The sequence below is a fragment of the Dama dama genome, chromosome X (genome assembly GCF_033118175.1).
Source record: "Dama dama isolate Ldn47 chromosome X, ASM3311817v1, whole genome shotgun sequence".
NCBI lineage: Eukaryota > Metazoa > Chordata > Mammalia > Artiodactyla > Cervidae > Dama > Dama dama.
In genome coordinates, this window is record NC_083714.1 from 50,238,296 (window position 1) to 50,310,384 (window position 72,089).

Here is a 72,089-nt window from a genome sequence, read left to right on the forward strand (position 1 = left end):
TTGAGATTAACTCTTTTCTAGTGGCCTGTAATACCAGCAGTTCTCATTTTGCATGTCTAATCAGCACCTGCTGTCAGCAGCAAACTGACTTTGGGGGCAGCGCTCAGTCAAGCTTGGCTCCCCAGAGTTCAGTTTTCTGAACAGTGTTTTCCCCAAATTCTACATCTTCCCTGTGCCCATGCTCTGTCTCTTCTCTGAGCTCTGAAACTGAGGAGCAGCTTCTCTTCTACCAGGTCTTATATGACTTCCTTTGCCTTTCTGATTCATGACATCTTTCACTTTGGCTGTGCAAGCAGGAGGAGCCCATTGTGACCTGGCAGGGTGGGAAAGCGGGGGTTCTCAGACCTCCTGTGGAATTTCCTCCTCCTACTCTCCCCTCCCATGTGCCCATTGCTAGAACTATTATGGCACCATGAATACAATAGATTTCCATCCTGTCCATTTAACATCGCTCCCATCTTTTACAGTGTGTGCGTCCCCACCTTCTATTAAAGGAATAGTCCAAATTCTCTATTCACCAGCTCAGATACCTCAGCCTCAAGTCAAGATGTTTGCTGAAACATTCGAAGAGGAAAAAAACAAAAGAAAAGGAAACAAACTATTCTTTTCCCAAGACGCAGCCTTAGAGAGGAACTATTCAACAACAACTATCTGTGTTTATGTACAACAACCACCTCCTTCCTCCCAATGTCAGTTACATACCGCTCTAGCAGGAACATCTTCTCCCTTAAATAAAGTCATGTCTGAAGTAAAATAAAGTGCTTTGTTTTAAAAGGTCATACTTATTTTAACCATTTAGGTAAATTGTCTGAAAGCCATTTCAGTTCAGTATACTTAGCACAGGTCATCATGTAAATGCTGAAACTTAGGGATCAATTGCTCAGATCTATTAAAAGTCCAAACATTGTCTGATCTACTTACCCAAAATTCATGCATACACTCATTTGTCTTTGAAGAAAAATGTCAGAAACTGTTTTTTGTACTATTAGCCAATGGAAGCTTTATGTCTTATTCAGATGTACATATTTGGGCAGGGGGTGGAGGGTCACATTCCATGAAGAAAATCATTTCTGAATTCTTGTCCTCTGACCATCAATTAAAAACAAAAGAATTCACTCATATAAATCACAGAGCTCAAAGATTCCAACTGCTTTTAAAGAATTCTTTCAAAGAATTACTTCTAACAAAATTTCTTTTTAACTTGAAGCTCATTTCCTCCTTAGCCACTTTTGCAGGGAAAGTCAATAAAAGCAAATTTTAAAGCTCTATTGATATTACTATTATCCCTTCCTATATTTAAAACTTCAGATATTGATTTAAATCCCCTTGTTTCATAATCTCTGTACTTTGCACCATTTCTGCAAGAGTTAGCTCCATGAAAGTTAAAGCTTTATCATCTCTGCTGTCACCACTTTCTACTTCTAAAAGCCCTGGTTGCTATCAAACCCTGCCTGAAAAGTCAGCTTAACTGTTCATTTGTTAGGGTCTCAAGGTGGTCCTCAAGACATCCTTCATTTCATATAGGAATTGGGGCATCCAACTGAGATACTTTCCTCCCCTTCAGGGTTCCAACTCTCTTTTTGCTGTTAATAGAAATAAAATCAACCAAAGCAAACAAACAAAGAGGGCAGCAATGTAATTTACTATCCTGTTCCCAGAACAGGAGAGAATTTGAATTATTTGGTAAAGAGCACTAACGGCAACCACAGTACAGGAGCTGATGCAGCCTAAATTGCCCTGGCTTTTCCCTGGCCTCTATGTTCCATGTGCAGGTGCAGTGTCCAGTGGCACTTCCATGCAGGCAGGGTTCCCCAATCAGGAAAGGAGCTGGTTAGTTTCTCCACCACTGCCCTTCTAGTCTCAAACTCATGTCACCTTCTGGACAACTTGTATAACCTGCTTTCCTTTAAGGAAACGTTGATAAATAATGAGCTCTAGTGGGTCTTGGCCGGGGTTTGGCACCTGTCAGGAGCACAGTCAGTGCCCTGGTGTCCCCAGCCAATACTTCATCCTCCAGCTTTTTGGTGTCCTGGACAGCCTATCTCCCCTTGGTGACTCTTCCCATCACCCACTTGGGAGTTTGGTGATCTCCTTCAATCTACGGATTCTGGTCACCCTCTCCTTTCTTTACTGTGGACTCTCCTCTACCTGTTCCTTTATCTCCTCCTAGAATTTCTGTTAATTTGTATATTAAATCTCCTAAATCTCTCCTCCAACTCTGTCTTTCTTCTCTCTCATGATTTCCATCACTCTCTATTTTTGTGTGCTTCGAGTTGATGATCCAGGTCACAAATTTGGATCTCAACAGGGACTGTTCTCTCCTGTGATTCACTGGCTGTATGATGTAGTTGGGAAATCAACTTGCAGAGCTTCAGACTTCTTTTTAATCTACTCTTGAGTCGCCTCAAATGCTCTAGTTATTTTCTATTCGAGTTGTTCTGTATCCTTCCAGCAGGTTGCTGACTGGGATGCATCCTAAAGGATCTTCCTGTCTGGCTGCTAGGCTCCTGGGTTGGTAGTTATTTTACTGTTGTTGCCCCCTTTTTGAGGCTGAGTTCTGGATTTTAGAGAGCATAAAGTTGAATCAGTCCTCCAGGTGAAGGCAGGTGAAAATGACTCAGTCCCCAGGTCAAGAATTCAGAAGCAGACAGATTGCCAGTGCCCTGCAAGCAACCACAGAAGAGACTGCCTTTACTTGAATCACCAGCTTCTTCCAGGATGGAGAATGTCCTCCCCCTCAGACCATGGCTCCTGCATGCTGGTCTCCAGGCATTTCTACAGCCCATGGAGAAGAAAGTCCCATACCAATTCTCTCCACTGGAGCTTCCACAAAGTCCAAAGCTTCATTTGCACCCAATAGCTGGAGGTCTCAGCGTCTGTTTGCCTCAAGAGAAGCAAAGAGACATATGATCCAGCAATCCCACTCCTGGGCAATTATTGAGAGAAAAGCACAATTTGAAAAGATCCATGCATCTCAATGTTCATTGCAGTGATGTTTATAATAGCCAAGACATGGAAGCAACCTGAATATTCATAGACAGAGGAATGGATAAAGACGGTATGGTACATATATACAATGGAATACTACTCGGCCATTAAAAAGAATGAAAAAGAAAAAAAATGAAATAATGCCATTTGCAACAACATGGACGGACCTAGAGATTATTATGCTAAGTGAAGTAAGTCAGACAGAGAAAGATAGATATCATATGATATCACTTATATCATAAGTGGAATCTTAAAAATTATACAAATGAACTTATTTACAAAACAGAAACAGACTCACAGATTTAGAAAACAAACTGATGGTCACTGAAGGGGAAAAGGGGCAGGGAGGGATAAATTAGGTATTTGGGATTAACATACACACACTACTACACATAAAAGAGATAATCAACAGGGACCAGTAACTGGAAACTCTCAAAACAGTCTGTAATTACCTAGATGAGAAAAGAAACTGAAAAAGAATGGATATATCAATATGCATATGTATAACTGAATCACTTTCCTATACACCTGAAACTAACACAATGTTATAAGTTACCTATGTGTGTGTGTTAGTCGTGTCCAACTCTTTGCAACCCCATGGACTGTAGCCTGCCAGGCTCCTCTGTCCATGAAGTTCTCCAGGCAAGAATACTGGAGAGGGTTGCCATTCCCTTCTCTGGGGAATCTCCCAACCCAGGGATCGAACTCAGGCCTCCCACATTGTAAGTGGATTCTTTACTGACTGAGCCACCAGGGAAGCCCATAAATCAACTATCCTCCAATATAAAATTAAATTTAAAAAAGAAAAGTAGAGAGATTGGAATTAGGACCTGTATGTACAAAGGCTCTCTCTCCACTCCCAGGACTTTGTAACTCCACTAATATTAGGGAATGTATTATTTTAAGCTGCAAATTGACTTTACATTAAAAAAAGAACTCTGCCCAATTTTCTGCTAGGTTTATTGCAAGCACTACAGAAATTCATGATAAAGAAGCCCCTGATTTTACAAACTACAAGATTTGTAACATTTTTGGTTTTCTTCACAGTCTTATCACAAGACCTGTCAGTGATCAGATTTATACCAGCCCCAAAGCCTGGTGCTGAAGAATTAATTTCTCCTGAATAATCAATTGGTCAGTTTCCATGAATAATAACAGTGTGCTTAACATGTAGCTTGTTATTTTCTTTCTTACAAGGCAAGATCACCATTTATTGGGGAGAGTAATATTTTCAAGGACACATTCTTTCAAGCCAAAGTGATTTTCATTTCCTTTTTTATCATATTGTATTTGGTCAGCATCCATAAGTCAGATTTCACACACTAAAAGAACCCAGCAAATAGCAATCAGTTCTACAGTGTTGTTATTCTATAGTGAAGCCTTACAAAATGCATTCTCTCATAAACTGTGATTCTCAGGTCACATCAACCAAGGTGTCAAAAGAGAGTCCCAATGTCAGTTGTATATTAGTGTGACTCTGACTATGCTTCTATACAATTCTGATAAAATCTTTGCCTCTTCAGCTTCTCAAAAATACTTCTGGTGAGTCCCTGATTGTGCCTCATGTGATCTCTTAGAACTAGCCTTCTTGGCTCCTGAGGCATTTTATATTTCTTTCTCCTGTATTTAGATCTCCTATCACTAAAACTATGCTACCATGGCTAACTGGAAACATGACTGCTAGTACCTCTGGCCTCCTATTAGGTCACTGATGCTCGGGGCCATTGCTAAAGGACCTGTGACCAGCAAACTGAAAATGGAACGCCCATCACTGCTAACAGAGCCAGTGTTATGTCCATCACTTGAAAAAATCATGGGCTCAATGTAGCCGATACCTTCCACCCTCAGTACAGCTTTAAGGGCTCTTTTACTGCTTCACCTTTTTTTTTTTTTTTGGTGACGTCTTTTTTTTTTTTTTTTCATTTATTATGTTTTTATTGGAATATTAGAGGCTTCCCTGGTGGCTCAGATGGTAAAGAATCTGCCTGTAAAGCAGGAGACCCACATTCAAACTCTGGGTGGGGAAGATCCCCTGGAGAATGAAATGGCAACCCACTCCAGTATTCTTACCTGGAGAATCCCATATACAGAGGAGCCTGGCAGATGACAGTCCATGGGTTCACAAAGAGCTGGACATGACTGAGGGACTAACATTTTCACTTTCTAATTGGAGTAGAATTGCTTTACAATGCTGTATTAGTTTCTGATGTACAACAATGTGAATCAGTTATAAGTGTGCATATATCCCCTCCCTCTTGATCCTCCCTCCTACCACCAACCTACCCCTCTAGGTCATCACAGAGCACCAAGCTGAGCTCCCTGTGCTAAATAGCAGCTTTCCACTAGTTCCACTAGCTATCTGTTTTACACACAGTAGTGTATATATGTGAATGCTACTCTCTCAATTTGTCCCACCCTCTCCTTGCCTCTCTGTGTCCACATGCCCATTCTCTATGTCTGTGTCTCTATTCCTGACCTGCAAATAGGTTCATCAGTACCATTTTTCTAAATTCCATACTATATCTTATATCTAGAATTCTGGCATGATGCTAGGGGTTCTAGAATCAGGAAAGAATCTGAATGACTAATACCACACTAACAATCAGTCCTGTCCCATGGTGGCCTCAGTCCTTGGACCACATCTGCTTGATCTCTCTACTCCAAATCTAAGTTTTTCCTAACAGGCTTTGAATCTCTCATGAAAAACAGACTCATGGTGGCCTTCCTCCCATCCATTTTCTGGACATGCATCAATTCTAGCTGTGAAAAATACCTTAGGCTCATTCTAGTACATCTGGATCCCACTCATTCTAACTACAGTGGCTACTAAGGAAGTGTAAATACTTCATTTGTCATGTAACAACTTTTTCCTCCAGTATTCCCTTAATTTTTCAATCCATTTTTAATATTGAGATAATTTTCAATTCACAAAACAGTTACAAAGGTAATCTAGAGTTCCCATACATCCAGTTTCCCCTAAGGTTAACACATCACATCACCTTGAATTTGTCACAACTAAGAAGCCAATTTCTGCATGTTACTATTAACTAAACTACCAACTTTATTCTGATTTCACTAGCTTTCCCACTACCTTCCTTTTTCTCTCCCAGGAGCCAATCCAGAATACCACATTGCGTTTTGTCAGCATATCTTTTTAATCTCTTTTTGTCTGTTAACACCCCTCAGTCTTTCCTTGTACCCCGAATTTTTAAATAGTTGAAATATTTTTATGTCAGTTCTACGAGAAGAGTCTGAGCCCTGCTCTGTCTAGATACAAAAGGGTGTGGAAAATATTTCTTCTTGTTAATTCTGAAAAGGCAGGTTTGTCATTAAAAAGAGGAGCGAGAAAGCTCTAGAGTGTTGCTTTATAATATAACAATCCCAGATTCTATTTCTGAGGTTGGACTTTCCTCTACTCCTTCAAAATAGGCAACCTTTTCATGGAGGCTAAGAACAAAAATCTCCACACTTTTTACCCACATTCTCTACTCTGTCAACTAGCTTGCAACTGTGAGCCAGGGTTACCCCAGTTATTACTGTTCTACAGTCGACACTGAGGATGCAGAGTGTGGCACTCTCGGCTAGCTGCATACCCAACACCACTCACAATTTTCTCTTCCAAAAGAAGCCCGGTTTTGTTTAGCACAGCAATGTGTCTGGCTAAAAAATTGTCAAGCTTCAGGCTTCCTTTCAGCTCTGCATGGCCAGGTAACATCATGCTGGCCAATGAGATGGAGGCAGAGGTCTACAAGGGCTTCTGAGAAAGTTATTATTTTTCTGATTTGAAAACTAGGGAGTGGGGAAACGAGCAGTTGGCATATGCCTTGTGCACTCTATTCTTCCCTCTTTTTCCTGCATAGAGTGTAAGCTCAAGACCTGGAGGAGAAGCAGTCAACCTGCAAGCATGGCAACATCAAGGACAGTGAGTGTGAAGCAGAAGGAGCTCCCATAGCTGCTCCACCCAACCTGTCTCCAGACTTTTTATTGCATGTGATAATGAAATAAAAATAAAATATTTTAGTTAGGTCAATATTTGTTAGGTTTAAGTGATAGATAATCAAATGTAATCATACTGATAAACAGAGTCACACTTGCAACATGCACTGACCCAGTACTGCAGTACAGTAATGGTCAGTAACTGCTGTAAATCTTCTCTGAGAAATGAAGAGGATGAGAAAAATGCCAGGAGACTGGAGATAGACAATATTCCCCATTTCATAAAGGACACACAGACCTCCAAACTCAGTTAATTCCAAGCAGAACTCTAAATGTGATTGTAACTAAACTAATCCACACTTCTGAAGGACTTTGCTTACTGCCTTTCAGGTGAAAGTTCACTTAAACTTGGCAAGTTATCAAGTTCCAATGAATGATCAAACCAAGGTCCATCATAGCTTAGAAATACTTCTCTGCCCTGATAAGAAGAGCCATTCTTGGAGTACTCCATTGATGTTAGGAGAACAAGCCATCAGGTGTGCTGCTCTGTAGAATGAGGCAGAGTTTGTACGTTTGTGGCTGGTGATGGCAAAGCAAGCAGAGGACTACATCCACAACCCAGTCCTAATACAGTTGATACAGCCCTTACTGTTTGTAGACACTGGTTAAGCTATTCACATAGATTATCTCCTTTGATGCTCACAATGCCCCCAGTGAGCTGCATTCTATTTATTATCCCCACTTTACAGATAAGGGCTTCCCTGGTAGCTCAGCTGATCAAGAATCCACCTGCAATGCAGGAGACTCCCATTTGATTCCTGGGTCGGGAAGATCCCCTGGGGAAGGAATAGGCTACCCACCCCAGTATTCTGGCCTGGAGAATTCCATGGACTGTGTAGTCCATGGAGTCACAAAGAGTTGGATATGACTGAGCAACTTTCACTTTCACTACAGATAAGGAAACTGAACACAGATCAAATAACTTTCCCAAGAGGACTGGCAAATTCAGAAAACTCTAGCAATCCATCCTTAGACTGGTTCCCTCTGTGCAGTACTGGGATATTGCTACAAGCCCCACCTCCATGAAAACTGCCTTTTTCTCATGCTTGGTCACTGGTACTCTGAACTTCACAGAATCAATATTCCCTCCACATCTCATGTAACATATGTAGATAACAAATGGCAGTCAAAGCTCTAGCCCTCATTATTTCAACATTAAGACTAATCATTCCTTTCATTCTTTGAATAGGGTAGGTGTCAGCATCACTTGTTCATTGTAACCAAATTTACTGCTGCTTTTCCTCGTGTTTATCTATTAGACTGATTTCTTGGTTTTGTACCCCAGATTCCAGTTAGGTTAGGTGCTCCATCAGTTAGAACTGCATATGGCTGCAGGTTATAGAAAAGCTATCTTTGGAAAGCTTAATCAAGTAGGGGTTTATTTTTCTGGTGGTAGGTGGCTGCTGGTGACAGTCCAGTGATACCACCATGATTCTCTTGGCTCCCCTCTCATGGTTTTCCTAGCTTTCTCAGGGTTTTCCTAGCTTTCGGCACCTCATCCACTGCCAAGGCAGGCATTACAGAGGAAGAGGCAACATCAGTCAAATTTGTCCCCTTTTCTCAAAAAAAGCAAAAGCTTCCCCAGAAACTTCCCAGTAACTTATATTTACATCTTCAGTTCAGTTGCTCAGTCATGTCCAACTCTGCGATCCCATGGACTGCAGCACGCCAGGCCTCCCTGTCCATCACCAACTCCCAGAGCTTGCTCCAACTCCTGTCCATGTTTACATCTTAATTGCAAAGAAATACATCACGTTGCCATTCTAGCTGGGGGGTGGGGGTGGAAATGTGCATATTTAGATTTTGCAGCCTCTAGGGTAGAGGCAAGCAGGAGAGAATGAGGCTGGGAATGGAAGAGGAGTTAGCCAACCCAGTGTCTGCCACAGATCACATGCTTATTTGTTCTTAAAGGATAAAGACAAAATAATGTGATTATCTTTTTATGAAGTAGCTACTGAACTGAACTTGAGCATTAATACTTTCACCTGTGCAGGCTTATTGGTGATGTTTGGACTATGAACATGAATCCTGACATTCAAACCCCAAGTACAAAAGAAATTCCAACCCAAATGTTTACTATCAAGCTCTGAAGTGTAGAGCTTAGAAATTGAAGTGTAGAGTAAGAGCTTAGAAATTGTCACTCCAAGCCTTAAAACAAGAAAGACATTGAGGCAACAGAAAAGCAATGACTTTTCTTAGCCTAGAGAACTGACATCACCAGGCAAATAGCTTGCCCCAAATGTGGAGAGACAGGTGAATACAGATAATCACAACAGAGATCAGGTTACCTGAGGCAGAAGCCACTGGAGCCAATTATTGGTAGGGATACTTAAATACTGGCTTTGATGAATTGCTTGAGGCTGAGTGGGACTAGCTTGAGAGTTGAAAACTCCTGGGGGAATCAATCTTGGGATAAGTCCTATATTTTCATTGCTTTTGCCTCTGGGAACCAGCCTGCTCTTCCCCTACCCCCACCCCACCCCCATCCCACCCCTAACTCCAGGTTCTCAGAGTGAAGTTCAGAGAAAAATTCCCTCCAGTTTCCTGCAGGAGGATGGAAAACACAACCATTTTAAAATACACATAGTGTTCTTTGTAACAAATGCCTGCTTACTCAAGCCTTCCCAACCTGGGAGAGGGGCTATTAGCCATTGCCAGTCCCCTCTAACCTTCCTGTATCACCTAAAGGGAGGGGGAAAAGCTAAGATGTGCTTTTGAAGATCATAGCCCAGGGACTCAGGCCCACTAAAAATCTGGAAGTTAATCATAAGATGACAGAATGCATCCCCTCCCTAACACCTTGCCACCACATCAACAGGGCTCCAGTATAATAGTTGATTAGAACTAAAAGAGCTGAGAAACACACTATGTAAGGAGTTCTTAGGGAAACTCAAAATAACAAAGTAGACAAACATAAGGTTACTAGAAGAAACTGACATTGAAACAGCTGCAGCAAACACATCTCAGCCCCTAGTCAGATTAACATAAGACCTCAGGTTCACATGGAACATTCACCAAGAATGGCCCATAACAAATCTGAAATAGTAGAAATTACACGGGGTCTTCTCTCAGACCACAATGAAGTTAAATTAGAAATCAATGACAGAAAGATAACTAGGAAATCCCCAAATATTTGGAGATTAAACAACACACTTCTAAATAACACATGAGTAAAAGTAGTTTCAAGAGAAACTTTTAAATATTTTGAACTAATGAAAAAAATACAACTTTTCAAAATTTATGGGATATTGCAAAAGCAGTGGTTAAAGGGAGAGTCATATATTAGCAATGAACAATTGGAATTTGAAATTAAAAATATAGTATCACATCAGCACCAAAAAAAATCAGATACTAAGGCATAAATCTTACAAAATATGTACAGTATCTATATGAGGAACACTACAAAACCTTGATGAAAGGAATCAAAGAAGATCTAAATGCAGAGACATTCCACATTCATGGATAGGAAGATTCATTACTGATAAATTGTCACTTCTTCCCAACTTGTTCTATAGATTCAAGTGTGATCCCAATCAAAATCCAGCAAAGTTATTTTGTGGATATTGACAAACCGATTCTAAAGTTTATATGGAAAGGCAAAAGACTCAGAATAGCAAACTATATTGAAGAAGAACAAAGTTGAAGGACTGACTTTAAAACTTACTTTAAATCAACAGTAAAAACTAACACAACATTATAAAGCAACTATACGCCAATAAAAATTATTTTTAAAAAAGCAACAGTAATCAAGACAGTGGTATTAATGAAAGAATAAATACATCAGTGAATTGAACAGAGACCAGAATTAGACCCATACAAATATAGTCAAATGATCTTTTCCAAAGGAGCAAAGAAAATCAACGAAAAACAAGTCTTTAAAAAAAAAAGAAAAGAAAAACAAGTCTTTTTTTTTTAAATGGTGGTAAAATCATTAGACATTCATAGGCAAAAAATAAGTCTAGCCACAGACCTTATACCTTTCACAAAAGTAGCACAAAATGGATCACAGACCTAAATGCAAAACACAAAACTATAAACTTCTAGAAGGTGACAAAGGTGAAAATCCAGGTGAACTTAGGTTTGTTAACGACTTTTTGGGTACAACCAAAAGCATAATCGAGAAAAAATTGATTAAGTTGGAGTTTTCAATGAAAAACCTCTACTCTGTGAAAGACAGGTGAAAGAAAAGACAAGCTATAACTAGGTAAAATATCTGGAAAACACAATCTGATAAAGAGCTGGTATCCAAAATATACAAAAGACTATTAATATTCACCAATAAGGAAACAACCCAATTTAAAAATGAGCAAAAGATCTGAGCTCTGGGACAACCCAGAGGGATAGGGTGGGGAGGCAGGTGGGAGGGGGCTTCAGGATGGGGTGGACACATGTATACCTGTGGCCGACTCATGTTGATGTATGGCAAAAACCATCACAATGTCATAAAATAATTATCCTCCAATTAAAATTAATTAATAAAAATGAGCAAAAGATCTGAAGAGAGACCTTCTCAAAGAAGATATACATATAACAACAAGCATACAAAATGATGCTCAATATCATAAGTCATTGTGAAAGTCACTCAGTCATGTCCGACTCTTTGTAACCTGAATTCTCCAGGCCAGAATACTGGAGTGGGTAGCCTTTCCCTTCTCCAGGGGATCTTCCCAACCCAGGGATTGAACCCAGGTCTCCCACATTGCAGGGCGGATTCTTTACCAGCTGAGCCACAAGGAAAGCCCAAGAATACTGGAATGGGTAGCCTATCTCTTCTCCAGGGGATCTTCCCGACCCAGGAATCCAACTGGGGTCTCCTGCATTGCAGGTGGATTCTTTACCAACTGAGCTATCAGGGAAGCCCCTATTAGGGAACTGCAAATTAAAACAAAATAAGATTCCACTGCACACCTCTTAGAATGGCCAAAATCCAGAACACTGACAGCACTAAAAGTTAGGTTGGGCTGGTGAGGATGTGGAGCAACAGGAATACTCATTCATTGCTGGTAGGAATGCAAAATGGCACAGCCACTTAGGAAGAGAGTTTGGTGGTTTCTCCAAAACTAAACATCCTCTTAGCATGGGACCCAGCAATCGCACTCCTAGGTACTGCATATACCCATATGAGTTGAACACATATCCACACAGAAACACACACATGGATGCTTATAGCAGCTCTACTCCTGTCAAAACTTGGAAGCAATCAAGATGTCTTTCAATAGGCAAATGGATAAATAAGCTGTGATACATACAGACAACAGAATATTATTCAACCCTAACAAGAAATGAGCTATCAAATCATGTAAAGACATGGAGGAGCCTTAAATGCTATTGGTAAGTCAAAGAAGCCAAGGTGGAAAAGCTCTGAACTGTATGATTCCCACTCTATGACATACCTGAAACAGCAAGTGTATGGAGACAGTAGAAAGTTCAGTAGTTGCCTAGAGTAGGGGGTTGAGCTGATGAATACATAGGTGAAGCACAGGTAATTTTTAGGATGGTGGAATTATTCTTTATGATACTATAATGGGGGATACATGACATCATTCATTTGTCAAAACCCATACACTATACAACCAATGTACATGTGTGTGTTAGTCGCTCAGTCGTGTCTGGCTCTTTGTGACCCCACAGACTGTAGCCCACCAGGCTTCTCTGTCCATGTGATTCTCCAGGCAAGAATACTGGAGTGGATTGCCTTTCCCTTCTCTAGAGGATCTTCCCGATCCAGGGATCACATCCTGGTCTCCTGCATCGCAGGCAGATTCTTTACCGTTTGAGCTACAGGGAAGTCCATTTAAACTAATGTATGGACTTTGGTTAATAAGATGAATCAATTTTGGCTCACTGGTGATAACAAATGTACCACAGTAACACAATATGTGAATAATAGAGGAAACTGAGAGGGAGGTATCAGGGAAGCAATATGGGAACTCTCTACTATCTGCTCAATGTTTCTGTAAATCTTAAACTGTTCTAAAACATAAGGACTATGATTTAATTTTTTCCTAATGTCTAGTTCAAAGCAGATGTCAAAGTGAAGTGAATGAAGATGAATGTGTCAAAGACTGTGTCATGGAAAAAGTGAGGCTTTAGGTAGGTCCAAGAGAGTACATAGGTTTTCTAGAGTTGGAAAGGGCAAAGGGCATTTCAGTTGGGATTGAGGCAGGAAAAACGTTCAAAGGGCTCAAATTTCAAAGCAGCAGGAAATAACACAGAATAAATCAATGCAAAGACAACAGGTAACAATTTAATGGAAGCTAGGGGCCAAGGCAAGCCTAGAGGTGCTGAAGCATCATTCTCATATTGGGTAAATATAAGTACGGTAGCAGATTGGAACCAAGCTACATCCTCAACACGGATTCATTCATTTCATAAATATTTAGTAGGTAGGTGCTATGTTCCAAACGCTGTGGTAGGCACTGGGAACCAGCAGTAAATTAAAAAAAAATCTGTTCTCACTGAGCTTACATTTTAGTGATAGAAGACAGAACTTACCTGATGTTTTCAAGAGACAGCAAAGAAGCCAGTATGGCTGGAATGGAGATAAAGGAGATAAAAGGTGAGAGACAGAGGAGATAAGTGAGGCCAGTGACTGAAGGGCACTGAGGCCAGAATGAATAAGGACTTTGGCCTTCCGCTGAGGCATTTAGGGTACAACTGGAAGGTTTTGAATAACAGCGTGACTTGATTGACACCTGAATAGGGTCAATGTCTGTGCTGAGAACAGACAGAGGCTAAGAGTGACTGCAGGGAGACTAGGGAAGTTGTTAAAATAATCCAGGTAAAAGAGGAATGGGACTTGAACCATGGTTTTAGCAGCACAAGTGGTGAGAAATAGGTTGTGGACTCTGAAAAGATTTGCTGATGGATTCAATGCATGAGAGAAAGAGAGGGTCAGAATGACAGTTTTAGGCCTGAGCAATCACCTGGAAGAAGGGGTTGCTAGGGAGAAAGAATATGGGAGTAACAAGTTCATGAGTGGGACTGAGCCCGTGTCTGAATTCAGCTGAGCTGTCTTGAAAGTGGGCATTTCAAGGACCTAGAGATCAGAGCAAGGCTGAGACTTACACTTAACTGGGAAAGACCAAGTCATAGTATATAGAGGTAGTGAGGATAGGCATGAATTCATTCATCCAAGATTTCCTAAAATCAACCACTCTGAATGTGCCAGGGACATAAAGATACCTAAGACATCTCTCCTGCCCATAAGGCACTCACCGTCCAACAAAGAAAACAGAAATGTAAATAAGTGATGACAGTACATCAAGCATCATAGGTGAGGTATTCAACATCGACTGAATCCCTTCTATATGCTGAGTAGTGGAGTGAGAAACAGGAGGCATGTATAAAGTCTTTAAGAGCACAAAAGAGGTTTTTGCAAAGGTTCATAAAGACACTCACAAGGATTTTCACCACAGTGTGACATAAGGGAGTTGGCAGTAACCTAGACGCCCATCACTAGGGAAATTGCAGTATTGTGGATATAGCTCAAGAACATAGCATTGAGTGAAAACAGTGGGAAATAAGAGATTTACAGTCGAGGACCATCTTCATAAATGTAAAAGGCATACACGAAACCCCATGTCTTAAATGATCAAGGATCCATACCAAACATATTGCAGTTTGTGTCTAGAAAAAGAATGAGAGTGGGTATTGAGAAAGACAAGGACAAATAAACCAAAGTAAAACAATATAAATAGGAAAAGGGCCTTGCAGGGACTGATGATAACATGCTGAGAATTGTGGAGCAGAGTAAACTCTCTGCACCTGAGATACAAATTACAAGCTAATGGGAATCCAGCCGATAACTCTAATGAGAAGATTTCTGGGGGCCAAGACGCACTGGGACACATGAAGGCATGAAAGTGCATCAGAGCTTCAGGGAACAGCACCAGGTTTAGTGTTGCTTGCAGTGGTTATGAAGAGCTGATAATATTTGAAAGCCTGGAGTAAACTGAACAACATCCTACACGTGAAAGTTAGAATCATCCGTATCAATCTGTCCCCCTTTATTATATTGGGGTTAAGGCTGATGCTCTGCTCTGCTTCCATCTAGTCAACAGTGATAAGTCTCTTTTAGCCGCACTGGAATCTTTGCCTCTTGCGACTCCAGAAACCCTAGTTCAACAAATCACTCCTGTTTACGTGGCCTCAAGGAATGTGGCCTTGATCTGAGGCTTTCATGCTGGAGCCCCACCAGAGGCAAGGCGGCTGCTCTGGCCAGGAGTGGGCTGGGAAGGGAACTGGAGGCCCAAGGATGCCTCACATTCTGGGGAACCTGCCTGGGGCAGCTCAACCGCCTCCACCAACTCAGTGCTGCCAGTTAACTCTCACTGGTCACATTCCAGGTGGAGTCTTTTCCCAGCTGGGACCACCCTTCCCCCACCCCCCAGTGGGTCCTGCACCACTATCATACGTGTACCTATCCTTCAGAGCCCTTATCACAGCTGCCACTCGATTCTCTTTTCTGATAATTTATGTTCATGGGACGGGGGAGCCTGGTGGGCTGCCGTCTATGGGATCACAGAGTCGGACACGACTGAAATGACTTAGCAGCAGCAGCAGCAGCAGGTTCCTCTAGGTTCCAAGTTCAATGAAGGTGGTCCTTTCTTTCTTTTCACTTTTTTTTTCTTTCACCAATGTTTCACTAGCAGCAAGCCGTCTGGCACATAGCTGTTGTTTAGTCGCTAAGCCATGTCTGGCTCTTTGAGACCCCATGGACTGCAGCCTGCCAAGCTCCCCTATGGGATTTCCCAGGCAAGAATACTGGAGTGGGTTGCCATTTCCTTCTCCACTGGCATACGGTAAAGGCTCAATAAACTTCTCAGTGGAATACAAGCCTTCAAAAGGAAACCGAGGTCGAGGTGGGTACAAGCATAGTGCAGAAGCAACAATGTGAAAAATTTAGGGTTTGTTCTACTGTGAAGGGTAAGGGGGGAGAGCTGCAAAGAGGTGCACTGGCCCCTGTAGACAGGTCACCTCCGGTGCAAGGCGGGCATGCGACAGGCATGAAACAGTAGGGAAATTAACTGCAAAGAAATAAACGGGTGTTTAGCGCATTTTTTTAAACGTGTGTCAAAACGGTATGAAATAGAACAGAGGGAAGGGGAGTACGTGGGTCAGGGCTGAGTCTGAGGAAAAACATTTCCAGAGGTCCTGACACAATCCACTGCCCCTTCTAGCACACGGGAAGGCCCAAGATCTCCCGGGGAGGGGAAAGCGTTCCTCTCAGCTTCTGTCTCTAAGGGTCACACAAGCCTGGTCACCGCTGTTGCCACTGTTAACTTGTTTAAAGTCTTCGTCAATCTAATTTTTCACCTCCATTCTTGTCTCCCACTCCATCTCCAGCTCCATTAGGCTCTGCCCCACTTAAAAACACAAAACAAAAACCACCTCCGACCCAAGCCAGTCCAGACCTGGCGAAGTGAACACACTTGTTCGCTACGGGAGGCCCTTTCACAAGCCCTTGGCTTGCCCCCCAGCCCCCACTAACGGAACAGGCGCTCAGGACCCCGCCAGGCCACGCCAAAAGGCGCGACCTCGGCCAGCGGTGCGACCTGTCGCCGCCCTTCCACTCTTCCCGCCGGCCGCCGAGCCCGCGCACGCCAAGCCCGCGCGCCTCACGTTGCGCCAGGCCACCCTGGCCCGTCCGGAGCAGCGCGCAGGCGCGCGCTCCTGGGCCCGCCAGGGGAAAGAGGGCGGGGCCGAGGGGCCGAACCCGCGGGGGGAGGGGCGGCGTCGGTCACATGACGCGGTTTCACTGTTTACACGCGGAGCGGCCGGATCCTTCGGCCTCAGTCAGGCGCTCGGCTCCGTTTCGGTTTCACTTCCGGTGAGGGGCCGCTTCGGAGCAGGCGGCGAGCCGACGGCGAGCGCAGGCGGCAGCGGTGACTGCGGCGCCGCTGCCGGGGGGCGTGCGGTAGCGCGGCGGCGGCGGCGGCGGCGGCTGGGCCTCGAGCACCCGCAGCCCACCTCGAGGGCGGGCTTCCGAAGCGAGCAGGGCGGACGAGAAGATGGAGGAGCTGGTGGTGGAAGTGCGGGGCTCCAATGGCGCTTTCTACAAGGTACTTGACTCCAGGGCAGGCCCCATCTTCGCCCTGCTTTCGCTCCCTTTTCTTCTTAGCCTCGGCCGGAGGCAGGCCTGGAGCCCTCTTCCCGAGCGCCGCGCCCGAGGGCCGGGGCGCACTCGGCGGGATGTTGTTGGGGAGGGAGGGAAGGACCGGACTTCGGGCCTTTGGGAAACCCCTCGAGCCCCACTGCCTCTCCGGTGTGAGGCCCCGGCGTCTGTCGGAATGAGAAGCGAGCAAGGAAAAGAGGGTGCCCTTTTGGGAGCGAGCCCCAGCAGGGAGCGCTGGGGGTGGGCGAGGGCCGACGGCAGGTAAGAGATCCGGGCGGGAAGCACCAGTATCCGCGCGAAGTGACGGTGAAGGCTTATTTCTGTTTTCTTAAATAACCTTTTCCAGTGGGATCCGGGCCTGACGTGTGGGTAGTTGCCAAGGAGCGGGGGGCGCTTCCGTCAAGCCGCCTTCTGCCTTGCAAAGACGGTTTGCGTTCTCCTTTGGCTTCTCTTTTCCGGTCCAGCTTTGGGACTTCGGAGAGCTCCACTGTTCTGGGCGAGCGGTGTGAAGAAAGAGTAAGAAGCTGTAGTTGGTACCAAATCACAATGGCAACTGATTATTAGTGACTTCTCTTTGTGGATTTCAAAAGAGATTTTAGATTCAAAAGTTTCAGGAAGACCCTTACATATCCGAGTAATGGATTAAAGAACTTGGTAATCTTGAATGTTTGCGCCCTCCCCCCCCCCCCCGTTATAAATGTGGGAAATTTTGGAATGCAGATGCTTCAGCGTCAAAAAACATTGGCAACTCTACTACTTAAGAAAAAAAAATAATCCTCCAAAGGCCTGGATATATGCCATGAAACTTTAGGAAATTTACTAAGCATATATCATTCCTATGGATTTTTTTTTAAGTGAGTGGAAATGATTGTTTTGTGCTTCAAGCGCTTGACTTATCTTTGAACGTGTAATGTTGCAGCTAACTATATTGTTGAGGTTTTAAATAGGCATGCGTGGTTTTGCTACAGGCTTTAAGTACAACATTTCATATCTCACTAATATGTTAAATTTTCAAAAACAGGATTAATAATATTTTCATATGTCAGGTAGTGCCTCTGTTGGTTCATACTTGCTGTAGATCTAGCAATCTATAAGTCCTCGTGTCCTCTTGAATGTCTCTCTGTAACTTCGGTAGGTAATGTCCCACCTTACTACAGCATTTTGGCAACAGAAGGTGCATATGGAAGAAAGTGTGGAAATTAAATATTGCCAGTTGTCCAAGCGCCATTAAATCTACATAGAAAAACATAAACGTTTCACACGAGGTATAGGCATATAAACATTGACTTAACTATGTATGTGTTTACCTATTTCATGGAGAAATTTGGAGAGCATTATATTTCATAAGTGAGTAAAGTATGTAAACTGTTCCATGCTTTTAGCAAAATGATAAAATCTTTTGCTGTAAAAGGAGGAGAAATTTAACCCAGCATTTCTGTTCTTAAGTCTCACCAATATAAAATTCTTCCAGGTAACTGCAGTTTCTGGTTGCATTTATTTCAATGATCCATAATTATTGCTGATTAGTTTGCATAGAACCCTTCTGTTTCCTGCTGCTGCTGCTAAGTCGCTTCAATCGTGTCCGACTCTGTGCGACCCCATAGACGGCAGCCCACCAGGCTCCGCCGTCCCTGGGATTCCTAGGTTGGTAGTTTTGCTCACTATATTTGGGACGCTAAATAGAATAAATATGAATAGGGGCTAAAGGTGGAGCGGTAGTCTAATAGATCTGTGATATTAGATCGAATATCACTCTTACTGTCTTTTAGTGGAGTTAGCTTGCTATAGAGGGCAAGCACATCCTAGTCTTGAAGGATTTATTATTCTCTTCCAGCAGCCTATGATTTGCTTTGTGATTTTAGTTGCAAACTGATTGGAATATAAGAAACTCCCTCTATCTCTCTTTATCCCCGCCTCTTTTTTGTTTTTTTAAACAAAAGTTGCTTAATATGAAGGTGAATAGAAGGAGTGGGTTGTCTGTTAGTTCCTTGAGGGGAAATGTTAAATGGTGAACAGACACATGCAGAAAAATTGCTGAGATGCTTATAATGTTTTGTTTTTAAGAAAACCTCAAATGGTCTGTGTTGGTAGAAAAATAGTTTCTAGAATAAAAAAGGTTTAAATTCTTATAGGACTCAATACTGTTCTGGGTTATAAAAGTAAAGGAAAAGTAAGTCACTTGTCCATTGGGATGGACAGAAAAGATGGGAAATAAAGACAAAAAATGAACTGTTATGAAGAAATGTTACATTTACGAAAAATTGGAAACCTAAGTTCACCAGATTGAAAAGACTTAAGGAACTAAACAACTCGAACGACTTCACTATAATTGAATTCAGACTTTGATTTGCCTACCAGAACCGCCGTACTGGAAGGTGCAGTTCTCTGTCTTCTGGGCACATGGTCCAGATTTGCAGTATAAACTGGATAGATTGTATGCTGGTAACAGGTGGGTTTTTTCCTCTAAAAAATTAACTAAAACTTCAGGTTCAGAATCAACAGAACCATGACATCTAAACCCTAAGATCATAACAGCTCATTTGTATTTTTCCCTCTGGTGTTTATTCTTAAAAACTTGAAAGTTAAATTTAGTAACTGTCAGAGCCACTATTTTTATGCTTAGGTATTTCTTTGACTTTGGAAAAGTCATGAGTACACCATATAGAGCCTAGGTTACTTAAGACATGAGAACACTTGAATTATACATCACAAAATTTTTTACAAAACATCTCCTAAACAAAGAATGTTGAAAAACGTCTTTATCATCAGGACATCTGCCTAAAAATGTACGATCAAGGGGAAATTTTTTAACTTAACATTTTCTTCATATTTTCTCTGAAGTCTTCTGTACTTCAAGGAAGTACAACTTTAGGTCAGCTGTATTTTTTTTTCTTCCCAGTCTAAACACCCTTTTTAGTGTTTTGCAAGCAGCATTATTACCCTTTTGAATTGAGCATTTCCCAACTTCATACTCATGCACTCTGAAAATCTCCACATATTATTATGTAAATGTAAAATTCAGTGTTATAATAGTTGGATTTCTGATTCCTGACCACTATGAGAATGTGGTTCTTGACATAACTACGAGCATAACTGTTAACAGATAGTGAGAGCTTTCTAGGTGCCAGGCACTGTTCTAGGTGCTTTACCTCTTTTAAATTTGTTTAATCACCACCCACAACCGTGAGGTACTATTGTTACTCCCATTTTAGGTAATAGATAAGGATATAGATGTACAAAGAGATGAGGTAGGTGACTTATTACTAACTGTCAGAGCTAGTAAGGGTCAGATTGGGGCTTTGAGATGAGGTACTCTGACTTCCTGAAGCAATGAAATTTAACTTAAAGAAGTGAATTGGCTTTCCTGGTAACTCAGACGGTAAAGAATCAGTCTGCATTGCAAGAGAATTAGGTTCGATCCCTGGGTCGGGAAGATCCCCTGGAGAAGGGCATGGCAACCCACTCCAGTATTCTTGCTTGGAGAATTCCATGGACAGAGGAGCCTAACAGGCTACAGTCCATGGGGGTCCCGAAGAGTCAGATGTGACTGAGCAACTAACACTTTCACTTTGAAATTTTCATTGTACTTTTTTTATTGTAATTGTTATTATAACACTATCTTAACATTATTCTGGGCTTCACAGGTGGCACTAGTAAAGAACCTGAATGCCAATGCAGGAGGTGTAAGATTTGTGGGTTCAGCATTATTTTATAAGTTCATACAATGACATCATGAAATACTCCGTTTATGTATAGGCTTCCTTTTTAGCAACTCTTGCACACAGTAATTCTTCATGTGAATGCCTGTTAATGAAAGATAAAGTTTGAAATCTTTGATTTTCCTATAATATTTGCTTTTGTTACATTAGGAGCAGGTAAGAACTGATGCATTCAAAAGTTAGAATACATAGGCACAGGGAAATTAATAATTCATTTCATACTATTCTTTCTGTACCTGTGTGTTGTCTTTGGGTCAAGGTGAACCAGAAAGAATGCATTTTTCTCAGAATTTGTGGTAAATGCCCAAATGAAGTCAAGTATTCCTAGTCATGCACTGTGGTTGGAAGAATTGTTGATGAGTTTTATTGTACTTTGCCCTCTCTGTTGTTCATTCTCATATGTTGTTAGCGTCCACATTCAAAGGGTGGCAAAGCAAAAACTCACTTTGTATGTGAAGCCTTGGCTTTGAATCATATTTTATCAGATTTCATATGTCCTTATCATCTTATCTCCTATAGCTTTTCTTGAGGAGGGATATTTTGCGATGCTTTTAAGTTTTCTCTAATGAGAATCATCATTGCACTACATGAGCTGTCTTCAGTGATAATGTAATAGCTGTTCATTGCTGGTCAGTGGCTTACACTGAAATTTCTCTACACAGTCATCTCTGTCATGTTTGTGAGAAGAGTTTGCCAAGGTGTAAGGTATAGTGAGAGAGTAAAAGTTCGCCAGAATGGGGACAGACTTTCTTTTGGTTTCATCAGTCCGGGTGATGTGATGTTGGAATTAGATATCTAGTCATGACACACTTTGGCTAGTATGATGTTATGATTGCCTCTTTGGCCCAGTTGCCAGTAAGGTGGGGGGATCCCATAATGATTTTTTTTTGATTTTGTGTTTATTCCCCTTGATGATAAGTCTGTGTTTGTCTTTTTTTGTTTTTGGAGTATAGTTGCTTTAGGTGTCTTGTCTTTAACTGCACTTTTAGCAGTTTCTCAAACCCCAAGAGCTTTTGTCACCTTTTTTTTTTCCTTCTAAAAGTCTGAATGACCTGTTAGTACTTAGTATCTTTGAGGAACTACCCTTTTCTTTTTCTGTCCTAAGTTTTAATATCTTTTTTTTAAGTATGATTTTTTGAAATGTAACTTTCTCAAATGCAAGAGTGTTTATGGCTCTGCATCTTTTATAAAATATGCCCCTCTCTGCTTTACCTGTAACTTACTTAGTGCCAACTATGTGTTAAGCCTCATGCTAGGCACTAGACATGTGTGATTTCTTTATTCACAACAGCAGACAGCAAGTCCAGTTCTGTATCCATTCCTTACTTAGGCAGACAAGGCATACAAGGCCCAGAGACCACTTCTTGGAGAGTCCCACAGCTATTATGTCATAGAATCAAGATTTTGAACCTAGCTCTCATTCACAACAAAACTCGTTTTTGTTTTGTCTTTCCTCAAAGGCTCTTTTCTTTGTTGTTGTTGTTTGCGGGTTTTTTTTTTTTTTTTTTTTTTTGCCATAAAGGAATGTGGGATCTTAGTTCTCCATCCAGGGCTTGAATGTGCGCCCCCTGCTGTAGAAGCGTGGAGTCTTAACCCCTGGACCTCCAGGAAAGTCCCCACAGCAGAATACAACCACCAAGTTTACTGACTCTTGTAATTGCCCTGGTTCTCATCCAGTTCCATGCAACTCTCCTCCTGTATTCATTCAAACCCATTCAGTTGCCTTCTTTGGTAACCAACCCCACAGAAATCCCCTCAACCTATCTTATCAACTTTGATGTGTGGATAGGTGGAGAGTGCAACCAACCTTAGTTTTTTCAAGTTGGTGGGTGGGGTGATAGTGCTCTGGGGGCGGCCAGGGAAGGAAAGGACATGATTATTGGGATAAGGGAGGAGCAGGGCCAAAAAGGAGAGTTATTGGAGAAAGTATGATGAGAAACAGAAAGTTGGGACCTTTGTTGGAATTTTAGCAAAAGGCCTCTGAAGTCACAGGAGACCTTTGTGCTTGGCGAGTGTGTGAACCAGAGGTAACCTATGAATTTCTTTTATTCCACTAAAAATGACTGGTTTTGAAACAATCATGCAAACATCCATATACAGATAAGCCTCATTAACTCGAAGGCAGTGGCCTTGGTAGGCTGTGATGATTGCTTAAACCATTTTTGACACTGTACATCCGGAATTGTTTTTACAGTCTTTGAGAGCAGTTTTTGTTTTTTTAAATAGTCACAACTGTTGCAGATCTTCCTCCTTTGAAGGAATGTTTAATTTTAGGAAATAGGCAAATGTGGTGAATGAGTGTGATTAAACTGCACAAAAACTTTTTGGCAAATAGAAAGAAAAGTTAAAATGTAGCTGTGTAATAATGAGACGAACTTTTAGAGTGCTTTCAACGTGGATTTGAAATCATTCCCCGAAATTTCTAAGTGTTGAAATCAGTGCTGTCCACAGATCTGTCCATCTGTGATGATGCAATGCTCTCTGCCTGTGCTGTCCTCTGCAGTAGGTCCTAAGCCATGTGTGGCTTTTGAGCACTTGAAATGTGGCAAGTATAACTCAGAGACTTATTTTTAATTTTATTTACTTGTAATCTGTTAAATAGAAATATTTACACATGACCAGCAGCTTCAGTGGTGAACAGTAGCACAGTTTTAGACAAGGGCAGTAGTATTGGAAAGATACCTGATTTAGTGAGAACAAATCTTCACCCAGCTGTAACAAGGTTCTCTTAGCTGACTAAAGGGCTTAACATTTTCAGCATTTAATATACAGTGCGTGCATGCTCAGTCACTTCAATTATGTCTGACTCTTTGCAACATTATGGGCTGTAGCCCACCAGGATCCTCTGTCCATGTGATTCTCCAGGCAAGAATACTGAAGTGGGTTGCCATGCTCTCCTCCAGGGGATCTTCCCAAACCAGGGATGGAACTTGTGTCTCCTGGCATTGGCAGGCAGGTTCTGTACCACTAGCGCCACCTGGAAAGCCCCATAATATAAAGTAAGGAACTAATACTTGTTACTGCCATGACATGCAAACATAAAACTTCAGACAAGGATGAAGACAGAGGCCATGACATTTTTTGGTAAATAAGGGATTAGCTCCTAATAGAAGTCCCACCCTCAAAAAGCAAATTGTTAATTTGATACTAGCCATCATTGTTAAGACAGGGGAGAAATTGAGGGCAGGGGGCCCCTGTTCTCCCATTCTTTGTGATTTGTGGAAAACTAATTACTAAAACTAAAAAGCTAATTTTACTTTAGAAAACTAATTGTCCAGTTCCTTCAACTTTACTCAAAATCAAGCCTTGCTGTTGCTATAGTAATAGTGAGGCAAACCCCTTAGAGCAGTGGGGGCATACACCCTTATGAAATCTCTAGTATATTCTAAGATATCATGGTCAGTAGTTAACTAGAGTTCTCAACACTCTGTTGAAAATGTGTGTGATTTAAATATAGCTGAGGGAAAATAAGCAATATCAAAATGATAGGAAGAAAATGTGAATTCCCCCCACTTGAAACGAACAACTATAAAAATACAGACATATGTTTAATTTAGAAATAATTATTTAGGCATCTTGGATATAGCAGAACACCTAGATTCCATTATAGTCCACCTTGATCTTACAAGGAAACTTTCTTTTAGCATAGCTTTGCTCTATTCTTTACAGCATAATTACAGGAGTTTGGTGTCTCTGTTTAGGTTCAATGTACAGTCAACCCTTGAACACTGGGACTGGGATACCAAAAGCAGTTGATAAATGACTCACCCGAAGGCAGGAAGGTGAAACAGCTTGGACAGAATCGGGACTCAAACCCAAGTTCCTTTGATTCCACATATTGTGACCTCTAATTGAACACACACTCCCCCCCCCCCCCCCTTTAGATAATTTAAATGTCTATGAAGTGAAAATATGGGTACTATACTTACTGGGAAAAGTCCATGTGTAAGTCGATCCTCACAGTTCAAACCTGTGTTGTTCAAGGGTCAACTGTAAATGGTTTCCAGGGCCCTGCCTTACTTGTCATTGTTTTTCTTAGGAGCAGTTATTTAATAGAGAAGGAAATGGCATCCCACTCCTGTATTCTTGCCTGGAGAATCCCATGGACAGAGGAGCCTGGTGGGCTACAGCCCGTGGGGTCACATAGAGTCCAACACGACTGAAGTGACTTTGCACAGCTATTTAATACTTGGCTGATAGGTTTTAATTTGATATTTTGGGAAGTTTTAGTTTTTAAACAGTGCTTTAATTTCTGGCTTTTGACGATGTATTTGTTTACCACGATATTTGCATTGAATCATTTGTTTAACACATCTATTGGGTACCTACTGTATACCAGAAATTGTGCCAATTACTGAGGAGAGAAGAACATAGAGAGGAGAACATAGAGAAGTTAAAGAAGGGTCTTACTCCAAGCTAGTTATCTTCTCAATATCTGAAGTCAGGGGGATTTACTACTATATTTTCTTCTAAGAGTTGTATAGTTCTAGCTCTAACCTTTAAGTCTTTGATACTTTTTAGTTGATTTTTGTATGTGGTATAAGGTTAGGCCAAAATTTATTCTTTTGCAAGGGGATAATCTAGTTGTCCCAGCACCGTATGTTGAAAGCACTGTTCTTTTCCCCCTATTGAATTGTCTTCACTTCCTTTCCACAGAGGATTTATTTCTACCACACCCCTAGCTGTTTCTCCAGGTCTGAGCCTTTGTTCCCACTGCACATTTAGGCCTGCTGCATAGGAACCTCACCCTCTTCTATTTGTCTTCCCTGATTAGCATCCCCACCCAGTCCCATCCCCCCAAACCACACAAATACCTTTCGTCCTCGAGGTTAGGATAAGAACCCCTTAGGCAGTGATCCATGATAATAACTATTCCTTGAACCCATAATACGTACTTTGAAGTTCAACAGTAAATAAAAGACACCCTCAGGAAGCTTACCTTTGGTATGAAAATGGGCAAAATACTCTAGTAGGGTAGTTTATAGTGGGGTATACTCATAAGACTCTCTAAGAAGTTAGAAAGTGAAATTGAACTTAGTTTTCTGGGTTTTCCCATAGGAGGTGACATCTGAACTGAACTAAAACCCATAGGAGATAGCTCAGTGAGAAGAGGGGAAGGAAGAAAGGCCCAAGTAGTTTAGCACTGCTGGGTTACAGCCTCCAAAAATGCTCACCTCAGGTCACCATGGGCCTTCTACAGCTGGGGGAGTTTGACCATAATCCTGTAGACAGGGAGAAACCACGAAAGCACAGACACATGCCCAGAACACACTGGAGTAAGAAGCTGAAATCTCTAAAACCATTTTAAAATGAATTAAGATATAAAGCCCCTTGGGTTTCTTTATCCTTTATCCTACTCCTCTAATTGTCAAAACAAAAAACAAAGCCTCCTTTCCTGCACCTATTAAAAACTTAATTTTATAGAATTAAAGACAGCATGCTGATTAAAGAATTCTTGATAATTAGTTAGCTATTACTTTTGTTATGTCATTTTATAGAATTACAGACAGCATGCTGATTAAAGAATTCTTGATAATTAGCTATTTTGTTATGTCTTTTTGCAGATTATTAGCAATTGCGTCATCAGATTTAAAAGATTTAAACTTCTGTACTTTATATTACTGTTCTTTCCACCAAGTGCCTGTGAGATTGAGAATTTAATTAAACTCTGGTAATTGGACTTTTTAGTGGTATTAGCAGCATGTTGTTAAAGAGAACTTAGTGTACTTGTGTTCACATAGATTTGAGATTATATTTAGTTATTTACTATTGTATTCTCCTAAAATTGTATTAAGGAGAAAAAAATAGGTTACAACAGATCTATACTGACTGGTATATAGCTCTGTAACAAGTTTCTTAGTTTCTAATACTTTTAATCTAAAGTATACCTTCAGCTTTGCATTGTCATTTTCAGTTTACTTATCTGTCTTTCTCCTATTAGATGCTGAACTTTAGAGCAGTTCTTTTTGCTCTATTTTAAATAATCAGTATTCCTAGGGCCTAGCTCGTTGTAGGTATGTAAATATAGATGTGGTTCATGAATGAGTGAGCGTCGCAAACTAACAAACTTTTACTTGAAGCTTCATTCTGTTGTTAAACATAAAATATTTGTGTCACTGTAAAATGTAACTAAAAACAAAAATGATATTTAAGCTTAGAAGTTAATTTAACTGTGTTTTTTTAATAGGCATTTGTAAAAGATGTTCATGAAGATTCAATAACAGTGGCATTTGAAAACAAGTAAGTGTCTTGATATAATTTTAATATTTAGGTTCTTTAATATTTTATGCTAATTTTTCCTTGTACTCCTCATTTAAAAAAATTCAAGTCTAGTTTGAGTGTTTTTCAGGAATGGATCTTCATGTTACTGACCAGGAAGTTCCTGAACAACTCAGTATTAAACCAATGGAATGACTGTTCCTGCTAATGACCTCGGAGATCCCTTTTGTATAATCTTGACCCTTACATCTCAGTTCCTTTGACTGTGAACAAAGAAACCAGATTCTTTTGTGCTAGTAACTGAGAGTTTGAATAGAAATATTTATAAATATTAAAAGATGAAAGTGAATGGATTCATGGGTATTGGGAGAGTTGATGTGACTTTTGTAATGTTAAATCTAAAACTGATAGTTTTAGTCCTTTGGTATATTTTATTGGAAATGATTATGTTTGCCTATTAACATTTTTTTATCTATTTCATATATTTAAAATCATCAATAGCAGTAACTGATCTTGTCTGTTTACTTTTAGATGAGTATATAAAAATACTTAGACACCTAGGCACATTAGCTGTATGTACAAAGGCATCAATAGTAGAGATGTTAACATTTTATTGGGGAGACAGGTCTCTTGACTAAATTTTTTGAATGCTGTTAATAAGAGCTATTTTCAGAGTAGCCATTCAAGATTCTAAAGTACATATAAACTCCTTTGCCAAGCCCATAGATGTGATCATGATCTTAGGATTTTACTGAACTCTCAAGGATGGTCAGCAGTTAATAATGTTTGTTTTTTATTTACCAAGAGAAATCAATTGTTGTTGTTGTTCACTTGCTTAGTCATGTCCGACTCTTTGTGAACCCATGGACTAGCAGCATGCTAGGTTTCCCTGTCCTTCACTGTCTCCCAGACTTTACCCAGACTCATATCCATTGAGTCGATGATGCCATCCAACCATCTCATCCTCTGTCGCCCCCTTCTCCTCCTGCCCTCAGTCTTTCCCAGCATCAAGGTTTCTTCCAATGAGTTGGCTCTTTGCATCAGGTGGCCAAAGTATTGGAGCTTCAGCATCAGTCCTTACATTGGATATTCAGGACTGATTTCTTTTAGGATTGACTGGTTTGATCTCCTTGCTGTCCAAGGGACTCTCGAGAGTCTTCTTCAGCACCACAGTTCAAAAGCATCAGTTCTTTGGTGTTTAGAGAAATTAGTAGTTTATGAAAAACAGATTACAAATCTATAGAGAAAATAAATAAATTAGTGGTTGCTTAGGGCTGGTGGGAGTGGAGAGCCATAGCCAAAGAGTATGGGATTTCTATTTGAAGTGATGAAAATGTTCTAAAATTGACTGGTAATGATGGTAGTTTAGTTGCTAAGTCGTGTCCGACTCTTTGCAACCCCATGGACTGTAGCCCGCCAGGCTCCTTTGTCCATGGGATTTTCCGGGCAAGGATACTGGAGTGCATTAACTATGTCCTTCTCCAGGGGATCTTCCCCACCCAGGAATTGAACCTGGGTCTCCTTCACTACAGGTGTATTCTTTACCAACTGAGCTACCAGGGAAGTCCCTGGTAATGGTGGCACATATCTGTGAATCTACTAAGTAAGTCATCGACTTGTATGTACACTTAAGTGGATGGCTTATAGGCTTATGTGAATTATATCTCAGTAAATCTGTTAAAATACAGTATCTGACCAAGACATGGTATAAATAGAATGTTAGCAGGATATTTTAGCTACCAACAGGACAAAGTACAATTGACCCTTGACCAGGGGTCATGAGTTTGAAGTGTGTAGGACCGCTTGTATGTGGATTTTTTTTCAGTTGTAAATACTACAGTAGTACACAAATCAGAGTCATTTGAATCCATGATACAAACCACCAATTCAGAGGAACTCTGGATATGGAAAGTTGACTATAAGTTATCCATGGAGTTTTGACTGCACAGAGAGCGAGTTAGTGGCCCTAACCTCTTGAGTTATTCAAGAGTTAACTGTAGTAGTCTCAGATGCCTAAAATTTAAGGGGACAGAGATAAAAGGATTTAGAGTGTCCAACCGTATTCTCAGTTCTAGACAGATGGTCTTGGTCCAAAATACAAGTTTGGGTAATAGAATACCTTTCTTTGAATACATAGAGCCAAAAGTTTCAGAATCTGCTTCGTTACATGATTATCCATGCATTATAGACTGGATAACAGCATCATGCCTCTAACAGAGGAATATTTAATAACTTGGAGAGGAATTTTTTTCTTGTAATTATACTCTTTATCAGCTTGCTTCCATAATGAGGAAAACGCTATTTTTCTTAAAGGGAGAGTTTTCATTTGCTACTCTTTTAAGGTATTAAGCAAATACTTATTTCCTCTATGCATTTAAGAATGTGTCTGGTTTCTAGTTTTTACAGTGATCAGTTCTCGTATGTTTTCCATCAGATTTCTACTATAAACTTAACATTATTTTCTTTGGACCTTCTAGTTCTCTCCTGTACTACAGTTGTGTTCAAGTTTTTCTTCTTACTGTCATGCTGGGAATTTCAAATAGATCAACTTTTTCTTTGTGTTTGTGTACTATGTATGCGATTCAACACTGGGTTTGAGCATGTCACCAGGATTTGATAGGTCCCTACCAAAGTAGTGTCTTTGCACTCCCTTGCATTTCCTTTTTGTTTTCTGATTTTTTAAAAGCAAGCATAAAAAACACACCTGATGTTTTATAAAACTTCAGTTTATATCCTTTCTTTCCTTTCAATCATAAACTCCTATAATACCATATTATTTTAGATGTCGTCTTTTTGTCTTCCATGTTTCACATTTAAAAAGAAACAATTTGAATTTTTATCTCTATTCTTAAAATAATTCTTCCTTCTTTGGAATGAAGAAAATTATGTATTACTACATGCTTTACAAATCAAATTTAGCAATGAATCTGTGATATATATGTTTATCTGTAACATTGGTCACTAATTTCAGTAAGTATATTTAAAGAAGTTTTTCTGCTGTAAAGACACTTTTTTTGTTGTTGTTTTTGGCCACACTGCACGTCTTGTGGGATCTTAGTTCCTCAACCAGAGATCAAACCTAGAGTCCCAGCAGTGAGAGAGATGAGTGCTAACCATTGCACTGCCAGGGAATTCCCTGAAGATAATTTTTTTTTTAAGTTGCAGAGTTTTCAAGCGTTTATAGTAATGCAGAAAAGAGGTTCAATGTAACATAGGCCCAAATCAGATTTCCACAAATTCTGACTTCCTTACCTTGCTATCTTATATAATAGAATATTTTTAAAAAATCCCCCAAAACAAATAGCACATTTCTCAATAGGATTTTACTAAGAAAGCCCTTTAACAGAAAACCCAGAAATGACTGCTCTAGCAGTTGAATCCGCCAGTGTTTTGCAAAGTTTATCTTTTAATATTTCATATCATCGTGATATAAAAGAATAATTTGGTGTTTTCAAAATTGTTCCACATAACTTTAAATGAAAAAACATAGGCAACTTACTGAACTCCTGTAGGCTATCTCCATTGGGTTTCTGTGGTTTAGGAGACCCCACCCATCCAGTGCATGCTGGTACGTCATACCGATCAGCAGCCAGCTATCCATGGCAAGAGTTGACCACCTCGCGGGATCTAAAATTTAAAGGGGGAAAAGTGAGTTGTGAATTGCTAATGTGCTGACTGCCCCGTTTTGCTTGGAAATTAGAGGGCATTAGGACCAGTTTTTGTGGTTGTTGGAATGTGGTTAAAATTCCTTTGCAAGTAGAAGTATGGTGATGACATTACTAACACATTCTGATACTAATGTATTTAAGCACCAAAGGAAATTGCTGTTGTGGCCTGAATTTTAGAACCCTTAGAAGTTGAAATTATTGGAAGAAAGACTTGCTAAGTTGTAATGTTGATCTATTGTGTTTAGAGAAATACTCCAAATAGAACTACAAGGCTGCTGTGTTGCATGCAGACTTTGTTGAAATGTCTCTATATTGCCATTATGCCCCCACTCAGCGAAACACTGACAGTTTTAAAGCATTTGCTTCTTTAAATTAGAAAAACGAAGGGTCTCACTTAACCAAAGGTTGATGGCAGCATAGTCATCCCTTCCATTAAACCAAAAAACGTGTTAAATAATTGTGTTTGCTTATTTGCAGCTGGCAGCCAGACAGGCAGATTCCATTCCATGATGTGAGATTCCCACCACCTGTGGGTTATAATAAAGATATAAATGAAAGCGATGAAGTAGAGGTAAGTTTCCCCTGCCATCAAGTTATTAAGCACTCAAGAACTGGGAACATTTAACTTGTTTGAGCCTTTTGTATCCCTTGTCTTTAATGCTTTTCAGTCTACCTTGAGAATTAGCTCTGATGCAAATAGGCTTTTAACTGCACCATCCTAATACGTTATTGATGCTTAAATGTGGCTGCCTGAACAGCATTCGAGGCACAGCTTGGAAAGTCACCACTGATTTCCCTTGTCTACGAGGATTTCTTTTCCCCATTTCCTCAATTTCTGAATCTTGTTTGAATAATATATTGTTAGTTTACAACCATGTCCCCATTTTAAGCAAAATGGGTTAGGGAAAAAACCATGCCTTTCAATAGAGCAGCATCCTAGGATTTCTTTAAGTAGCGATAAAGCCTTCTGGGATATTTTTAAAAACTCATCTGAGTTTTAGTATATACACCTACAGGTAAAATAGCTTCACAGGAGATGCTGTGAACCAACTGCTTATGTGCCAGTGATGTCTTTGACCAAAAGGTGCTATGGAGATGTAACACATTGACAAAAAGATTGTGTTTGTGATTTCTGTAGCCACTGAAAATTTTTGTGAGACTTCAGGCAGTTGGAGTCGGCTTTATGTTGTAGTTGGTCTGTACAGTATCCTCTTCTTCATTCCCCTGCACATACCTCATTTTAAGTTGCTTCTCTTCTCCACAATGCCTTGTTAATGGTAGCAGTTTTATTTGCAGTATGATGGAAGCAGCTAAGAATCCATTTGTGCAGGTCAGGTGAGGTGTACTGGGTCCTTGAATGCTTATTTTCTGTGCTGGGTATAGATGGTGAAACAGAAGAGGCCCCAGCCTTTGACAAGCTCCCGTTCTAGTGAGGAGAGTTAATATTAGGGCCATTGTCAATAAGGCCAAGAAAGAAAACCAAGGATGGAAGGTGATGTAGGGGCAAGAGTGCCGTTTTAGGGAGTGCTCAAGGAAGGTCTCGATGTCCAGCCTGTGTTCTTTTCTCAAGTGCTATTTATTTACCCAAGACGTACTCAGTACTTAAACAGGTGAAAGGAACTGGGCTTGGTTTTGGCAGGACTCAAGTAGAGAGTACAGACACTGTACTTGAGGACCTTTAGTTGTTCACTTCCCCAGGAGACTACATGCTGCTTGAAGTCAAGGACCAGGACTTTTGGTCTGTCTGTATCAGAAGACCTCATAGTAGTGTTTGGGTTGATAAAAGGGACTGTTTTTTCTTTATAGTTCTCAACTGAGTCACATGACAAGTGGTAACCAATGAGATCCTGTTGCCATAGTGACCTCACTAACAGTGATACATAACTGAGGTTATCACTAGCTAGAGCAGAGATGAAAGGAATTGATGGTTACAAGAAAATATGGGTTAAATCTAGTTATATTTAGTCACTGTATTGTATAACCATTAACTTGGGTCTTTTGGTCTGTCTACACTAGGAATGCTCATAATAGTACTGGATAGAGGGGACTTTTTGCCCACCTTAGTCACATGACCAATGGGAACCAATGAAAAGCTGTGGTCAAGATGACATAACAGTTAACAAATAACTGACATTATTTCTCTGACTAGAGCAGAGTTGAAAGGAAGTAATGGGGGCAAGAGGGAAAGGTAGGTTGAGTTAAGTTGTGTTTCATCACTGTTTTGTCACTATGAATTTCAGTAGTAAAAGGGGGACCAGAGTTGGAGCCCTGAGTTGTTTGTCTTCTCTCCTGTCCTTTCCTCCCCATCCCCTTGTTCTCCCTGTGTCTTCTTTCTACTTCTGAGTATTTCTGTCACTCACCATGTGTCTCTTTTCCTATTAACCTTGATTTGCTAGTGTCTTCACAAAAGGTTCCATGCTGCACATCATAAGTGAACTTTGAAGTGGTCACCCGAGAGATCAGTTTAGAAGAGCTGATCCACAGTGTGTGAGAGGAGAAAGGTGGTATCCAGAGGACTGCCAGCGTGGAGTTGTCCATTTTAGTGGAGAGGGGACAGGAGACCAGAGAGTGACCCAGTTGCTGTCCGTTTAGTCCCAGGAGACATGAACACCAGGTGGTATCCTTAGTGGGCTGAATAGTCAGTGGCTTTACCCATTTAGCGACCATGAGCCAGGCAGTAGGCCAGGGTCACTAGCTTCCAACTTGTTATTTGCTTATTAAAGTAAAACAAAAACGCATTCATCTTTACATGTTTAGATACATTTTCATAGCTCACAAAGTACCCAAAGAAAGCATGCCCAACTTTATAAGTGGTCAGCTTTTCTCAATCTTTCATATTCAGAATACTGATGATTACTGAGGCAGCACAGAGAAATAGGAAAGTGTATTTTACAGTTCTCTTCCTGGTAACCAGGTAGTTTCTGAATGTCTGTCTAGAAGCAGGGGTGCAGTCTGGTTAAAAGTGTACAACTTAACGGATTTGCAAGATACCTAAGGTCATTTTAAGAAATTTTCCTTGATGTCTGATAATTTACAGATTTCTGAATGATTTTAATCATGAAATATTCTATGTTGTAATTTTTGTGTAGGTTTATTCCAGAGCAAATGAAAAAGAGCCTTGCTGTTGGTGGTTAGCTAAAGTGAGGATGATAAAGGGTGAGGTAGGAAAATGCCTATTTTAATTGTTTTTCTTATACTTCTCCTTTTCTAAATCCAGGTATATACATTTCTGTTTGGATTTCTATTTGAAAGTAATAGCTAACTTGATTATTTTATTTAAATGTTTATATGTTCAGTATGTTTTGTGTGTTTCAGTTAATTGATCAAATAGCTTTTTTTCCCTTTAAAAGAACTGAAAAGGTATATAGCTTCTTGTTCTTAATTTAAACACTGTGATCAGGAATGACTTTCATTTATTTCTTACAGTTTTACGTGATAGAATATGCAGCTTGTGATGCTACATACAATGAAATTGTCACAATTGAACGTTTGCGATCGGTTAATCCCAACAAACCTGCCACAAAAGAGACTTTTCATAAAATCAAACTGGATGTTCCAGAAGACTTAAGACAAATGTGAGTTGATTTGCAAGAAAGGCTGAGAACTAAGAGGTGCTGTGCAATTAATTTTAAAGAATAATACATTTTCAAATAATAGGAATCAATTTTTAACCTCAGTGAACTTTGACATAAATGGTTTGCAAAAGCAGTGGAAAAAAAAATTGTAGCTTTTTCTGGTTATGTAATGAAGCCAAGGCAGGAGGAGAAGGGAATGACAGAGGATAAAATGATTGGTTGGCATCACTGACTCAATGGACATGAGTTTGAGCAAGCTCCAGGAGTTGGTGATGGACAGGGAGGTCTGGCGTGCTGCAGTCCATGGGGTCACATAGAGTCAGACACAACTGAGTGACTGGACTAAACTGAATCAAGCCAAGATTCCACTTGTTTAAACTTAATTGGCCACATAGATAGCTAATGTACATTTTTTTTCTAAACTAAACATTCATCATAGAATTTTAAGATTTTTGAAACTGACTAATACAGTTCTGTCATAAGTTACAAGCCAACTTCTAGGCAATGTTGATTTCTCCACGTTTTTTTCCTTTTTAGCTAGTATTCTGAGATACATATGTAACAAGTAGAGCTTAAAGAAGCTTCCAAAGGTCATCTCTCTTATCATCCTTGATATGAAGTAATGCTTAAATAAGACTTTAGAGAAGAAATGGCATATATTAAATTTGATTTAGACATGTCACACTTTAGATAAACATTAACTTCTATTAATAGTTCAAAATGCATAGAAATCCTACTTCTTAATTATAAAGATTGCATATGTATTCTGATTCATACATGTTTTCTTCTCACCCTAAAATTGATCAGCACTTTTTCTTCAGAAAAGAAACAGCAGAACAAAATTGGATACCTGGTGGCTATCCCCAAAAGTTTTTAACAGTTGACTCAAGAAAATTAGTGACCTACCATATGTAACTATGGCTTCCCAGGTGGCTCAGTGGTAAAATAATTTTCCTGCCAATACAGGAGACACAAGAGATGCGAGTTGGATCTCTGGATCAGGAAGATCCTCTGGAGAAGGAAATGGGAACTCACTACAGTATTCTTGCCTGGAAAATCCCATGAACAGAAGCCTGGTGGGCTGTAGTCCTCAGGTCGTAAAGAGTCAGACACTACTGACCATGCATGCATCATATATACCTGAAATCAGGAAGCCTGCAGAGGAGAATGGTGGTCAGTCTCTCAGTTGTGTCCAAACTCTTTGTGACCCCATGGACAGTAGCCTGCCAGGCTCCTCTGTCCATGGGATTTTCTAAGCAAGGATACTGGAGTGGGTTGCCATTTCTTCCTCCAGGAGGTCTTTCCAACCCAGGGATCAAACTCTGGTGTCCTGCATCTCTTGCATTGCAGGCGGATTCTTTACTGCTGAGCCACCAGGGAAGTAAGTTCCCCTAAAGATGTCATCTTTGGTAATCTAGGACCACCAGTAATTTCCTAAGAGCATAACTGGTTTTTTCCTTTCTCTATAATCTCAAATGCTTCATTGGCTTGGGAAGCCCAGCAAAGAAACTGAATTTACAAATGGATATAGCATATTTTGCATAAATCAAGTTTAATATGAATCTACAATTCTAAGTGCAAATGGCTCTGCATATATTTATACCAGTAGTTGGTAATCATTCATCTTTAACTTCACAATGGTTATTCTTTTTATTTCTAGGTGTGCCAAGGAATCTGCACATAAAGACTTTAAAAAGGCAGTTGGTGCCTTTTCTGTAACTTACGATCCAGAAAATTATCAGCTCGTCGTTTTGGTGAGTGTTTCTGAGTTGTCTATTTTGGTGTGTTTCATTTAGGGCATTTGCTTTAATCGTAACGGTTTTTTTTTTTTTTTTTTTAATATTCTTAAGTCCATCAGTGAAGTCACCTCAAAGCGAGCACACATGCTGATTGACATGCACTTTCGGAGTCTGCGCACTAAGCTGTCTCTGATACTGAGAAATGAAGAAGCCAGTAAGCAGCTGGAGGTATGTGGCTTTCCCTAGTGATGCTTGTAAGGCTATCTAGAAATGATAACGATGTGGTTACAAAACATGACTATGGGCAATTTGTCCTTTGTTGTTCTTAACAATTCCTTGTATTCTATATTTTGAAAAATTAAATTGTACAATGCATAATCATACTAAAATTTTTATGGCTGAGGTTTCAGAATTAAGCAGCAGTTTTTGTATATTAAGGAACTTCTGGCCAACTCACTTTTTGCTAGAAGTTCATCAAAGCTGCTAATAAAGTGAAGCAATGCTTCTCCCATATAACATGTTATCATTAAAGTACTAGAGAGTATTTAAATATCTAATCATATTCCTTTCATTATGTATGTTTATCTCTGTTTAAAAGGGTATAGAACTTCTTCATTCTAATTGGTTGTCACTCTTTAAAACTCCTGTCTTCAGATTCCTGCCAGAGGCTCTTTCCCTAACTTACTATTTCGTCTTTTAAGGTGCATTTTATCTACTTTTATTAATCTTCCAATAATTTTCATCACCATACATTTATTTTCATTGATAACTATTTAGTACTTCCATCCATTACCATAGAAACTAAATGGATTTTAGTTTAATGTGCCAACTCCAGTACATAATTGTCAGATTCCAGAGTTCCTCATCATTATTCATTTCATTAGAGGGAAAACACCATGCAGTTGAAATAGTAAATAAAAAAAGGAGTTCCAGACTGCATTTGAAAAGAAAAGGTGACCACTACTAAAGGCTGTATTCTTGTAAAAGTCTGTGAAACTTGCCACCTTCCAGCTTAATTGAGATTGCTGAACACCTAGCAGGAGAGGAGACATTCATATCTCCTTTTGCTGCTTTGTTTTCTTTTTGGCCATGGAGGTCTATTTAGTTACTCTCATTCTTTCTTGATGTCCCTGTGTTCACAAGTTTGTGGTTTCTTTAGTGATTCTCTCATAGCTTTTAGGCCAGAACAGCCTCCTTAATTTCATTGTGAGTAATACGGAAATATACTCATTTACCTCTTCTTAAACATCTAATTCTTAAATGATCTGTTGTCATAACTTTGGCTTATCATTTATCAGTGAATTATCAGTGAAAAGAATGAAGCAGGTGAATGAACCAGGACTCAAAAAACATGACCTCTTGAAAAGTCCTAGGAATATTTGATTCACTTTTTTACTCTAATCTACAAAAAGAATTTTATACTTAAAATTGTTTATAGTAGTTAACACTCATTCATTCAGATTATCAGGTATGTTTGAATAATGAGAAACTAGTGTGCATGCCTATCTTTCCTCACTACTAATATTAAAGAGATCTGCATATTCAGATAAGAAATTTCCATTTTTCAACATGAGCCACTAATATGTTTGGTTTTCATTAATGGCATGCTAGAACTAAACATTAAATTTGGTAATACTGATGATACTCTCTAAAGAGAGTGATTATCCACAAGTTTTGGGGTGTCAGTATAATCTAGTTCAGTCATCACTGAATATAAAGAATTCATCATACTTGTGGATCCAGATCACAAGGTCTTACAGACTCTGATCTTGTTTTAGGTTGCAGACACACACATATATAAGATGAGTTGTAAATCTCTGATACTTTGTAATCATTCAGTTTAATGTACCAACAATTTTTATGATTCCTTTACTCAGATTTGGGTTGGTGGTGGGCGGGTGTCCCTTTAATGTTCATCAGAGGGGTATCTAAACTCACAGTATCTAGTGATGTTACATAAATGGCACCATTTCTAGAAAAATATACACACCAATAACCTTTAATAAATGAAATGAATACAGTGTTCTGTGAAGATGGTATTTAAATTTTTTTTTACTTAATATTGAGTCTGTCAGACCCAGTGAGCTGGTTTTTATTTGGGAACAGTTGATCTGCTTCTTAATTATTACGTTGATGTCACTGGTTAACTAAGGCAGCCTTGCAAATGGGTTTTCAAAGGTTACCTTGGAAAATTGTCAACAAGCCCTTTCCTATTAACAAAAATATATCAAATGACATAGACCTTTAGTAACCTAAAAAGTACTTAAGCTGTGCAAAATATTTTCTTAAACCTGTTAGTTTCCAATAGAAACTGATACACAGGGTCAAGATAATTTACATGGCTGACCTAAATACAGTTGTCTTAATAGTTGATAAAGCATACTAATCAGATGTGCATTTCTCTTCAGAGTTCAAGGCAACTTGCCTCAAGGTTTCATGAACAGTTTATCGTACGAGAAGATCTAATGGGTCTAGCTATTGGTACTCATGGTGCTAATATTCAGCAAGCTAGAAAGGTACCCGGGGTCACTGCTATTGATCTAGATGAAGATACCTGCACATTTCATATTTATGGGGAGGTAAGTATTTTACTAAATAGTTTGTCTAAAATAAAATGATATTTCAGATGGCTCATCTTTTGTTGATTTAAACCTTTTCCCCATTTTGATTAGGATCAGGATGCAGTGAAAAAGGCTCGAAGCTTTCTCGAATTTGCTGAAGATGTCATACAAGTTCCAAGGAACTTAGTAGGTGAGTCACAAATTGCTTTTGACACACACTACAAAAACAAGTTAGGTAAATAACTTATTTATGCTCATAGAATTTCATTTTCACTCATTGTAGAGTCATTTAGCTGAAGCTTAGTCTTTGAAATAGAGTCTATTTCTGCAGTATACAAAAATATTTGGTAAATACACTCAAAGATTACATTTTCAGAAAGCATACAAAAGATACTGCTTTGCTAGTTCAAACCTACTGGTTGCTGAAAGGATAAGTTTTACACAGCCTTCTCACTGTATATATATATATATATATATGTTAAATAATATTTTTTCAAAGTGAATGACATTTGGGGCCTTGTTATAATTTAGAGTAGACTGGTATTTGATCTCTTTAATGGGGCTATAAAATAACAGTTAGTGTTGAAGATCTGAATATAGGTTATTTAAATCTAATAAATTCCAAAGCTAGAAGTAATTCTGAATGTCTCTTGGGCTTTCTGCAACATCAGCTGTAATTCTTCGTTTTGACTTGAGTTGTTTCATGACCATCACAATCATGTGTACCAGCAAATAACATTGGAACTCTCCACCAGTGTTCTTAAATGGTGCAGTTATCTTTAGTAAAATCTATTAGCAAAGTCCAGTTTTATCAGAATACTGCATATGTTTTAAATTTATAAATAAAATTGGGACATACTACATTTAAAAAATATTTTTAACTTTGGCTAATTACAAAAAGTAATGCATGCCCTTTGGAAGGTTTAAAGGAGAAAATAAGGGCTCTGTGCATATTCTTCACATACTTTCACTTCTACTTAGTTTGCTGCTTTTGTCAGCATAGAATTGTAAACATCTTCCTATGCCATTATAAAAACACTTAGAGTAGTATTTTTCACCCAAAGAAAATAAATTTGAAGATAAAGTGTAAATACTAGTGAAATAATGCAGAAAAATTATTTTCTCAACTATATACTACATACAGTCAACTAAAGAGCATGATGATGTAATGTTACTGCAGGTTGTGTGTATGGGAAATGTATGATTAGCACTCTCCTGATTACCTCAGGAGAAGTGGGGTTGTGAATGGTATTTTTTTCCTTACTTACAGTTTGTCAAGCAGTTGCATACATTTTATAGTTAGAATGAAAGTAAGTGAAAGTGTTAGTCATTCAGTCGAGTCCCACTCTTTGTGACCCCATGGACTGTAGCCCGCCAAGCTCCTCTGTCCATGGGATTTTCCAGGCAAGAATACTGGAGTGGATTGCCATTTCCTTCTCCAGGGGATCTTCCCAACCCAGGGATTGAACCCGAGTTTCCTGCATTGCAGGCAGTCTTTACTGAGCCACCAGGGACGCCTTGGGGTCACAAAGAGTCAGAAGCGACTGAGTGACTAGCACAAAAATAACAGTGGAACTGAAATTATTTTTGCTTCTTTTATTCAGTAAAGTGTTTTCTAAAAACCTATCACTTAAAGTGCTAAAAGGTCAGATTTCAAACATGATATCTCATTCCCCACAAACTATTTGGTATGTACACTTATCTTTTCTAATAATTTGCTGCTTCTTCACCCACTTTGACACTGAATTTAATTGTTCAATCAGTTGTAGTTAATACACAGTGTGTATATATATATATATATATACACGTGTGTATATATATGTGTGTATTACACATACACATATACATATATATGTGTATATATATATATTACACACATATATATAATCATATATATCCATATATAATTGTATATATCCTATATATATAAATATATATATATATTTATATATATATATATAGGATTGTTAAGATATTAGTAGAAACATGTGCCAAAATCTCCTTTTTCTTTCTGCTAACTCATTTAAAAGACCTTTATTAAAATCAGCATCAGTTCATGAAAATGTGTTACAGATTTAAAGAAAAAAATATGGGAAGACTCCATGTAACTTCTCTTTTCATTCAAAGGGAAGAATAACAGAAATAATTGCAGAAACACCTAGGTCAGGAGTCCTGATTTAGTGTGTCAGTTCTTTTCCCTGACCACTGACCAGTCAGAAGAGGTTGTGGGGGTAGGTGAGACTAGCACACACAGCAGGAATACCAAGGCTGCTCTGATTTGAAGAACCACAGGGTCTTGCTTTGAGAAGGCTTTCCCTGCATTTTTATCTAGGATTGGCTCAGCAAATTTTCATTCTTGTTTTTTTCCTTTATTATTGTTGTTCAGTTGCTAACTCGTGTTTAACTCTTCGTGACCCCATGGACTGCAGCACGCCAGGTTTCCCTGACCTTCCACAATGGACATGAGTTTGAGCAAACTCCGGGAGATGGTGAAGGACAGGGAGCCCTGGCGTGCTGCAGTCCATGGGCTCGGAAAGAGTCAAACACGACTGAACGACTAAACAACATGTCCACTGAGTCAGTGATGCCATCCAACCATCTCATCCTCTGTCGCCCCCTTCTCCTCTTGCCCTGATCTTTCCCAGAATCAGGATATCTTCCAGTGAGTGGGTTCTTTGCATCACGTGGCCAAAGTATTGGAACTTCAGCATCAGTCCTTCCAATGAATATTCAGGGTTGATTTCCTTTAGGGTTTCATTTAGGAATTCTTCAGGATCCCCATCCCTACCTTAGATGAAGTGTTGGCGTAAGCCCATTTTTGGGCATGGCCAGCTCAGCTTGCTTTGAGTACCTGGGAGCACCCTTGGAATTGGATGTAATTCATGTGTATATTTCTGCAACCAGTTGTTCTTAGTATTTGGAATGTCTTGTTTTGTTGGCTCTGAAAGCAGTCATTTCCCAGCTAAGTATGTGATTAAATTTTTTATTTTTTATTTTATTTTTTCATTTATTTTTATTAGTCGGAGGCTAATTACTTTACAGTATTGTAGTGGTTTTTGCTCTACATTGACATGAATCAGCCATGGATTTACATGTGTTCCCCATCCTGATCCCCCCTCTTGCCTCCCTCCCTGTCCGATCCCTCTGGGTCTTCCCAGTGACCCAGCCCTGAGCACTTGTCTCATGCATCCGCTGGTATTTGAAGTCTTCAGAGTTTTAACAGATGATACGATAAAACTTAAACTGGTTTTAAACTTTTTCATTGTGGTTTTAAGCTAAAGTGTGATTTCTTAATCTTTTATTCTATAATAATCACTTCACCTGCTAACATACTAGTTTAATTTGTGAGTCATGCATAAGAGTAGTAGTCCACTAACACACTTGGCCTGAAGAATGTGTACTTTTAGGTGTATGTATAGCTGCTTATGGGCTTCCCTGGTGGCTCAGATGGTAAAGAATCTGCCTGCAATACAGGACATCAGGGTTCGATGTCTGGGTCGGGAAGATCCCCTGGAGGAGGGATGTCTACCCACTCCAGTACTCTTGCCTGGAGAATCCCATGGACAGAGGAGCCTGGCGGGCTACAGTCCATGGGGGTCACACAGAGTTGGACACAACTGAGTGACTAAGCAGCAGCAGCAGCAGCATAGTTCTGCCGCTTTTAGAGTGTCTTATAAATGTGCCATATAAAATTCTAAAAATATTTGCCATGGGCAAAGAAGCAGGTGTAAATCAGATACAGATAGGATTGAAACTGTCAAATAAGCAAGATTCTATTATTTATCCTTTTTGTTAATTCTTTTTATAGAGCTTTGCAGTAAAGGATACATACCACTCTACTGAACGTTTAAAGTGTGCCCTTTAATGCCAAATAAGAGCCTATCTTTGAAGTGCCTTAAAAATGCAAAATTATCCTGTCAGTTCACAAGTTATTACTCAACTCATACCTCACCAAAGGAGTTTGAACTGTGATGACTTCATAGAATGAAAAGCCAGTTTCTATGTTGTTGTTATTTTTTTTTTAAATAAGTCTCTGTTTTGGTTTTGAGACAGAATTCAAATTATATGAAATTTTATACATATATAAAATGTTATAGTTTACAGTAGGGTATGCTTACTGGTTTGAGGTGTGTGATTTTAAAACCAAACATGAATTATTCATTTTTTAACATAGGCAAAGTAATAGGAAAAAATGGAAAACTGATTCAAGAGATTGTGGACAAGTCAGGAGTTGTGAGGGTGAGAATTGAGGCTGAAAATGAGAAAAATGTTCCACAAGAAGAGGTATGTTTCTAGTGCATATGTTTCTGGTTTGTCTAATAAAGTCTTTTATTGTTGTATTTGACACAGTAACTTAGAGGCCTCTAATATGCACATGATGTGAATGTAAAACCTCTGTCAGGCATGCCAGTTAATTGCAGTTGTAGATGATGGCCTTTTTCTAGTCTCTGATGCTGTGATTGTGTATTAGTCCCTTTAACTCCTTAAGTCTTATTTCTAGATCTTTAGCATGGGCCATCACAATGTAAAAAAAAAAATCTGAAGCTCACTTCAAATATCACTTAATGTTACTGGCAGAGACAAAACTGGGACACTAGTTAGGTTTTTGGCTTTCATCTTTTGACTTTTTTAGTTTGTATGTTTGTGTGCCTTACATTTTTTGAAGTATTTGGGATGGAGGAGGTGAAGCCGTGCTCTTCTGTACAATGGTACTGTTTAAAATAAAATCTTTCCAAATTGCCATAATTTTCATATGTTGTCTAGTCTTTGCTTTTGTGAAAGGTTCTTTTAACTGAAGTTCAATCTGTGTGCGTTTTTATTGCACAATTTCTGCATTCTGTAAGTTGGTTTACTGAAACTGTCTATAATAGTTTCTATTCTTAAAAAAGATGATCGTTGATGGTGCTAAGTAAAATCTTAAAAATGGATCCTTTTCTTCTCTTTTATGTTTTGTGTTTTTCACCAAGGAAATGATGCCACCAAATTCCCTACCTTCCAGTAACTCAAGGGTTGGACCTACTCCCTCAGAAGAAAAAAAACATACAGATATAAAGGAAAATAGCACTCACTTTTCACAACCTAACAGCACAAAAGCCCAGAGGGTAAGAAATAATTGTCACTTTGAATTATAATGAAAGTAATTTCTTTGCCCCAAATGTCAGTTGTTGTTTTGGGTATTTTTTCTGGTTAGGCTTATAGGCTACTCATGCTGTATCTGTTTCAGATCTGATTGCCAGCTTATGAGATATTACCGACCAATGCAATAACTACTTTTCAGTTTATTCACAGTGACAAATCTTATGCTGTAAACATAAAATATTGGGTTGCATTTAGTGGTCACATTTTTCTTTTGAGGGTGGACTTTTATTTTTTCATGCTATAGCTCTTGAAATTTTGCAGGTTGTAATATATCCAAATGTACCTTCTGTTAGATGCATAAATTGTTACTTAAAGCCATATTTTTTAAACTGACTTTCAATATTTGAACTAACCGAATTGTTTAGAAATGGATTTAGAAGTCCTGTGAAAGTCTTGCGTTCAGGCTTCTGTGTATCATTTGTTATAGTTAATGACATCACTTGCATTCCTTATACTGCCTTAGGTGTTAGTGGTTTCATCCATTGTAGCAGGGGAATCCCAGAAACCTGAACTCAAGGCTTGGCAGGTAGGAAACCATTCCTTGAAAAATCCATTTTAATTTTATATTTTAATGTTTATTCCCCTTGTTAAGAAAGACTTCAAATGATCGTCAGAGTTGGGGCATGGTGGAGGTGTGTCTGTGGGTTTTTTGGCTCCATTGCCCTGAGGAGAAAGCTCATACTCCTTCCCGTTGCTTACAAGGCCTTTCTTTCACAGCCACCTGACCAGTATCATCTCTTACCATTCCTCTTCCTTGCACTGGAGAGAGGCTTGAGCCATACTTAGAGTTGTCCAAACACTGCTCTCTACTCCTTATTGCTTCTAGACATATGCATGTGTTTCCTCTGCCAGAGGCCCTGTTTTCTCCAGCTTGCCACCTTGCTGTGGGCTTACTCCATGTGCCTCTTTCCTCATGTACTTGTCATCGGGTCCCTCCCCCTGACAGGCTCAAGAGCCTTTCTCCCCTTTGATGCTCTGATGTAGTCATCCCTGTCTGTAGCACTTACCACATAGATGTTTGCTTGTTATCTCCTCACATTGTTGGTTTCTTGAGGGCACGCCCCCCCTACCTGGCCTGTAAGAACTGTTGATGGGAAAAAATGTTATGAGTAACAAGAGATTAAAAGCAAAAATGCCATTTTATAAAGAGAAATGTAACTGCAAATGGATTGGACATTGCTCTCTGCAGGGGAGTCCAGTTCTCATCTGAGATTGGGTATCTACATTGAAGGTCACTGTTCTGCTCTTGCCTTTCTTTGTCTTAACTATTCTGGTCCACTAGTGATGTGCTTAATAGAGTGGCACTTGGGTACATCATCAGTTTGGAAATGTTGAAAGGTAATTTTGTTTTTTAGTATTTGCTTCAAAGTTGATCAGCTACATCTGTGGCATTAAAGTTTATTTTGATGGTATGTGATCCAGGGAGAAGGGCATAGCATTTCCTCATAGGGCATTTTGGAAAATAATATGGTTAACTGCTTTGTAAGAAAGTCAGTTGTGGAAAAAAAAAACTAACAGTCAAAAATATTTTTGAGAAAAAGAGATCTGGGTCATAGGCCTGATTAATTCCATAGTTCATCCAGTCAAAAAAAAAAAAAAAAAGGAAGCCCATGCGTTTTCAGTGGCACCTGACTCTTCAGGTGGTCCTTGTTACTAGGAAGCAATGCCTTGCTTACCAGATGGATGCCAGTTTGCAAGCAATATTTCCTGATTATTCAGTGTTGTACCCTGTCAACAGCCATGTTCATGTGGAAGGAAAAAGAAAAAAACCTATTCCAACCCCACGTATGTTTAAGATGCTGTATACTGAGTGCAAGCAAACAAAAGCAGCCTAGCAGTGTTAACACCTATCAAACAAATGCTCTTTTTAAAAGAGCGGTACATTTTTTTTACAATTATTTTTATTCGTTGGAGGCTAATTACATGTGTGTATTTATAGTATTGTATATATGTACAATATACAATACAATGTACTATATACAATACATATTAGTGTCCACATGGACAAACAAATTAATGAAACTGTATAAGAATCCAGAAATAAAACTACATATGTATAAAAAAATAAAAGAGTTAAGTTTCTTGGCTTCTCACACCTAGAAACTTCACCTAGAAAATGCTAATATATCTACATCAAAAATACTGTGTGCTTTTCTTCAGTCACTTGTGACTATCAGTAACCATGAGAATTTCATCAGTAGTGGAATACTGAATTATTCTCAGCTTTGAAGGTCACAATTGCCAGCCATTAGTCTACAGAACTGGCCTAGGCTTCCCTATAACTTTCAACAAGAAATAATTTTTCTTTTCCTCATTTCTACTGATGAGCTAGAAGTACACATTTTGAGCTAGAAAGTACACATTTTTAGTATACTTGTTTTTCAAAAAATCTATCCTTAAAGTTGTATCACAGGGAGATCAAAGTTTCCTAATGATTCAGTCCTTTACAGTGTTCAGAGTACATTATTGAAGTATATTGAAATGTTAAATTTGATGTTCATGAATATGCCCAGTTTCTCCCCCTCACAGAATAATTACTAAGTGCACATTAATTTATCCTAACTCTTTTTGTTTGTGTCTTGTTTGTGCTATGTTGACTTGGTTAGCAAAGTTGATTTAGTTTTTACTTTTGTGCCCTAGTATCTAATTTTAATTTTTAAAAAAATTTTATCTAGATAAAACCTGTAGTAAATTAATGAGTATTTTAAAGTACTCATTTTGTTTGTGTCTCATGTTAAAACAATTTATAAGCTTGCCAACATTTAATAGTATGTAAATCATAGTAACCCTGATGCATTTAATGGTTGCTCTGTTGATTGTCCTTATACACAGATGTGTAAAATATACTAACTACTCTTGTTTTTATATATTTCATATTTTCAACAAACTTTTCTGTGCCTACCATTTGTCCGCTCCTCTGCTAGGGATTTAGTCATTTGCATATTTCAGATTGTAATTCATCATTAATTTTATAAGATTATTGTTGTCATGTCTTTTTCAGGGTATGGTACCATTTGTTTTTGTGGGAACAAAAGACAGCATCGCTAATGCCACTGTTCTTTTGGATTATCACCTGAACTATTTAAAGGTGAGAACAGGAAGAACTTTAACTTTGAATCTTTTTGCACTAAAATAGAAAAACTCCATAGTAAATCTTAACACAATTAAGATTTGTTCTAGCATGTACATGATAATGAAAGACATATAAAAGATAATAGAAAAAAACTCATTTTGTTTAGCTTATTGTATTCTTTCTGAAAACCCAAGTCACTTTTCCATCATTTTGAATTTAAGAATCAGTATCCCCGTTCTGAAGAAATTCCCGTATTTCCCATTATTCTTCTGTTAAACCCTCATCCACTTTAGACAGTCCTGTCTAAAATCCTTTTCCTTTTCCATTGATCCTTTCTAGCCCTTGAGAGTTTTTTCAGTCCAAATTTTATGTCTGTAACACTTGCTTTGTTGTCCCCTTTATGTCATTTATCAGGAATAGCCCAGAGTTTCATGAAGTCCTCTGTTTAAAAGTGTATCCTTCATAATTTTCTCCATACTCTGTTTTACAAATTAGAAGCAATTTATGTCTTCTTGTAGAAATGCTCATTTTAGTTGGTATTTGTACCACTGTGCCTACTCCAGCTTAGAATATGGAAAGCAGGAACCAGGAGGCTTCAGGGCATAGCAGAAAAATCAGTGGATTGGCAGTTGAGCACTTGCCTGTAGTCTTCTGCCATGACCAGCTCTGTGTCTGTAGGCAAATCACCTCCCTAGACTAGGTGTGTTTTAAAATTTATTTTGGCCAACTGTTCTGTAATTCAACAAAATAGAATTTTACCAGTGTCACTTTTATAATTCCATCTTTGTATCCACATGTATCGAAAACATACTGTAACTGGTACTAAGTACTATTTTTAAAGTAATCCAACTTTCTATTGTATTTATGAGGCTATCCTATTAAGACTTTTTCTGCTGAATTCTTAAATGAAGCAATTTATAGTTACATGTAAATAAGGAAGAAAAACATAATAGCTAGGCACTTCTTGTCCTTCTTATGATGGTCAATTAATAATTGAAAATGGAGAGGTTTCATCCAGCAAGGTTTGCATGGGTAGGATACCCCATTGATTTGCTTATTCATTTTTGTTTTAAAGTGTGTTTTATGTGTAATCTGTTCTATGTGTTTTTCTTCCTACTCTTAGCTTAAATAATGTTGAAGACCTGGAAATTTAAGGTTGCATTGTATCAGTCCCTTGTTCTTTTAACCAGTGTTCTTCTTTAGATATTTTGATTTATTCTTCACAGTTGAATATATTTTTGGATTATTAGCAGCTGTCCTGTTGCCATGCTTCCCATCACCAGATCTTCCCTTGAGTGGGCTTGGCATCCCTCACCGAGTAGTGACTGCTTTGCCCCCATGGGATAACCTGGATTACCATTCTGTTTTGCAAGATCCACCCATTCCATGAGCTATAACTGTACTTTTGCAGTAAGCCACTCACTCAGCAGCATCTCTCCTTTAATTTAGTCCTTTGTAAAACAATGGTTCAGAGCACAGATGACACTCATCTAGATCCTTACCTGCCCTTTTCCTGAAGCTGCTGTAACTAAGATTTTAAGAATTTAGCTTTACAGGGGCTTCCCCAGTGACTGTTCATGTGGACAGTCCCTGTGATTGCCTCTGCTTGACTGAGACACCCACCACTGCTCTAGTTGTAGATCCAGTCCCCTGTAGCTAGTAAATCGATGTTTATGAATAGATTGGAAGGAGAAGGGTTAGAACTGAGACATCATCTGGTTTTGACAGAACCTAGCATATTGGAAGCATTGTGTATGAGGGTCTGTTAGTGGACCCCAAGTGTATATTTTGATCAATTGACTTTATACTGTTCGTCATACTTGTTTTAGCAGAGTTGTAGTCTTTAAGAGGTTTTCAAGGCATGATATCCAACGTTTTGGGTTAACTATTAGATAGTTCCTGTTCTTTGAAAGTAGACGATGGCCCAAATTCAGTGTTTCATTAATTAAGTTTATTTACAATGTGTGATTTTTAAGCTTAGCTGGTTAAGCCTTAAATGTCATTTATCTGTATTCATATGTTTTAGAGTTGTTTTATTCAATAACCTATTATCAAGAAGTCCCAAAACTACCATATTTGTGCCTTAGCAGATCTGTTGGATCATGTTGCCAAATTAAATAACTTTAAATTCCATCAGTATAATTTTAATGCTGAGTATTTTTGTTATATCTCTTTTAATTCTGGACATCAATAATATGTTACCTATAGTAATTTTCTTTTTAAGGAGACCATTCAATTTCCTGATAATTCTGTGTACCAGTGTCTACTATAAACTTGGAGCTGAAATTGAAATATTTCCAGTATAATTTTTATCTGATGAAAAGGAGAAAGGTATTATTAAGTAAAATGTCAAATTATTTTTACTGTTATCTTGTATATTTTAAATAGGAAGTAGACCAGTTGCGTTTGGAGAGATTACAAATTGATGAGCAGTTGCGACAGATTGGAGCTAGTTCTAGACCACCACCAAATCGTACAGATAAGGAAAAAGGCTATGTGACTGATGATGGTCAAGGACTGGGTCGAGGTAGTAGACCTTACAGAAATAGGGGGCACGGCAGACGCGGTCCTGGATATACTTCAGGTACAAACTAAGCATTTTACTCAGTAACTTTATCTGTTCCTAGACTTAATAGCTGCTAATCTCTAATATTCATTAGAACCCCATTATAACAATTTCTCACTACATGGTTTCCAATTCACAGTGGGTCAAATGGTGTTGCAAGACACATAGAGTGAAAAACCTGTTAATAACCCATAGAATTCACAGGGCAGGTGTGAGTTCTGTCCACAGTCTGACTGGGGATAGATCTGCTTAAGCCCTTGTATGCTGATGCCTTTCCTAAGGCCTTTCCTGATTTTATTACTGTATAGCCAAAACTTCTTTCATTTGTGTACTGTGGCTCATGTTTTGTCAGGCATGTGCTGGTCATACTTGCTGGATGGACTGTGTAAATCAGGGGTCTGCATCCTGTGGCTCATAAGGTGATTTTTGAGTGGCATGGCCAAAGTCAGCCCTAGGCAAAGTCAAGAAGTAGGCGAAGTTTCTCTTTGCCTCCCCAGCTCTTCTCTCTGTGCTTCCTTCTTCTCTCCCAGTACCTTTCACTGAACACTGTCCCACTACCCGTGCCTACTGTCTTGCTCAACTGTGTATCTACTATGTAACTTGCTAATGATGGTGTAAGGTATAATCCATCTCACAAATATTTGCATTTCAAAAAGGAACTCTGTAAGATGGAAAAGCCTTCAAGATCCACAGGAATGAAGCTATAATGGTGAAGCTATAATTGCTCATTAGCTCCAACAAAGGAAGAGAGAGGTAGTAGAGTTGCTGTTCTGGAGTGGGGGAGAGAGCTACCTACTCCTAAGGCCAACCTTGAACCTGAGCCCTTATCCCTTTCCCAACAGTCTGTTCTTGATGCTGTGAAAGGTCCCCCCTTACCAGGAAGTTCATTTCCCGTCTCCCATCCCCTGTGTCATTAACCCACCCCCTCAGGCATAATAAGTTCACTACAGTAAATCCTTTCTAATGATCAGTTATTCCTGCTGGAGTGGGAGGGAAGGTTGTGGACCAAGCATCAGGAAAGCATATCCCCATTCAGCAAGGTCCAGTCCCTGATCCCACAAGAGACCATTCCCTGAGATAGTAGCCATGATGGCCACCTTTGCCACCCTCTCTAAAATGACCAAAATGTGTGCATTCCCCTTTGTCCCTGGGCCAAACCTTGTTAAAAGGAACTCTCTTTCTAGAAGTTTTGTTTATCAAGGTATTACATTTAACTGTTGTAGGCAACTTTTCCTCCAGAGAGCACAGATGTTTAAAGGAGCACAGCTGTTTAATGATGTGGCATACTCAGGTTTGAACTTAGATGGCTAATAGAATTCCTTTTTTTTTTAATGAGAACCAAAGATGTTTGAAACAAAAATGACCTCAAATATTGTGAAAACCTTCATTTTGAACTTAAGATAATTTTGTTTTACAAAATGGAAGGTGATAATATACTCTTTGGTGGGCTTATAAATTGGGAAGTATATTGGATTACCCCCAGAAACATCTCTGGAAGCTTCTGTTAACCTAACATGTTTTTAAGTCAGACAATGGTATATAACTTTTAACTCTCGATAGGAACTAATTCTGAAGCATCAAATGCTTCTGAAACAGAATCTGACCACAGAGATGAACTCAGTGATTGGTCATTAGCTCCAACAGAGGAAGAGAGGGAGAACTTCCTGCGCAGAGGAGACGGGCGGCGGCGTGGCGGTGGAGGAAGAGGACAAGGAGGAAGAGGACGTGGAGGCGGCTTCAAAGGTACAGAGGGTTTTTCGTTTAAGAAATGAAGATGAATTGTAACAACTGTCTGAAATTTTATGAAAAAGCTAGGTGATTCAGTGACATACTATCAAGCCCCCGTTTCTCCCATTTTGTACTGGTCACCATAAGAAAGACTCATGTAATTAGCAATATCAGACAGGCTTCCTTATAGTTTACATAGAATAAATATATGAATAACCCCTGATAACTAATTCAGCTTCTTTGGGAACTCTAAACATCATACCTAATCATTAGTTCAGGTTGACCTATCACACGGTTGATGTAGAACTGTGATGGCTTAGGAATGTTTTCTGTAATGTGTGCTGCTGTGCACTAAGCTGCTTTAGTCATGTCCAGCTCTTTGCAGCCCTGTGGACTGTAGCCCGCCAGGCTCCTCTGTCCATGGGATTCTCCAGGCAAGAGTACTAGAGTGGGTAGCCGTTTCCCTATCCGGGGGATCTTCCTGATGCAGGGGTCGAACTCAGGTCTCTTATGTCTCCTGCATTGGCAGGCAGGTTCTTTGCCACTAGTGCCACGTGGATGCTAGATTATTAGACAGTGTGTATCTGAAATTGCTAGGTTGTTGATTATATTTTAGATTCTGTGGTTGGTCTAAATAAATTGAGGATGTGGGAACAAAGAACTCTCCAGTAGGCATGTCAGAATCAGTGACCATTGAACCTTTTGAAAATGTCCCTATAGGAAACGACGATCACTCCCGAACAGATAACCGTCCACGTAATCCAAGAGAGGCTAAAGGAAGACCAGCAGATGGATCCCTCCAGGTAAACCTGTGTGCCTCTTTTCACCTAAATTATCCCAGTTACAGAAGTTTGAGATTTATGTGAATTTGCTATACTATATAGGTATTTGTGAAATACTTTCCTTTCAACATTACATTGGTGGTCAATTTTAGTCCTTTATGACAAGTATACAAAGAAGATTTCTCTAGAGAATGTGCAGTCTCAGTATTTGTAAAGATTTTGACAACCACATTATGACTTCAGTACCACATAGGTACTCCCTACCCCCATTCTCCAAGGAAAGAAACATCCAGGAACATACTGAGAGAGACTTGTATAAGCCCTGTGGAACCCACATCCCTCCTCACTGGAGTTGCAAGGATAGGGTGTCCTCTTTGACTGGAAAAGTAAGAAAAAGAAGGTATCTAGCTCACAGTAGACAGGCTGATGACACTCGGCTAATAACATGCTGAATCAGTCAGCTGCTTATTTAGAGCCAGCCTCTACCCTGAGAACCCAGCTCATGTGGCCAGCACCTGTGCTGACCACATTGTTAACATAATTTTAAAATGAGCCCCCAAGCATGGCCAGGTACCTTGGCTGGGTGGATTGTATCTCACTTAATGTTTCAACAGTATCCTGAGGTAAGAAGTTTTACTATTCTGTTTTATAGGTGAGTAAACTGAAGTTTAGAAAGACTGAGTCACACAGTTAGCATACACTAGAGTGATGTTTGAACCCTGGTACCTCACTCCCAGAAGGCATGATCTCTTCAGCTGCTTCTTTAACTCTAAAGACTTAATCCAAGTAGTTGGGGGTCCCTTCATGACTATGGATTGGTTTGGGACCAGTACCTAAAGTTAGTGAGACATAAATTTTAAGAGCAGAAACTTCATGACAGAATATTCCTTAGAATTCATAGCATTTGTAAGTAGGTGTTAACTATTAGCTGGTGCTTAAGGATCATCACAGAAAAGATCTTAGACCTAGAGATTGATGAAATGATGTACACATGTGTTTTACAGAGATGTAAGGTGTTTATGTACCAGTTTTATAATTCCCCTCTTGACAACCAAACAGTTAAAATGCTCACCCAGGACCAACAATTAAACACACTTTGAAATTCGAGTGCACCATTTTGTGACTATAGGTAGTCCCATTTGTACTTGAAGCAGATCAATACTTGTATTAATTGTTTTAGGCCTGTGTGTCAACATTATCTTTTATACAACATCTACAGTTGCATTAGCAGTGTTTTAAGTGTTCAGTGCTGGCACTTAAAATATTATAAATCTCAGGATATTATTTTTTAAATCGTATTCGTCTCTAGCTTCTTCCTGGGATTCCAGTTCTCCCAAACGTTAGTGTCTTCAGATTTCCGTGTACTATTCTTATTCTTCAGAGTTTAAGTTGTATGATGCTCTGACTTTTCTTACTGTAATACAAGCTACTAGAAACCAGTGCTCATATGAATATATATGAGTATATATAGTGTGTATATATATATATATATGAGTATATATAGTATATGTGCATATTTATATACACACACACACATATTGTAAGACAAAGGGAGCCCTCAGTGTAGAAAAAGTTAATCATACTTATGATAGAAATGAAGATGTCAACTAAAGGCTAGTTAATAAGTGAGTTAAGTTATTGTTCTGGTAACATCAGAATAGGAAGACAATAATTTGTCTCTTTCCTGGGTTTCATATCTTTGAAGAATAAACAATGTTTTTGAACAGACATTTATATTTTGCATATATATTTTGCAATCAGTAATAGGAGTTCATTTTAACTATTTGTTTCTCATTGTTTTGTTCTACTTAGAAGAAGACACAGTAGGATTGTGAGTTTTTATCTAACTTTGGATGCAGTGAGATGACCAAGGTGTTCCAGTTACAGAAGAGGAGTGTTTTAGAATCATAAGCCAAATAAAGCTCTTACCTGACCTTAATTTCTCACACTTCTTCTATTCAAATCCCTTTTAAGATCTGGAATTTACACTTTGGGCTTAAATTTCTTGTCAGGCCAATTACAGATTACAACAGAATATGGTCTTTGTATATAACAACTATAACTTGTTTTAGATCAGAGTTGACTGCAATAATGAAAGGAGTGTCCACACTAAAACATTACAGAATACCTCCAGTGAAGGTAATCGGCTGCGCACGGGTAAAGATCGTAACCAGAAGAAGGAAAAGCCAGACACCATGGATGGCCAGCAACCACTTGTCAATGGAGTACCCTAAACAACATAATTCTGGAGTGATATCCCCTATACCATCTCCGTAATTCTTATTCCACATTAGAAAACTTTGTTAGGCCAAAGACAAATAGTAGGCAAGGTGGCACAGGGCATGAAATGAACAATTCCGTTAAGAATTTTGCTTTTTTCACATTGGCCATAAGCAGCAATTTTCAAATTTGCACAAAATGAAGTCTTAAAATTTTTGAGACATTACTTTTAAATAATTAAGTATACTTAGCACTTCAGGACAGGATTTTTGTTTGGTTTATTTTTTAAATACCAAGCAGTGATATTCTTTGTTAATTTGGACCGTTTACCCTGTATTGGGTGATAACTCACTGGTATATTTCAGTTTTTCTGAATAATAGCATTTATGGTAATCATGTTAGACTTCTGTTTTCAATCTCATATAGAAGTCCATAAAATACTATGGCATTTCATGTCCTGTGTCAGTTTATGTTTTGGTCCACTTTTTCAGTATTTTAGTGGACCCTGAGATGTGTGTGATGTGACGTTTGTCATTTTCATTAGCAAAAAAAAAAAAGTTGTATGATCTGTGCCTTTTTTATATCTTGGCAGGTAGGAATATTATATTTGGATGCAGAGTTCAGGGAAGATAAGTTGGAAACACTAAATGTTAAAAGATGTAGCAAACCCTGTCAAACATTAGTACTTTATAGAAGAATGCATGCTTTCCATATTTTTTTTTCTTACATAAACATCAGGTTAGGCAGTATAAAGAATAAGACTTGTTTTTGTTTTTGTTCTGTTGCACTGAAGTTTGACAAATAGTGTTATTGAGAGGGATGTGTAATTTTTCTGTATAGACCGGAGAAGTAACGGTCTTTTCATTTGCAAGAGGCTCAAATGTTTTCAGCTAGGAACAAACCTTCCTGGTCGAAAGTTAGTAGGATACGCCTGCTCTTTGGCCTGATGACCAGTTTTAACTTAGAGCTCTCTTTTATTTTGTCCTCCCCGAGTTTTGTGAAGTTTCTCATTTTCATTTCAAGCTTATTTGGGGGAGGTAGAAAGGTCATTTCCATGTGTGCATAATAATCCTGTGAAGTACAGGTACTTTGTCTGAGAAACATTGGAAGCAGGTTAAATGTTTTGTAAACTTTGAAATATTAGGTCTAATGTATAAGCAGAATTGGAAAGCAGACTAGGATTGGTTAACACATGAAACTTTTTTCTTTAGTTTTTTTTTCTTTTGTTTTTTTGACATATTGGGTTTTGGTTTTGAGGTTTTTTTGTGTTTTTTTTTTTTTAATGAGATTTACTGAGGAAAATATGTGAAGGACCTTCACTCTAAGATGTTATATTTTTCTTAAAAAATAACTCCAAGTAGGGGTACCACTGAATCTGTACAGTGCCGTACAAACCGAAGTTCTGCCTCTGATGTCTGTTGTGAGTTTGTTTCTTTGAATTTTCATATTATGGTTACTTTTCCTTGCATACAAATAAGCATATAAAAATGGCAACAAACTGCACATGGTTTTGAGAATATTAAAAAGTCTTTTAAAAGTATTGCCAAACATTAATGTTGATTTCTAGTTATTTATTCTGGGAATGTATAGTATTTGAAAACAGAAATTGGTACCTTGCACACATCATCTGTAAGCTGTTCGGTTTAAAATACTGTAGATAATTAACCAAGGTAGAATGACCTTGTAATGTAACTGCTCTTGGGCAATATTCTCTGTACATATTAGCGACAACAGATTGGATTTTATGTTGACATTTGTTTGGTTATAGTGCAATATATTTTGTATGCAAGCAGTTTCAATAAAGTTTGATCTTCCTCTGCTACACTGATGTTGATGCAATCCTTACAAATGATTGCTTTTAAAATTTTAAGATAGGAAAAGTCTATAGAAAGTGTTCTGTTACAAAATGTATCTGTTACCATTGGAAATTTCACATGTCATAGGAAGTTAGCCGATATCTACCAACTTTCAAGAACTTGATCTTGTTTAATAAGGTGAAAAATACCAACAAAATGGTACAAAAGCACATTGTGCCATTACAATATGCACTAAGTCTCTTTTTTACCACGGCTGAATTCAGCAAGGCGCTAACTTGCTTAAATGTGAATTACTAACTTCTAAAACTGTAATTTGAGTCACATGTTTTCATGTGGAGTTGGAGTTGATTCATATTACAATATTTGTGTGCTAAACATGTATGTTTTTCAGTTCAAAGTCATGATGTTTTTAAAATCTTATTAAAGTTTCAAAAATCTGAAGATTGTTTATCTAGATGTAAATTTTTATTAAAAAGTTGCACTTATGAAAAAGCAAAAATTTAGTCTGACAGATGTTTGCTCCTGGTCTTAAATTTCTAAATGTAACAAAACTTAAAGATGGGGGGAGGTATTAATCATGCAAAGCATATATTATGCCTTGCAAATAATCTTTTATGTGCTCTTAAAAGGCAGAAATGTAGATAATTGAAAATAATTCTATATATTTCCAATTAGAGGATTTGAACACATTAATTACATAGGATGCTACTAAACCATGTTAAAGACATGCTCCTGTCTGTGCAACACATAAACATACTTTCCATTTGGAAAGTATTAAATATGTCTGAATCTTTTAAAAAAATGTTGATGTCAGTGTCAGTAATAGAGAACATGACAGTTTGTAGGTAAAATATGTCTGAATTGATTATTGTGATAACTTGATGGAAACTCTGGCACAGCCTAGAAGAGTAGATAGAAACAGATGACCGTGTCAAAGTTCTTCCCAGTGTTAGAATCCAAAACGATTCAGTGATAAGCAGGACAGTCACTCTATGTATAAATTTTTTTTTTTTCTGGAGAAAAGTCCACCTTTATTTTCTGGCTTTCTAGTTTTCATTCTGGTACTTTTTTTGAATTTCTGTTACCTGTTCAGCCTAGTTCTAGACTCTTGCACAATCCATTAGAGGTGGTAAGTAGCAACCATCCTCAAGTAACTATGCTGGGCTTTCGTGGTTTCGCGTTTCAGTGCTTGCTACATGTAAATACCCTATTGCTGGCAGCAGGCTTGAGACTGAAGCCTGTCTTGTCTTAATTGGCTCACTTGGAGGCATTTCTCTGATCTGACCATGAACTTCCAGTTCCTGGTGGTTAGGAGTATAGTACCTTTTAGAGTCAATATACTGATTAGATCATTTTTGACCAATTTGCTTCATGGCCATAAATAGTATCTTTGCATCATGACACTTTGAGCCTCTGATAAGCAGTTATTCTGAAATAGCCATTACAAGATGCTAGTCTTGATTGCTCAGAAGGCTTAATGGTACCAGTATTTAAATTTTGATCATCTTTCCCCATCTTTATCTGAGGCTGTTTGAAGGTGTTTTTTTTTTGGGGGGGGGTGCTATTTAAAAATTTTCTTGCCATTTCTCTCCAAACTTTCCATGAAGAAACAGGGAAAATATGTTTTATGCTAATGAGTTTCATGTTAATGGGAGACGCATTAAAAGTCTTTGCAAGTTGTACTCGCTAAGTGATTCAAAAGTAAGCTTCAAATTAAGTGCCTAAAGGTTTTCCCACCAATTTCTATATCAGTTCAGTTCAGTTGCTCAGTCGTGTCTGACTCTTTGCAACCCCATGAATCGCAGCACGCCAGGCCTCCCTGTCCATCACCAACTCCCGGAGTTTACTCAAACTCATGTCCATCGAGTCAGTGATGCCATCCAGCCATCTCATCCTCTGTCGTCCCCTTCTCCTGCCCCCAATCCCTCCCAGCATCAGGGTCTTTTCCAGTGAGTCAACTCTTCGCATGAGGTGGCCAAAGTATTGGAGTTTCAGCTTCAACATCAGTCCTTCCAATGAATATTTAGGACTGATTTCCTTTAGGATTGACTGGTTGGATCTCCTTGCAGTCCAAGGGACTCTGAAGAGTCTTCTCCAACACCACAGTTCAAAAGCATCAATTTTTCGGCACTCAGCTTTCTTCACAGTCCAGCTCTCACATCCATACATGACCACTGGAAAAACGATAGCCTTGACCATATGGACCTTTGTTGGCGAAGTAATGTCTCTGCTTTTTAATATGCGCTATCGGTTGGTCATAACTTTCCTTCCAAGGAGTAAGCATCTTTTAATTTCCTGGCTGCAGTCACTATCTGCAGTGATTTTGGAGCCCCAAAAAATAAAGTCTGACACTGTTTCCACTATTTCCCCATCTATTTTCCATGAAGTGATGGGATGCCATGATCTTAGTTTTCTGAATGTTGAGCTTTAAGCCAACTTTTTCACTGTCCTCTTTCACTTTCATCAAGAGGCCTTTTAGTTTCTTCACTTTCTGCCATAAGGGTGGTGTCATCTGCATATCTGAGGTTATTGATATTTCTCCCGGCAATCTTGATTCCAGCTTGTGCTTCTTCCAGCCCAGCGTTTCTCATGATGTACTCTGCATAGAAGTTAAATAAGCAGGGTGACAACATACAGCCTTGATGTACTCCTTTCCCAATTTGGAACCAGTCTGTTGTTCCATGTCCAGTTCTAACTGTTGCTTCCTGACCTGCATATAGGTTTCTCAGGAGGCAGGTCAGGTGGTTTGGTATGCCCATCTCTTTCAGAATTTTCCACAGTTTATTGTGATCCACACAGTCAAAGGCTTTGGCATAGTCAGTAAAGCAGAAATTTCTATAGACCATGCACTTAATTACAGGGGTAGGTCAAAATTAGAAGGAAAATTTTCAACAGGAAATGGTTACATGGAATCCTGAGAACTAGAGTATGTTATTCAGTATCAAAGAGAACATAGATGGCTTATGGTAAGAGAAGAATTCCAGTATTATTTTTGGTAAATAGTAAGGCATGTTTGTCAGATTTCTCTAGAGATTGAAGCCTGTAAGGTATTGCATCAAAGAATACTAGTGCTCAAGGAACAACTCTTCCTGGCTTTAATAACATTAAAAGTTGCAAATGCAGCCTGGATATTACATGATAAAAAGGAGCCTAAGGAGTTAGGCTGTGAAGAGGGAGCAATCAGAAGGTAGATTCTACACTTGACCTGGGTGCACACTAGCTCTGTGGTTCCTGGAAGAGTCATTTCACTGCTTCATGTTCCAGTTTCTTCATGGGTTAAATAAGTGGTTGCCAAGGTGTCATAGAGGCTTCCCTGGTGACTCAGTGGCAAAGAACCCGCCTGCCAATGCGAGACGCAGGTTTGATCCCTGGGTTGGGAAGATTCCCTGGAAGAGGGCATGGCAGCCCAGTCCAGTATTCTTGCCTGGAGAAACGCATGGACAGAGGAACCTGGCAGGCCACAGTCCATGGGGGTGCAAAAGAGTCGGATGCGACTTAACGACTAAACAACAACATGTTTTACATGGAGAAAGCTAGTAATTGTTAATGAGCCACCCACCTGATTTCATCTCGTTCTTATTATTCAGTGAACATTCACTATATCAGGCACTTCACAGGTGGATTAGGGATATAGAGATAATGTTTCAGATCTTCAAGAAGTTCAGTGTCAAGTGGGCGAACTCGGTGAGGCAGCGGGCAGTTCCAACACTTGGTACAGTCAGTGCTCAGATGCACAGGGTGAGGTGTGTGCACATAGAAACAACCCAGATCAGGGTGGTGTGGAGTCAATAAAGGGCTTCTCAGTGAAATGAAATTTACCGAAATTGGAGGACAGGTTAAAAAGTTTAGCCAGGAGAAAAAGGGCCAGGGCCATTGATCTGGGCATGAAAAAGCCAATTAGGGGTGCTTTCTGAAGTTTCATTGTGGCTGGAACAGAGAATTTGAGGCAGAGAGTGAAAGGTGAGACAAGCAATATGGCCAAGGCGCAGGCCTATGGCGCCATTTAGAGGTTTGACTTGCAGGAGCCTCTGAAGGGTTTTAAACGAGATCAGATTTATGCTTGAAGTGTGGAGAGACAGACATGATTGCCCATAACTTCAGGAGCCTCTGTCAAGTTGCCTGGTAACCAACAAGCAGGAGGGACTGGGCCCACATCCAACTTTGTGGAGGTTCCTCTGCCCGTGGTCCAAATCCAGCTTCCCACAAGGTCACAGGTGGTAGCAGCCTGTGTTCCCAGACAGCTCCCCTGACAGCCGGCATTTAAGCCCTGGTTTGAACTTCTGCCTGCAAAGCCGCTAGCATCAATGCTGCCCTGTGAAATGGTAACTCCCAGGGAAGACCTTTCCCTGGAGCCAAGCCCCAAGGATGCAGGCTACAGGGCCCCAGCCTTTGTCTGTGGCTCTGCTGGGAGCCTGGGCGTCCTTGAGCCTCTTCTTCCTGAGCCTTGCTGGTAAGTTTCCCTCATTAAAACCTTTTCCTTTTGCATGCTGGCATGCTGTTTACCCGGAGAAGGCAATGGCACCCTACTCCAGTACTCTTGCCTGGAAAATCCCGTGGACGGAGGAGCCTGGTAGGCTGCAGTCCATGGGGTTGCAAAGAGTCAGACATGACTGAGCGACTTCACTTTCACTTTTCACTTTTATGCATTGGAGAAGGAAATGGCAACCCACTCCAGTGTTCTTGCCTGGAGAATTCCAGGGATGGGGTCGCACAGAGTCGGACACAACTGAAGTGACTTAGCATGCTGTTTACCTTTGCCCTCTGAGGCACAGATCGTGTCCCACAGGAGGCAAGGTCCTCTTCTTCTAGCTCTGGCATTTGGGAAACCGCAAAAGGGCTCAACTAAGCCATACCAGGGCTGCGTGACACCCCTCCTAGGTAGGGCTGGTGGTGGGAGACCTGGAGAAACTGGTGACGTGCAATTTCAGGGCTTGTCTGGGCCCTCGCCAGTTGCTACAAAGACCATGGAAAGCCCTCCATGGAGGGCAAACAGACCGATTCCTTGGTACCCCCCTGTGAGTCAGCCAGCCCTGTAAGCCCTAAGGAAAAAGAAGTTGAGAGAAAAGAGCCCTTGGTCTAAAGTGCCGTTGGAGTGGTTGATGCAACCTATCCTCAGATTTGAGACCTGTTGTGCAGTGTACCACCCAGGAGCTTGTGGAGAGGGCCGGGGGTTGAGGTTCAGACAGAGAGGCTTCATCGCACAGGGAATTGAACTCCCTGTAGTAGTCACAGAAGTCCATTGAGGCTTCAACTACTTAAATGATGAAGAAGCTACACTCAGGAGGTAAGTGGTAACGGATGGCCAGCATTGGAGCTTTACCACCAGATTCCCTTTTGCCAAGTGAATTGGCTGGTTCAGCCAAGCATGTGTGCCTGCCCTGGGCTTAGAATCAGATGCTCGCAGGGAAGTCAGATTCACATACCACAAAGAGGAGACTTCCCTACTGAGGTTGCTGGTACTTCAAGGCACCTGGGCTTTATAGAGCTTTATAAACGGATTGTTTGAAAATCCTGGGCCTCAGGGTTAACTTATACAAGGAGGACATCCCTCTAATTTTGCTCCTCCTACCAGGAGTAAGGGATAGGATGATCCCTTGGTGCTGATTTAGGCCCCACCCAAAAGAGTAAGAGGAAATAAGGGGGGTGTAAATTGTCCCAGGTCTCAGCAAAAGTGAAAAGGCCCAGACCAACACTTCAGGCTTACTGCAGTGCTCTTAGGGCTCTGGTCCTCAAAGGGATCCCTAAGGAGGTGGATGGGGAAAGCCAAGAGCAGGGGTCAACATAACCCAAATCACCCTAAAGAGGATGTAGAGAGAAGATAGGGATGTAGGAAATAAAAAGGACTGATAATCGAGCGGGCATTAAGGCGAGCCCAGTGGAGAGCTGACACAAGGAGGTGGTGGATGTTGGAGGCCATGAGTGTTTCCCACTGCCTGGCCAGGAAGTTTCCACAGCTTGTTGTGTACTTGGAAAAGGGTGCAGAGGAGGAAACTGAGTACTTAGCCACATATTCATGCTGCTAGAATGAGACTCCCCAGGCCCATAAGCCTCTGTGTGATCCAGGAGACTTGATTTTTCTGGCCTGACTGCTAGAGGGCCATTCAGTCCAGATTTGAATCCCGTCCAAAGCAAACTTGGCCCTGGGCCCAGTCCTCTGCCCTCTTCAGAGGGATGGCTGACTTTTGCCCTTGTCCATGTGGCCTGGAACATAGGTGCGGGGAGAATTCTGCAGACCTGCCGGGCACTGGTGCCCTAGTAATTGTCATTCTTGGACCTGATGGGTCCACAGTAAGTTTCCCTGGCAGGGTTTGGGACCGGTTTTACTTACACCCAAGACACTTGGCACCATTGCTGCAGAGGCCTTTGGCCCCTTTGAAGGGACCATGCTTGGGGTCCCTTCAACTGACTGCAGGACTGGTACAGACATGCTGGGTTCCCTCAGTCCAATCAGAGTACACTCATCTGCTGGGTGGGTGTGGGCACCGCCATCCCTCCTGGTGACTTCAGGGCCTCTTGAATTTTCAAAGCCTGCCAGGATTGCGCCATTGAAACAAGTATCAAGTACCAGTTGGTGACAAAGAAAACCGAGAAGGCTTATTCTGTTGCCAGGAGGGAGTGGTAGTGCATACTATCTGCCAGCTCCCAGCCTGGGTAGGCAGTTAAATCCAGTGTCTGATTGCAGATCGCTGTGGCTTTAATAGTGGCCACCCAGTCACTCAAAGCACCTAATATACCAGCAGATGACTCAACTGACTGCCTCCACCACTGGCGCTCGGTGTGTGGCCGGCAGCTGCACTATCCAGACCCTCAGCCACCAGCCACTGCTGACCACTCAAAGGCTGCTCTGAACTGAGATGTGCAATTCTCACTGTAGAATGCACAACAGATTTTGAAGACTTAGTTTGAAAACAGAATGAAAAATACCTGTTTTTTATATTTAAATGCTGGAATGTTACTATTTTGGATCTATTTTGGGTTAACTGAACCATGTTACTAAAATGAGTTAGACCTGTCTCTTTTTGATCTTTTGTTTTTTTAAAATATATAGTGACTACTAGGAAATGTAAAATTACATGTGGGGCTCACATTATATGACTCTTGGACAAAATTGCCCTAGACATTGCTCATGTTCCCTGCTCTCGATTTCTCCAGGAATTAAAAAAAATTGTTTTCACTTAGCAGAGCGTGAACCTCACCTTAAAAACCATCCTCCCTCAGGCATGTTGAACTTCCCCAGCAATACTTAACAACTGCAGTAGTCCATTGTTTATTAATAGATTATGAAGATCAATAATCCATTGGGAAAGCCCATTGTCTCCTACTGATGGTAGCTTTGACAGCGGCCCCCAGAGGAAAGTTTTCTCCCTAATGCAAGCTCTCTAAGCACAGCTGTCCACGGTGGCAGGGCCTTGAATGAGGACAGCGGTCAGAGCGAGACCACTGGAGTACGTATGAGATATTCCAGAACCTCATAAGGAAAGCAGCAAGGAACTTCCCTGGTGGGTCAGTGGTTAAGACTCAGCACTTCCAATGTAAGGGGCCCAGGTTTGATCCCTAGTCAGGCACTAAGATCCCACATGCCTCGGGGAGCCGCTAAAAAGGGGGGGGGGGAGGAAAAACTGCGACCTTACAGACACTACACAGAAGGAGTCCTCTCTGGGTATTAGAGGCAGCACTTCCTGCACATAGGAATGCTATTCAGGAATATATAAGTCACCAGTTGTTGTGTAGTCACTAAACCGTGTCCGACTCTTTTGCAACACCATGAACTGTAACCTGTCATGGGATTTCCTAGGCAAGAATACTAGAGTGGGTTGCCATTCCCTTCTCCAGGGGATCTTCCCAACCCAGGGATCGAAGCCGGGTCTCCTGTATCTCCTGCATGGGCAGGTGATTCTTTACCACTGAATCACCTGGGAAGCAGCTAAATTAAACCACGGGCCGCAGCAGTAAGAAGCCACAGAAGCAATACCTGCCTCTCCCCACCCCCAACTCATTCTGATCCCATGGAATTTTCATTATCTGTGATGAGCCTCACATCTGATGTCTCTAACAACACTCTGCCAATATTGGGGGTGGGTCGTCTCACTGCTACTGAATGGTGCAGGCACTTTGAATGACAATTATTGGCCCTGGCAAATGGGAAAAGTGTGACTCTCAGATCCAACATTCCCGTCCTACAGTGGGTTGTTACCGAACTGAATTCCATCACATGGGTGGATCCCTGATGGTCCAGTCGGGAAAACAGAAATCACACCCCAGTGATTTTAACAGAGAATTTAATGCAGAGATTGGTTAATCCAATCTTAAAGGACTGAAAATGCAAAACTGGAGCATTAAGATGTCACAGAGTTGAGTTCTGCAAGAAACATTGACCATCTGAGGCCTGGATGAACAATGGGAGGAGGCCGGGATGATGAGCAGCCAAAAGCTCAAAAGCAAGACCCGCAGAGTTAAAAACCCAGACCTCTAGGAAAGAAGCACTATTGGTCAGTAGTGATACCCCAGTAACATGCGGGAAATTAGACCACTGAGGACAGGGTGCCAGCCAACACTCTGGTGCTGGCGTGTCTGAGGAGACATGATGATGCTGGCTCTGAGAGGAGTGGGGAGTCAGAGGGTGAAACCTGGAAATTGGATTCAGCAGGTGCTACTAGACCCAACTATTCCTGCCAGAATGAAGAACCACGGTCTTCCAGTCTCCCCCTAGAGCCTCTTATCAGCAGAATCTAACAGGCAGCACTGGTAAAGGAGAAATGGGGTGTGCAGAATGCCAGCCCCAGCCTCACAGAGTAAAGTGTAGAAGGATAGTTTGGAACTGAGAGAAATAATTGACAAAGTGCAGCAAGCTGGAAAAATTGCAAAATGGAAATGGTGCATCCAAATGGTCAACCCAACTGTAAGAATAGGTGACTACCCACACAGTAGGTACTGAGATGGCCCTGTTGCCTGCCTTGCCTTAGCTACTGGCTTAATGTGGCCTCAACTTTGAGACTTGGTACCAAACACAGAAGCCTGTTTCACTGATAGGTTGGCAATTTTCAGTGGGATACTGCTAAGCCATTCGTTATATGATGATAAATGCTGACAACCCCTGACATTGACTAATCTTCACAATGGGTGGAAGTGCAGTGCTTTTTGGGTAATAAAGCATTGAAATATCCCTTTACATAGACTCATGGGCTGCTGCCTCACTCTTTAGTCAGGAGTCAGGTCATTGAGTCACCCAAAGCTATTAAAGTTATACCCTGTAGAAACAAATACAACTCACTCACAAGCCCAGTTAATAAGTCACATATATATTTGTCTCCTAGAAAAGACTACATCCTGAGAAAAGCAAAGCACCTGCAATGAGAAAATCAATTGGACCTCTGAGTCATCTTATCTGTAGCGCTTGCTGCTGCTGCTGCTGCTGCTAACTGGATCTATATCCCACTGTGCTTGGTTATTGACTGAAGTAGTCTACAGGAAATATGGCACAGACTCAGTGGAGGATCATAAAGACAGTGCCTGGGACTGTAAGGCAGTCATGCTCTAGACAACAGATTGAAGTGGCATGCTTGTGTGGCTGCCACACTGCATAGTAATCATTTCCCTCCTTTTTTGGACCCACACTGACCACGGCGAGTAGCCGGGGAAGATTTTACCACATGGATCACAGAAATGTGTATGAACACAAATGTGGAATGGCTTCTTGTGTTCTTTCCCACTGGGCAGACAACTCTGATGCTGGGTTAGCCACTCACTTCCTCTGAAAACTGGGGGATACTTATGTTAAAACAAAGTCACCTTTGTCCTGAAGCCATCTTCCTTAATCTGAAGAGATTGCTTTGGGTGAAAGAATTGTTAACCCTGGGTCTCTGTGCAGTTTTTCATTCCAAGATGTAAAATTAGGTCTGGTTAATTCTTGCCTGGAGAATGCCACAGACAGAGGAGCCTGGCGGGCTATGGTCCATAGGGTCACAAAGAGTCAGACACAACTGAAGTGACTTAGCATGCATGCACGATGGACCATAGCTCACCAGGCTCCTCTGTCCATGGGATTCTCCAGGCAAGAATACTGGAGTGGGTTGCCATGCCCTCCTCCAGGGGATCTTCCCAACCCAGGGATCAAACTCATGTTTCTTATGTCTCATGCATTGGCAGGCAGGTTCTTTCCCACTAGCGCCACCTGGGAAGCCCTACAGCCTACAGTCCATGGAGTTGAAACTATATATATATATATATATATATATATATATATATAAATTTATTTATTTGACTGCACCTGGTCTTAGTTGTGGCATGTGGGGTCTTTGTTGTGTCATGCAGGATCTTTCATTGTGGCACAAGGACTCTCTAGTTGTGGCACACCAACTCAGTAGTTGTGGCACACGGCCTTAGTTGCCCCATGGTACGTGGGATCTTAGTTTCCCAACCAGGAACTGAACCCATGTCCCCTTCATTGTAAAGCGGATTCTTAAACGCTGGGCCACCAGGGAAGTCCAATTCATTCTTGAGGGTAGCTCAAGGGCCCCACATGGACAAATTCAAACCTGTGAAGCCAGTAGAGCACTATAGAGGACATAACCTCTCCGTTTTCCTAATCCAGTTATGGACAGACTGTACCAGTCTGGGACAGTGACCATAGTACCAAATATCACAAAGCTAGATCTGTCACCCCCAATTTCATTTGTCTATAAGGGATCTTACCAGCATTCCACTATCAGACAGTGTCTCAGGTGTCACTTCTCCCAGGCAGTGGCCTCAGCCACCATTTTCCTTCACCTTCCACACTCATGCATCCACACCCCATGATGTCCATGCTAAATAGATGCAGAAGGTCACCTTGGAACCAACTCGAAGCAACATTATATGCTTCCCACCCACTTCCAGGACTAGATTTTCTGGGTGCTAAGACACTCTCCCTTGCCTCCACTGCCTTTCACTTGGAGACAGGGTGACCCACTTCGTGCAGGTAGCACACAGTTCAGTTCAGTTGCTCAGTCGTGTCCAACTCTGTGACCTCATGGGCTGCAGCATGACAGGCTTCCCTGTCCATCACCAACTCCCGGAGCTTGCTCAAACTCATGACCATCGAGTTGGTAATGCCATCCAACCATCTCATCCTCTGTTGTTCCCTTATCCTCCTGCCTTCCGTCTTGCCCAGCATCAGGGTCTTTTCCAGTGAGTCAGTTCTTTGCATCAGGTGGCCAAAGAGGCACACAACTCTTCAGTAATCAAAGATCCAGTGGGCATAGGCTATATATGCCCAGTCTCTGGTGCCATCAGCAGGCTGGCCTTGGGGGCGATAAGAGACACAACAATGCATCACCATTTTGCATGCATTTCCCTCCATCAAGAGGTGTTTCTAAGGCTTATCTGGGAGATTACCAAAGAGATAGCTGAGAGTTACACTAGCAAAGATACTCTTGACTCCCTACCTCTGATTGTCTTGGATATCTGCATAGCTTTGGGTTATTACTGACTAGGCAGTGTGTATTGTGGTCAGCTTCTGGCTGAATAGTTCACTGCAAGCATAGGAGCTAGCTACGTGACTCTAAACCACTCCCCATCTCAGCCCTGGGATTTTTTTCTTATGACTTGGCCTGGAGTCCATGACTAGAGGTTTTGGAAAACTCTGCAGTTGAACTTTGTACTCTTTGTACAGATGAACTTTGTATTCTTATTTAGAACACTCCTTGTTTTACAACATCTTCTCTGCCATCCTCACCAACTCCAGAAACCCTACTGAAAAATCCAATCAATTTCTGTCACCAGACGGAAGGCAGGTCTCACTGTGAGATGCTGACAGAATAAGAGACCACATATGTCATCTTACTAACACTTGGGCTTTTAAGTTATCTCAATGAAACCTATTATTGTGCCCATTCTACACAATATAGTGGGGTTTTCTGTAACTCACCTTCGAAAGATGGATTACAGGGGGCAAGACTTGAGGCAGGGAGGTTAGGGTGTTGTAATAATGAGCCAGTGCAATGGCAGTGAGAATGAAGAAGGGTGGGATTGCTATGATATTTAGGACATACAATTAATGGGACTTGGTGCTTATTACTTGTGGGGGAAAGGATAGGGAAGAAACTAATGTTATGATTCACAAATTTGTGCCTTGAGTTATAGTTTTCTTTTAGAGGAAAGGAGATTTATTCACTCAATTGTTTATTAAACATATACCATGAGTCAGGCAGTGAATTTGATGCCGGAGATACAGAAGAAAAAGACATTAGCACACAGAAAAATTAGCATAAAAGGTAATTACAGGTACAAATAGATAGGTACTTCTTCATATGAAGCACTGAGAAAGGCAGAGCACACTTTCGGTAGTGTTACAGCTAAAAAACTTAATAAACTGAATCTAACCATGTGGAAGCATCACACATGCTAAAAAAAATGGGCATTTTACAAAATAAATGGCTTGTGCTCTTTATACCTATCAAGGTCATGAAAGACAATACTGAGGAACTGTTTCTGGTCAAATGATACGAAGAAGATATGATAGTTAAATGCAATATGTGATCAGGGATTTGCCTCTTGGACCAGAAAATCTTGTTGTCTTTTGTTATAAGGGACATTACTGGGAAATTTGGCTATACATAAAGTAGATTACCTGGTGGCTCAGATGGTAAAGTGTCTTTCTGCAATGTGGGAGACCCAGGTTTGATCCCTGGGTCAGGAAGACCCCCTGGAGAAGGAAATGGCAACCCACTCTAGTACTATTGCCTGGAAAATCCCATGGACAGATGAGCCCGGTAAGCTATGGTCCATGGGGTCGGTTGCAGAGTCGGACACAATTGAGTGACTTCACTTTCACTTTCAAGTAGATTGCATAGTAAGAAAATGTTAATTTCCCAGTGTTGAGAATTGTACTATGACTATGTGAGAGAGTTTTCTTTAAAAAAATAGATGAAGCAAAGGGCTCAGATATAAGCTGGAGGAAGTTTTGAGTGGTAGCATTGTGGCTAAGCAGGCTTAGACTCCCTGAGTTCTATTAATAATCTCAGCACAGCTGTGCACTACATATGAGACTTTGGGTAAGTTATTAAACGTTCTATACATTACATTTCCTCATCAGTTTAAAAAAAAAAGATGATGTTAATAATAGTACCTGGGGCTTCCCAGGTGGTGCAGTGGTAAAGAATCTGCCAGCAACGTAGGAAACACAAGAGATGTGTGCTTGATCCCTGGGTCGGGAAGATTCCCTGGAGAAGGAAATGGCAACCCACTCCAGTATTCTTGCCTGGAAAATTCCATGGACTGAGGAGCCTGGTGGGTTACAGTACATGGGGTTACAAAGAGTCAGACACGACTGAGCAACTGAGTGCACACACACACAATAATAGTGCTTACCTTATAGAAATGGTATGAGAGCGAAATTAGTGAGGATATGTAAAGGCCTTAGACCCGTGTCTGGCATGTATGTATAACTAATATTGGCTGTTATTTAAGCTATTCTGCTTCTTCCCTGTAAACACAGAGAGAAATGGGATGTGGTTCCCTTGTTCAAGTTGTCACAGTCCAGTGGAAGAAATTAGGTTAACAGATAATATTAATAAATTCATGTGATGAGTGTCCTGCTAGGGATTTGAACTGAGTGCTACTGAGGCTGAGGCAATGAATTCTGCAGGAGGAAGTCAGAAGTTTCATAGAGGACTTCCCTGGTGGTCCAGTGGCTAAGACACTCCCAATGCAGAGGGCGCAAGTCGCTAAGAGTTTGAATACCACAACTAAAGATCCTACATGCCACAGCTAAGACTCTGCACAGCCAAATAAATAAATAATTTTTTAAAAAGAAGAAGTTTCACAGAGAGATCTGGTTAGAATTGGATCACAAGGAGTGAACAGGAGTTTGACAAAATACACTTTTGCCAGGACAGGAACATCAGAAGTATCAAAGCACAGGGTTCTGGAAAGGGCATTGAGTTCTGTGGTGTAGTGTAGGTGATGCAATCTGGTTGGCAGACTCACCTGCCAGGTGTGTGTGGGCAGAGGGGCAGCTTAAATATCACCTGTAGCCTCAAAAAGGTCACATAATCTCTCTGAATCTCTGTTTTCCCTAAAAGTGGAGATATTAACACTGACCTCAGGTCTATAGGGAGGATGAATGAAATGTGCTTAGCAGAATGTCCAGCACACGGCTCCTCCTCGGTAAAGGACAGCTGTTAGCAATGATGCTGGTGTTAAATGTTTCTAGGGCTCACCCAACTTCTTGGATCCCGTTTCCTTCTGAGCATGTGTCTCCCTCAAGTGACGCGTGGCCCTATAACTTCCTTTGGCCAATGAGGTGGAAAAAGAAAGGCTATATGTCCTTCCTGAGCTCTTGCTTTCTTGACACGGCAATTTGGAAGCTCAAGTGGAGATGGTGGCATCACAAAGCAAGCCAGGTCTCAGTGATGACAATCAGCAGAATGCCCCTGTCAATCTGTGCTGGGCAGGTAGTGTGAACAAGCACTCAACCTTTGTTGTTTTAATACACCAAGGTTGGCAGTTTATTCTCTTAAGTCACCTCATAAACCCTGGAGGGTTTGGGACTTTTCTAGACACTTTGGTGTCCCATGCCAATTCCAGAAAGAAGAGAAAAAATTCTCCACTCTCCCACCTTTGTTGATGGGGTGGTAACATTGGGTGGAGGGTTTGGAAACATATGTGCTTAACAGATGAAATTCAACTCAATGTAAACAAAGAAAAGCTACCAAGAACATGTATGGCTGCTTCAGTCCATTCTGTCCTGCAAGAGCTCCCAAACAGGGAATGCAGAAGGCAGTAAACATGGAGCAGATCTTTCTCTGAATTAACTGTGAATTCTGTTCTTCCCATTCAAGCACCAGAAGATTAGTGATGTTATAACGTAACCTCATAGGAAACTACAAAAAGGGGATCTAACCTGGTCTGAGGGTTAGGAAAGTTCTCCTGAAGAAGTATGGACAAAGATGATGTCACACACACACACACACACACACACACACACACACACAGACACTGGAATGTTATTCAGCCATAAGGAAAAAGAAAATCTGCCGTTTGTGATAACATGAATGGAACTTAAGGACATTATCCTGCTGCTGCTGCTAAGTAGCTTCAGTCGTGCTCTGTGTGACCCCATAGATGGCAGCCTACCAGGCTCTTCTGTCCATGGGATTCTCTAGGCAAGAATACTGGAGTGGGTTGCCATTTCCTTCTCCTGAGGACATTATACTAATTTAAATAAGGCAAATACTGTGTGGTATCACTTACATGTGGAATCACACACACACACAAAAAGTGAAACTCAGAAACAAAGAATAGGGGGCTGGTGGGCTGGTGGGCAGAGGAAACCAGGAGAGGTTGGTAAAGGGTACAAACTTCACTTGTAAGATGGATAAGGTCTGAGGAGCTAACATAGAGCATGGTGACTATAGTCACTAACATTATATTGTATAATTGAAATGTCCTAAGAGGAGAACTTGAAATTTCTCACCAAAAAAAAAAAAAAAAAAGAGATATGTGAGGTGACAGATGTGTTAATTAACTCAATGGTAGGAATCTGTTCACAATCATCACGTGTACACTTTAAGTATCTTACAGTTTTATTTGTCAATTATAGCACAAAAAAAATGCTGGGGAAAAAAAGTTCACTTACTAGAACAATGAAATGAATTGTTGAAAAACTAGTTATGATACCACCTCCGAGAAAGCACGCTGAGTCTGGGGTGCTGTCTGGCAGGATGTGTGGTGCATTCCGAACCAGGGCCAGTAACCAACATGAGGCACCATGTTCCCCAGACTCAGAATACATGGGGCTAAAGACTAAGGGATAATGGTGAGAATGATGCCTAACGATACGCTACTACAAATGTTTGCACTTAGCTTCTCATTCTCTGATTTCTGCTATTTTTGAAGCTTATTATTCAAGAAAGAAATATCTCTTTCACGGAACACAATGGTTCCACGGAATTAGAAGCTGAAACTGCCACCTCATGCCACTAGGTAGATCCACCCCCCAAAAAATAAATAAATAAAAAGAATTACTGTGTCAGCTAAGGTGATTGATCCTGATCATCAAGTACTACCTATTAATACATTGCAGAAACAAACAATTTGTTTCCACTTCCCTGCATCACAAGGCAATCTCAGTGATCCTTTACGTTGTTTTCATCATAACAGTGAATGTCCTTGTACATGTCATGGGTGACAGGAGAGATACCT

At 40.2% G+C, this 72,089-nt stretch overlaps 1 protein-coding gene across 10 annotated transcripts; it reads left to right on the top strand.

Annotated features, from left to right (window-relative positions):
- Nucleotides 1–16,893: 16,893 nt before the first annotated feature.
- On the top strand, nucleotides 16,894–56,420 carry FMR1 (fragile X messenger ribonucleoprotein 1). Of its 10 annotated transcripts, none has more exons than XM_061137225.1 (17): nucleotides 16,894–17,048; nucleotides 27,008–27,060; nucleotides 31,185–31,278; nucleotides 33,797–33,868; nucleotides 34,134–34,282; nucleotides 35,943–36,036; nucleotides 36,133–36,249; nucleotides 38,430–38,600; nucleotides 38,694–38,772; nucleotides 42,757–42,866; nucleotides 43,550–43,684; nucleotides 44,185–44,247; nucleotides 46,723–46,809; nucleotides 49,183–49,378; nucleotides 50,921–51,103; nucleotides 51,809–51,891; nucleotides 53,943–56,420. In XM_061137225.1, exons 1-17 carry the CDS (start codon nucleotides 16,998–17,000, stop codon nucleotides 54,102–54,104), a joined length of 1,899 nt encoding a protein of 632 aa, XP_060993208.1. In that variant the 5' UTR covers nucleotides 16,894–16,997; the 3' UTR covers nucleotides 54,105–56,420. The 10 variants fall into 10 exon arrangements, with proteins under 10 accessions (XP_060993208.1, XP_060993210.1, XP_060993209.1 ...); XM_061137227.1 differs by having other exon boundaries at nucleotides 53,994–56,420; XM_061137226.1 differs by having other exon boundaries at nucleotides 50,957–51,103.
- Nucleotides 56,421–72,089: the final 15,669 nt, after the last annotated feature.

Excerpts from the sequence above, each read along its gene's own strand:
- FMR1 (XM_061137225.1), top strand. The coding sequence starts at position 16,998 with ATGGAGGAGCTGGTGGTGGAAGTGCGGGGCTCCAATGGCGCTTTCTAC. Across the intron at positions 36,037-36,132 it reads ATTATCAGCTCGTCGTTTTG|TCCATCAGTGAAGTCACCTC; the intron begins GTGAGTGTTTCT and ends AATATTCTTAAG. Across the intron at positions 46,810-49,182 it reads ATCACCTGAACTATTTAAAG|GAAGTAGACCAGTTGCGTTT; the intron begins GTGAGAACAGGA and ends TATTTTAAATAG.